Source organism: Microtus pennsylvanicus, chromosome X, assembly GCF_037038515.1.
Source record: "Microtus pennsylvanicus isolate mMicPen1 chromosome X, mMicPen1.hap1, whole genome shotgun sequence".
NCBI lineage: Eukaryota > Metazoa > Chordata > Mammalia > Rodentia > Cricetidae > Microtus > Microtus pennsylvanicus.
Window position 1 is genome coordinate 26,998,887 of NC_134601.1, and position 65,183 is coordinate 27,064,069.

The 65,183-nt window shown below is 44.1% G+C and overlaps 1 protein-coding gene and 1 pseudogene across 1 annotated transcript; both read right to left on the reverse strand.

Annotated features, from left to right (window-relative positions):
* Positions 1–3,690: 3,690 nt before the first annotated feature.
* Positions 3,691–16,213, reverse strand: Taf7l (TATA-box binding protein associated factor 7 like). The gene is made up of 12 exons (XM_075958234.1): positions 16,151–16,213; positions 15,305–15,383; positions 14,538–14,671; positions 13,470–13,599; positions 13,201–13,256; positions 10,278–10,319; positions 9,458–9,530; positions 8,738–8,839; positions 8,067–8,321; positions 7,764–7,876; positions 6,472–6,531; positions 3,691–3,735 (listed from the first exon to the last, which is right to left on the reverse strand). Exons 1-12 carry the CDS (start codon positions 16,211–16,213, stop codon positions 3,691–3,693), a joined length of 1,152 nt encoding a protein of 383 aa, XP_075814349.1.
* Positions 16,214–36,919: 20,706 nt separating this feature from the next.
* Positions 36,920–42,056, reverse strand: LOC142840282 (osteoclast-stimulating factor 1 pseudogene; annotated as a pseudogene).
* Positions 42,057–65,183: the final 23,127 nt, after the last annotated feature.

Sequence of the window (65,183 nt, forward strand, 5' to 3'; positions counted from 1 at the left end):
ACTTCATGTGTTCTGGAAAAGTCACATGTCTGGGTCCATGGCCCTGCTGTGGCCAGGCTCTGAGCTGAGGTCCATGGCTCCTGTTGCCACTGAGGACTATTCAGAGGACTGCGGTCTGGACAGATACCTGGAACTATGTTGGTTTTAGAGGGTCAGGCTGCCACCACTGGACCATATACAAACTGGGTGGCCCCTGCCACCACCTGGGGTCATGGTGCTCTGGTCCTGAATTGTGGCTGTGGGCCATGTCTGGGACCACGGCCCTACCTCAACCAGGGTCTGTGTCAATGTCCATGGCTCCTTTTACCACTAAAGGCTGAGCATATGCCCAGGATCTGGTCTGCCACCTAGGGATGTGCTGACGCTTGGGGGCATGGTGCCACTGGGGCCATGATAATCTGGGTAATCTGGCAATGCCAACGAGGGCCACAATGACATGCATGCCCAAGCTGTTGCCAAAGACCATGTCTGGGCCCATGGTCCTACTGCAGCCTGAGTCTGTGCTGATGTCCATGGTCCAAGTTGCCACCGAAGGCCAAACTGATGCCCAGGATCTGGGCCTCCACTTCTTGGTGCCTGAGAGCCATACTGCTGCCAAGCCAGAGTGACATGCACTGCCACCCAGGGCCGGTGTATTGTACAGGCATGAGCTATAGCCAGGGCCATGTCTGGGTCCATGACCCTGCCACAGACTGGGTCCGTGCTAATGCCCGAGGCTCCTCTTGCAATCGCAGGCAGTGTGATGCGCAGGATCTGGGACCATGTGGGGATTCGAGGACCAGAAGGCTGTTGGGTCCACGCTAATCTAAGTGACCTGCCTGCCACTGGGGCCATGGTGACATCTGGGCCTGGGCTGCTGCCAAGGACCATGTCTAGGTCCATAGTCCAGTCACAGCTAGGGTCTATATTGATGTCCATGGCCTATAGTGCCAATTAGGGCCACAAAGACATCAGTGGCCTGGGCTGCCACCTAGGGCCAGGTTAGTGTCTGAGGACTGAACCTCTGCCAGGGCCATGCAAATCTGAGTAGCCTGTATTGCCACCAGGGGTCACAGTGTCATCCAGGCCTGGACTGCTGCAAGGGGCCATGTCTGGGTCTGTGGACCCACCACAATAGTTGTCTGTGTTGATGTCCTAGCTTCTGTTACCACTGAAAGCAGTAAGGATGGGGCTGCACAGAGTTGGCTCCGCCCCTCACTGACTGCAGCACTATGGAGAACTGGCCCTACCCCTCACCAATTGCAGCACTTGGGAGAGTAGGCCCTGCACCCCCACAGGGCAGCACAGTGTAACAGTCCCTGCTGACATAGGTGCAGATTAGCTGGCCAAAAAGACGCGAGAGTGGGAGAACTAGCCCTATGGTCTATCACGTGGTGGCATGGGCAAATGAAAGATAGCCCCTTGCCACCTACTGCAGGTGGGAAAAGCTTGTCCTGGGTTTACGAGAGTGGGAGAACTTATCCTGCCTCTCACCAGCTACAGCACCCAAGAGAGTGGGCCCTGCACTTAGCCCAGGCAGCATAATAGAGCTGACCCTATTGATGGGGGTGCAGGTAATCTGACGCCTCAAACTCGCATGGGAGATCTGGCCCCACCCTTCATCTGGTGGATTGGGAAAAGAAGAGATGACCTCTCTCCCACCATCCCTTGCTGCCTGTGCCTGGTGATAGAGCTGGCCCTGAGGTCATGAGAGTGACAGAACTGCCCCCCACTGGCAGCAGCACTCAGTAGAATGGACCCTGCACCTTGCATGTGCAGCACAACAGAGCTGACCCTGTTAGGGGGGCGGGGGACTGGTCCCGGGGTCATGAGAGCAGGATTGACCCTGCCCCCTTTCTGCCATGTGGTGACAAAGGTAAAAAAAAAGCCCTCCCTCCCTTCACCCCTTGCCACCTGTGGCAGGTGAGAGAGCTGGCCCCAAAGCCACCAGAGTGGGAGAGCTGGTCCTGCCCTGCACGGGCTGCAGCACGAGAAAGAGGGCACAGCACCTCACCTGGGAAACACACTAGAGCTGACCCTGTTGATGAGCAGGTAAGTAGGGCCTGTGGGTGTGAGAGCAGGAGAGCAACTCCCTCCCTCAAATGCCATGGGGTGGAAAAGGTAAGGGAAATGTGCCTTCCTCCTCCCTGCTCACTGCCACGTGACAGATAGGAAAGCTGGTTTCGGGAACATGAGAATGAAAACAGAGGAGCTGGTCCTGCCACTCACCAAGTGCAGCAATCTTTAGAGTAGGCCCTACACTTCACCTGGGTAAGAGTAGAGCTGGCCCTGGTGGTGTGGGTGAGCTGGACCTGAGGGTGTGAGTGCAGAAACACCCTTCTGTTTGCTACATTGGGTGAGCTAGCCAGGACGGTGCTGAAGAGCTCACCTGGGTAGTGATGATGAGGGAGAGTTCGCAGGCTGATCAACCCAGCTACCACCCAGGCCCAGAACCAGGGCTATGAAGTAGCCCACCCCAGCATCCACTTCATCTGTGATCTGCTGGAGCTTGTGAAGGGGACAGACCTCAGATCCAAAGCTACAGGACCTCCACGACACAGCACAACAACAGGATATCCAAGAGGAGCCCCAGTGAGAGCACATTATCTGTGGTGTAGCAGAGACCAGAGGCCTCGAACCAGCCCCATGACTCACTGCAATGAACACCTGCAAGTAAAGGTGTATGGATTAAAGGGTATGTGATTCAGAGGGCCACACGACAGCTTCCATGAGTTTTAATTTGTTTTTTGTTTTGTTTTTACTTTTAAATTTTGTTTTTGGGGGTGGAAGAGGGGATGGGGAAATGAGTGGGATCACATGCATGATGCAAAATCCACAAAGTATCAATATCAATAAAATGTTTTTGTTTTTTTTTAAAAAAAAATTCTAGGGTTATTAAGGAAGTCTTCATGGGCATTACAGGAATTTAGCTTTTGCTAATCTTTTCTTATGGGAGTTACAATAGAAAGACTTAGGATAAGGGGGTCATCTTTTCTGTAATTCTTCTCTTAGCTAAAGAATAACATCAGCTCCAGTCTTCAATATCTAATCAGAGAGCAAAGGTAAGTAGAAATAAATCATCGGTGAGCAGGAAAGTAGCCTTTAACCCAAAAAAGGAAGGGCATTAACCTAGTATTTATTACTGAAAGGTAGGCATTTAGACAATTGTGACAGGATCCAGTCATTGATAGAAATTAGGGATGTTTTTACTTTTGTTTTTGTTTTGCTTTTTGAGACAGGGTCTTGTATATATCCCAGGCTGACCTTCAACTGTGACCCTTCTGCTTCTGCCCTTTGAATGCTAGGATTACAATCTGACAAGTTTATTATTTTCTATATTGTAGGAAATACTTAAAACGGGGTTTGAAAAGCTAACTTCTTTAAAACAGTTGTACATCCTCCCATCTTCCTTTGACAAGCATGGCCGAATGATCTAATGGTACCATACAACAAAAGACAAAGTTGCAACTCATACATATTTAATCTTAAATTGATAAAGAAAAACAAAGCCCATGTTGAGTTGGGTCTCTAAGCCTATTATGCATTTTATACTGTGCCCTTCTATATGGCTATGATCTTTATTTTTTACTATAACTAAAAATATTCAAATAAGCAAATATAGTTGGTCAATATAAAGCAACTAGTGTAGTGGTTCCACCCGGTCTTCATCTGGAAAGTGAATCCACTTTATATGCTAGGCTGAGGGTTTCTTTACTCCTTTAGGTAACATTTCAGTTGTTCCTGTAGGTGATAAATCTGTAAGGAGACAGAGGCAGAAAAGCATCATAAAAGCTATTTGTAATTTTTTTCTGGTATTCCAAACTTTATTTTTAAAAAACATCCTTTATTACAATTTCAAAAGTGTAACAAAGATCCTTTTTCACTATATCAAAGAATTGATAAATATGTACAACTGGACAAACCCATTTTAAGAATATTCAAAAGGTAAAATAGGGGTAGTGAGCAGGACCCTTACCATAAAAGCCTCAAGCTACAGTCATCCTCATAATATAAACTTTAAAGTTGCTACCTGCAATACTCTATAGTAGCTTCATGAGATTAACTTATTGCATGTTTTTCTCCATTCTTTCCCCCATTGTAAACTGTTCTGTGGCTTGGAATAAACAATCACTCAAGTTAGAAACTGAGAAGCTTCTGTAAAGCAAAGAAAATGGTCAACAAGACAAAACATCAGCCAACAGAATGGAAAAAGATCCTCACCAACCCCACATCGGACAGAAGGCTGATCTCCAAAGTGTACAAAGAACTCGAGAAATTGGTCATCAAAACAATAAATAATCCAATAAAAATGGAGTACAGATCTAAACAGAGAACTCTCAACAGAGGAATCTAAAATGGCTGAAAAGACACTTGAGGAAATGCTCAACATCCTTAGTCATCAGAGAAATGCAAAAATCAAAACAACTCTGAAATTCCATCTTACACCTGTAAGAATGGCCAAGATCAAAAACATTGATGACAGCTTATGCTGGAGAGGGAACACTCTTCCATTGCTTGTCAGAGTGCCAACTAGTACAGTCCCTTTGGATGTGTCAGTGTGGCGATTTCTCAGAAAATTAGGAAACAACATTCCTCAAGACCCAGCAATACCACTTTGGGGTATATATCCAAAGGATTCTCAACTGTACCGCAAGGTCATGTGTGTAAGTATGTAGCAACATTATTTTTCATAGCCAGAACCTGTAAACAACCTAAATGCTCCTTGACCAATAAAGAAGATGTGGTACATTTATACAATGAAGTACTACACAGCAGAAAGAAAAATGACATCTTGAAATTTGCAGGCAAATGGATGGATTGAGAAAACATCATATTGAGTGAGGTAACCCAGACTCAGAAAGACAATTATATGTACTCACTCATAAGTGGCTTTTAGACATAAAGCAAAGAAAACCAACCTACAAATCACAACCCCAGAGAACCTAGACAACAATGAGGACTCTAGGAGAGATATACATGGTTCTAAACTACACAGGAAGTAGAAAAAGACAAGATCTGAGTAAACTGGGAGCATGGGATCATGGGAGAGGGTAGAAGGGGAGGGGAGAGGAAGGGAGAGGAATGGAGAAAATATATAGCTCAAGAAAAAGAATTAAAAAATAAAAAAGAAACCTGAAATATCACTTGTAGTACTTTCTTTTCCTTCGTCACCCTTTAACTGACCTAAGTCCTATCAATCCTTTAAGATATATCATCTCATATGTAAATGGTCACAGAAATGTTATTTTTAATACTCAAAGAGCTGAAAAATGTCTATCAGAATAAGAATAGTTAAGTAAAATGTGATTTATAAGTTATTTTGAGTCAACTTTTAGGTCTGCTGTAGCTAGGGCCTTGCTTATAATGAGATATTTCATTAAAAATGTCTGGGCCTGGGCTGGAGAGATGGCTCAGTGGTTAAGAGCACGGGCTGCTCTTCCAGAGGTCCTGAGTTCGATTTCCAGCAACCACATGGTGGCTGACAACCATCTGTAATGAGATTTGGCATCCTCCTCTGCCATGTGGGCATACATGGAGGCAAAATGTTGTATACGTAATAAATAATTTTTTTTTAAATCTTAAAAGAAATGTCTGGGCCTTAGGCTAGCTAGACCACTCAGAATTTAAAAGTGGTTGCTGCAAAAGCCTGAAAATTTGATCCTAGGGCCCAATTGAAAAATGAATTTGATTCTAGGACTCATACGATGCAGAGAGCCCATTCACACCAATTGTCCTCTGATCTCCAAATACATGCCCCTATGTATATGTGTATGTGCACATACACAAACATATACAACAAAAATTTTAAATGAAAGTTTAAACTAGGTCTGATTCTCCTCCTTCATACTCAAGCAAGGAATTCCTTAAACCCAACTTAAAACTAAAACCTATCTTTCCTATCCTAGTCTACTGTCAAATGATTTAACTTTTGCTTTATTTTCAGACTTTACATTAAACAACTGTCTTCATGGCTTAAAACACCTGCAGATAGTCAAAGTAGTCAAGTTCTCTCCCTACCCTAAGTGACACCTTGAATATGCTCTACTACTGGTTTGTTTGATTTACTCTTCCTGTCTAGGCACAAATATAATTTCCTCAGGGAGGTTTGCTATGTTCTTGTAATTTAATCCAGGATTCTCCTTATTCTAAGGAGAATACTGACTTTTTTCCTGCATAGTGCTTCTTTGGGATTTGTACTTTAATGTTTATATGATAATTTGTTTACCATCAATCTCCCTTGGCAGACCATTAGATCTATGAGGACAACTATTTTATCTGTCTTATCCAACACTCTTTATCCAGTGCTTTTCACTCCAGAGGTATTCAATAACTGTTGAATGAACAGACTTTCAAAAAGTTCTTGATGCATCCTGCTATTGTCACACAGAATATATGTTTATCACTATTCTTGTAAGACAAACAGCTCGAAAATAGATTAGAAGTGGTTGAGTTCTTCATAGCAAATTATTTATTTAAAAATGTACTTCTTACCTCTTCACACTTTTGTTTTTCTAATATGTTAAGCTGCCCCAAAGCATACTGGAAATGCCTCTGAAAAAAATAAATTGTATCAGTGATGAAAGATGTATCTTAAAGGAAGAGAGAACCACAGAACCCATTTTGTCATATATTTGGTAAGAAATCTGTCAATTATAGGAAAACAATTTTTAGAAAAACTGTAGCACAAAACTACTGCCTAACCATCCAATCTTATTTTATGTACTCTCTACAGCATTTTTCTTGTCCTAAAATAAATGGGTGAAATATCTACATAATATATTTTTCCTAGTGTTGTATTAATCCTCCATTTCCCCTCAAGAACAGAACATTACTACTCCTAACACTGCATACAATACCACACATATGTAAATTGCACATATATCACAATAGTATCAGATATCGGAATCTTTCAAGATGTATCTATACTACTATCTTTGGCTATTCTAAAAGACTACAGCCAAAGTGGATATAGCTCTATACCAAGCTGCTTCCCTTTGACAATTATTGCTCCACAAAAAAAAAAAGAAAGAAAGGGAAAAAATCTAGCAAAGGATTCTCTTAGTGCTGTAGAATCACCTTACTACCAAGATGGGAGCAAATGTGATATAATAATGTATTTTCCTTTCACTGAAACCCTGAAAATGTATATAAAAATATAAAAATTCGCCCATGTTTCAGCATACGTGATAAGACTTTTAAATTAATTTGGTTCTTTTTTACTGAAACAAATATATATTGGTATAAACAGGTTTATTCTATGTATTGCCAATTACTATGGTTCCTCTTGGAGCTTTAATTCTCTTTATTTTCTTTTTTGATACAAGGTCTTACTGTGTAACCCTGGCTAATCTGGAGCCTGTTATATACACCAGGTTGTTCTCAAATTCACAGAGACCTCTGCCTCCTCAGTACTGGGGATAAAAGGCATGTGCCAAAATACCCAACTGATTTTAATTTGTTATATAGTGAGAATGGTGAAAGGATCTATGTTTCAGGGACCTGAGGAGTAAATGAAATGATAAAACATAACTCTTTTATTGTGTCATTGGTATAGTAAATGCTTAATATTGGTCATTATCTCAGGTCACCTGGTCCCGTTCCCTATAAAAATGCTTAGATTAAAAAAGTATTAAAATATAATAAAATATGGATATTTTAGTAGAAATTTCTAAAAAGTTACTTAGCTTTATGAGTCAACTACATAATGATGGTGTGAGTGGAAACACAGAGATGGAATTTTGAAAGTAAGATATCAGGGCATCTAACAGTCAAGAAGAACTTACCTTAAGGGTCAAGTTTTCCACATTCCTAAGGAGATCTTTCTGTCGTTGTGCTTTTTTATAAATCTTTTGGAGCTTCATTTCTTTGACATGAATCAGTTTCTGAATTCCTGTGACTGAAGGAGGTAGAAAAAGGATTTTTGTATTAAGTCTAGCTTTAAATAATGGACCAAGTCACAAATCAAATAAAACTCCAAGGACTAAAAACTTCTGAAAACTAAGCATTGCATATAATGCTTGTTCAGAGTTATCCTTTTATACGGCCACCCTCCATACCCAATTCCTTTGTCTTTTCTTCTGACTTACTTATTGAACTGTAATCTTTGTTGGTTTCACAGAAGCTAGGATGAATAAATTGGATTTGCAGCTCCCTTTCTAAATTCTCTTCAAGATTGTCTATCTCCTTTTCTTCTTCTTCTTCTTCATCATCTTCATCATCGTCATCATCGTCATCCTGATCCCCATCCTTTTGATTGTCAACATCCTCCTCTTCAATTTTAGCACCCATATCATTACTGTTACTGCCAGAATCGCCAAACATCTCTCGAAGCATTGCAGTTTCTATTGATTTTAAGCAAGGGAAAAATTAAACAATCTGAACCTTTGGAAATGACCATAACCCCAAATAGCAATACATGCCTTACCATGAAGTTCACTGGAGAACCAGTGAATTGTATAAATTATTTTCCTATGGGGAGATTATTCCCTTTGTAAAATAATGACAAGGAATATGAAACACTAACATTCATCCATGTATTCAATTACCAAGATATCTAGAGAATTTAAGGGTCCATAGGAAGTTGAATACAAGGGCATATAGGAGATTAGAATTCCAGTTCTAAAACCCTAAGAGCATAGGAGGACCAATGAGGAAAAAGGACAAAGGCATCCTTTTTTTCTTTGATTGGTCTGTGAGTCTGTCACACAGTTAACACTTGCCCTTATCTGAAACTCTTCCTCTATTTTCAATGAAGTACCTGATGAGCTACGACCACGCATTCGTGCGGTTCTTGAAGTGCCTGAGATGCACCCTTGACTTTCTATTTCCTTGGTTTCATCATCAGCAATGACTTCCCAGCCTGAAAATACAATAGTCAAGGAAAAACCAGAAGAGAGAGCACACAGTTGAAATGAAAGTGGCTCTTTAACTAAAAGTGCTACTAATATTTAATTTAGGTCAAATTTAGATCATTGTACCTGCATTCCTAGTATGGAAACTGCCTTATAGTAAATTACACAAACATAAATACCCTTCTATTGTCTGTCTGTATTTACCATTTCTAGATAGAAAATAACATTTCAAAAATCTTAAATTGCCGGGTGGTGGTGACGCATGCCTTTAATCCCAGCACTCAGGAGGCAGAGGCAGGCAGATCTTTGTAAATTTAAGGCCAGCGTGGTCTACAAGAGCTAGTTCCAGGACAGGCTCCAAAGCTATGGAGAAACCCTGTCTCGAAAAAAACAACAAGCAAAAAATGTCTTAAGTTATACACATCAAAACTGGCACTCGAACACTAGAAGCGAGGGAGGATTAAACATGCTGCTTAGTAATGTGGGACTTGCCTGGCATAACAAGGTTCTGAATTTGATACCAATATCTCAAAGAAAAGCAAAACTCCCAACTAGAGGTGAGATTTGTCATAACATGCACATGAGATGAAACAGACTATAAGGAAAATATTTAATATAAAGGATACGGACACTGACGGCTTCAGCATCTGAGCACAGCAGTCTCTTCACTTCTTTATCCACATTTGGAGATTCAGTGTCCTGAAGCAATGTATGGAAGGAAATACCAGTAATATCATTTAGCATCCAGTTTTATGTAAATACCTTTCCCTATATATTAATGAACTAAAATGATTGGGCCTTGTTTGATGCTCATCCAACAAAACTTCTACTTTAATAGTGCTATATATGAAGGAACCTATCTAAAATCTACAAATTTGTAGAGCAAGTTCATTTTCCAAAATTAAATCACTTGAAATGCTTACTCTTACCTGTCTATAACTCTATGAACAAGAGTTTCAACATTTATGTTTCATTATTTGTCTTAACTCATTAGCAAAGAACAATAATTCCATGTTAGTTACTTACAAATAATTTGCTTTAAAATCCAAATTTCCCCACTGCATTTTTCCACCTTATTACAATGTTCCTGTAAAAATTAGATCCTATCTGCATGTTCTCATTTGAATAGTTTTAAAAAATTACTCCACAACAATTAATTCCTCATGACACAAGAATAGACCAAGGCCTTTGATGAGAAATCCTATTAGTTCAAGCAAATGTTGGTAAGTTGAACTCTTAACTCCAAGGGATGGATTTTGAAATGAAAATAAGGAGGGGAAAGCAGTTTGTAATGCATGGAAACACTAACATAAAAGTTGCTATTGGACATTAAATAATTAGTTCCCAGTGAATAAAATCCAGTGTACGTATGTATGTATATGTGTGTATATCTGTTTATATGAAGCATATGAAAATAAACAATGAAGATTATGACCACTTCTGTACCTTACGCAAGCCAACTTCATCCGTTTGTTTGACATCAGGAAGCTATGAAGTAAAGCACAACAAAGAACAACGTTATATTTTGATTTCTCTACTTAAGTCCAGTTTAAAGAGATCTACAACTATATTTACCTACTTTTATATTTAGCAGACAATAAATTTCATTGGCTGGCATGTTACTAAGACACATTAACACATAAATTAGAAAAGTTAAGTCTACAACTTTAGTGCAGTTTTTTTTTCAAAATTCTGACAAGGTTTTCTGTATACATATCCAAGCTCATTCTAAAATTCATATGGAAAGATAACTATTCTAAAAATTTTAAAACAATATTGATGAAGCAAAATGAAGTGGTAGCAATCAATCTTTAGATTTCAAGACTTACCACATTACAGTATCTGTAGAGGGACTGGAACAAAAAAAAAAGAACCCACAAATAGTACCATACAAATATTCCCAAGGAAGAGGTGGAGGAGAGGGAGAGCATAGAAGAAGAATGGGAATCTTGAATTAAAACTCATACTTTAACAAAACTGAAATATGGATCACAGGCATAAATATAAAATCTTCAGTATCTAGGCTAAGCAAAGACACCTTATATTTAACAACAAAAAAATCAAAATCTTTAAAACAAAAATATCAATAAATTAAACTTCATCAAAACTAAAAATCTTGCTTTCTATAAGTTCTTGTGAACTAAAAACTCAAGCTATCAAACATGAGAAGGTATTAATAAACGATGCATACATGATGAAAGACTAGTATACAGACTAGAAAAAGAATTCTTTGAACTTAATAATAAAGTCATTTTAGAAAATGGTCAGGGAGCTGGAGAGATGGCTCAGAGGTTAAGAGCACTGACTGTTCTTCCAGATGTTCTTCCAGAGGTTCTGAGTTCAATTCCCAGCAACCACGTGGTGGCTCACAACCATCTGTAATAAGATCTAGTGCTCCTCTCTGGCCTGCAGGAACACACGCAAACAGAATGCTGTATACATTACATAGTTAATAAATCCTTTAAAGGGAGGGAGGGAGGGAGGGAGGGAGGGAGGGAGGGAGGGAGGGAGGGAAAGGAAGGGAGGCAGGCAGGGAGGGAGGGAGGGAGGGAGGGAGGGAGGGAGGGAGGGAGGAAGGAAACTGTCAAAAGAAGCTCAGTGTCGTAGTGCATTTTTGTAATCCCAGAATTTAGACAATGAGGCAGGAGCACTGCTGCAAATTCAAGCCCATTATCTACCCAAAAGATACAAATTAACACCACATTAAAATCACTACACACTTATAAGAATGGCTATAATAAAAGAAAATAATGACAAGACCTAATGCCAATGAGGAGGTGAAGAATTTGTATTTCATATACTATCAGTGTTAATATAAAATAATACTTCCTCTAAAAAAGTATGGCAGTGTCTTATAAAAACTTAAAAAAAATGTTTGTGGTTAGTGAAGTGGCTGAGCATTAATATGCTTGCTATCAATCTTGATGACCTGAATTTGATACCTAGAATTGATTCTCAAGTTTTCCTGTGAGCTCCATTTGTTGCACATATGTATGCACACACACACTAAATGAATGTAAATAAAATTTAAAAGCTAATGCTTGGCAAGAGACATGTCTCAGTTGGTAAAGACCTCCTTTATGTGAGCTAAGTTCTGGGATTAATCCTTAGCAACATATAAAACAAGGTATGGTAATACGTGTCTGTAATCCCAGCACTTGAGATGCTGGTGGTGGCAGGATGATCAAAAATCATAGGTGACCATACAGCAAGTTCAATGCAAGCCTGGACTATATCAAACAGACCCTGAGATTCAAAATATTTTTATAAATCTGCCACTTGGGGCGCTATAGAGATGAACCAGTGGTTAAGGGAACCTGTTGCTCTTATAAAGTACTTGGGGGTTTCAATTCCCAGCAACCACTTATGGTTAACCACAACCATCCTTAACCCAAGTTCCAGACTTTCCAACAGGCACTCATGCGGTACACTCACGTGCATGCAGGCAAAACAGTCATAGACATTAAGTAAAATGAATAAAAATCTTTTAAAATATGCCACTATCATATGGTTCAGAATTATTCCTGAGCATTTATCCTGGGGAAATTAGGATTTAAGTTCACACAAAGAAACCTACTCACAATCTTACTTATAATTGTCAAAAAGTAGAAACAATACAGTTATGTTTTAATGGGTAAACAGTTGAACACATTGGTATATTCACACCAGAAATGCAATTCAGCAATATGTCATTCTTAGATTATATACTGTATGTTCAATGTATAGAAGATGATAAACATTTAAAAAAACCACAGAGATAAAAAAGATTTCAAATTGCTAGGCACTAAAGACCAGTAATGTAAGGCAGGAAGAAAGTATAAATCTTTCTTTTTTAGAATAAGAAAATCTCACTGTGTATTCCTAGCTAGCCTGATACTGGCAATGTCATCCAAGATTTGGACAACAGGAGGCAATCCTCTTGCTGCAGCTTCCCAAATGCTGAGATCACAGGTAACCAACATGCCTCACTTTAAATCTACAGCATCTGAAAACTAAAAGCATGAGGTGCAATGTCCAGTTCATGATTCTTCTGAATCCCTAACAATGAGACTATAACCTAAAGAAGTGGTTCTATTTTTAGTCACTGCTGTAGCCCCAACTGCTAGCTCATAATGCTGTGGATTGTGCCTATTTTAATTTTTTTACATTTTGAGTCAAGGTCCATAGCCAGGGATTGTCTTAAACTCACGATCCTTCTGCATTAGCCTCCAAGTGCTGAGATTACAGGTAGGTACCAACACATCTGGTAGGCACTGCTTATTGAACATATAAATTAATCAGCGAATTCCCAACTGACTTTCTACCTTTCTTTCTCCCTCATAGTCCTCTCCTCAGTCATCCAGCAAAACACAAATGGCATGAGACTCACCTTTTTTCTTGTTCTCCGGAACCTTTTCTTTCTGACGTTCTTAAGTGGTGGAGTAACTAAAACAAAAACATAATGAAATATGCCATGTGACTTATGACTGTACTTTATCTACATGAATTTGATGAAGAAATATGTCATGCTCATAGCATGATTTCTTTCTTCAAAAATAAGAAGTTAATGAACCAGGTAAGAGGTCCCTGATTCATAGAGATTTGCAATTCAAAAGATAAATGTAGTCAGCCATAATGAGCAAGAGATTGGTGACTTACTGCCATGCTTCCAGTTATATCTTTTTCTATCTGTCTTCCCTCCACTCCTTCCAGTTACAGTAGTGTGAGCAGAGGTAACTGGTTCTTCTGGGGGAGAGGGAGGCTCACCATGAGCACTGCATACAAGCATCTATATTTAGCAAAGACAAAGAAGTTTACTATTGTCCCAAATACTAAACAGTAATAAATTATAAACATACCACCAGAAATGAGGAGCACAGATGATTCTTGGCATTTCCCAAAACCAAGTACTATGTAATATAAATTCAGATTCTTTTATATATCCCTTTCCCATCCTCTCTTCCTTTTTCTCTTTCTCTCCCTCTTCTCTCTCCCTGCATCATGATATATAGATTTGACTTTTACCTAGCATATACCACTGCAGAAGCAATATCATGAAACGCATACATTTTAGCATTTTCATCTAGAGAGAAAATGAGAAAGCACCAGTAGAGATGATAAGTAACTTTTTTCAGAGTTAACACACTCTCTAGCAGAAAAAGACCTAGTCATTTATATTTTAAAATAAGCGAAAGTCACTATAAGTGGCAAACAGCAGAAGTCTGTAAAAGTAAAGAAATAAAAAGTTAAGAATACAAAACCAGGGCATGACTTTATGTTCCTGTGCAATTGATCTGATAATTATAAACAGTAAATAGTCATTTACCAAGTGGAACTGAATACCGGCAGAAAGACTAAAGATTCCACAAAGGGTACGAGAATCAGAAGATGAAGAAAATCAAACCAGTGGTGGTGATATAGCTCAATGGTAGGTAGAGCACTTGCCTGGCATGCATGAGGACTTGGATCTGGTCCTCAGCACTAATAAACTAAACAAGATTTTGTGGATCTGGGGAATCACTCAGTTGGGTAGAGTGCTTTTCTAAAATGCTCAGAGTCCTAGGTTTGGTCCTCAGTACAACTTAAGAGTGTGGAAAGGAATGCCTGTTAAGCCCAACACTTGGTAGTTGAAGACAGAAGGATTTGAAGTTTAAAGTCATCCTCAGCTACATACTAAGTTTGAGGTTATCCTGGTATATATGAGACCATGTCTCAAAAAATTCATACCTGAGAAATATCTGCTGTTTTATAAAATGTTTTTCTATCAACAGTTTTCAGGCTTCCGATAACACAAGGCAAATTAACCAGCTTAGCAGGCAGTGAGACATCTTCTACCTGAACAACTGCATGATGTCCATCAGCTAAAGGAAAGTAGAGAAAATTAATATTGACATTCAAATGCTCTGTTCAGTCTCCAAGAAACCGAATAAGGAAGATTTATGCAGGACAGAAAAGTTTGACAAAATTTAATTGCCGGGCGGTGGTGGCGCACGCCTTTAATCCCAGCACTTGGGAGGCAGAGGCAGGTGGATCTCTGTGAGTTCGAGACCAGCCTGGTCTACAAGAGCTACTTCCAGGACAGGCTCCAAAACCACAGAGAAACCCTGTCTCGAAAAACCAAAAAAAAAATTAACTATTTTTTGAAAGACTAGAAATCAATATCCAGAAAAAGAAGAAAGTATCTACAGCTTGTTTTTACACACTGTATGTTACTAGTTCAAAAATATCTAAGTTTCTTTCTAATGGTAGCAAAGATGAGTAAGACAGCAACTGCTTCCTTGTTATCTCCAACAGCAAATTTCATTCATTTAAACACATTCCTTAAAAAAAAGCATTTGATTGTAACATTGTGTATGTATGTTTTCTAAAGGTTAGAACCATAACATACTCTATTTTTTCACACCTTTAATGCCTAGTATAGTGCCTTTCACATAACAATCTGTAGCAAATTATTGTTTTGTTTAATATATTGTGAATTGATATTAACTACTTACGGGCAAAGCCAATTTTTAGTTTATCCTTCATGCCAGGACCTCGAGAATGTATAATCTTTCTGACAGCATAAGCCTGTTCCTAAAAAGGAGATAAATTAAAAATCAGAAAGATTGTCTAATAGTCTTCCTTAAACAAAACCTTACATTTTCCAAATGTTAACTATGCTATCTACCATGAAAGCCCATGCATTGTATAAATCAAATTAAATGAACTCAACTCAAATTTCATCACTATCTTTTAGAAACTACACTTTGTGCCTTCTCCCAGTTTTTCAGTTTTACTTCTTACTGCTTATCCTTCCATTGTAGTTGCTAAGGAAAGGTATTAGCTATAGTTTACTAGATATGTTGATTAACTATAATGATAATAACTTTCTGACCATCTCTATCATAGCCTCCAAAATGAAATAATACTCAAACATGGTTTTCAATGGGGAGAGTCAAGCTTAAAGTTTAAATGAGTTTGACAACTCTGCTTGGTGATGAATTTGCAGATGACAATGGTAGTCTCTCCAACCAACTCTTCTGAGATGACAGAAAGAATTTTACAAGTCTTACCTTGGCTGTCCACAAAATTGGCTGTAAATGTTTGTGCTAAATGACCGGATGATTCATAATTGTCATTGTCATAGTTGTTTTGACAGAGAATTAACCCATGATTGATGGTATATACAGGAAGAAAGAAATATTGTGAGAAGAATATGAACTACAATAGGACTGCTAATAGAACATGACTTCTGGGAAGCAAATGTTCTGAGTTTTTATAGCCTGAAATGCTAGTGTTACCTAAGCAGAACTACACTTTTGCAATGAAGACATTTATTCTGAGATATAAATGTTACTTACCTGAGGCAGACGCAATATAAACTGTTCCTCAGTATCTTGGGATTCTTCATGCTTTAAAGTCATGGCTTTGAGTTCATAAAAAAAAAAACCAAGTCATTACAAACTCTTGCTCACTCTGCTGACCATCTCTGATTATATTATTTCATATAAGATCTTACCCATAATTCTCATGGGAAAGAAGTTTAGAAATACTTTATTTGACATCTTGATTTCTAAAAGTCATCATTTCCAAAGTCAATTCAAATTACACAATGTAACTTGATGAATTAATTAAGCTATTGTGAAACATGATTTAATATTTTTGGAAAAATTCTTGTACTGTCAAATTAAAAGAGTAAACTTCAGCTAAATGGCCTCTATACAGCTGAATGCAAGCCAAAGAATGAAATAAAAAAAAAAGAATGAAATCAATCCAGAACTTATCTGCACATACTAATTTGAAGTGAACAAATACTTAATTTTCAATATTTAATTCACCCAAATAAACGAATAGTTGTAATTAGGAAGTCTATGGAATAACAAGAAACTTGTTATGGCTCAATTGCAATGGCTGAGCACTTCCTTTGCAAGAATGTGTCCCATGCTTATATATCTAGACCATGTACACTAGCTTCATGGAATAGATAAATTCTTTAAAAGGGTGATATGAATAGGACACAAAATATGATTTTATTTATTAATTGTTATGACTAATTGTCATGTATTCTGTCGCTCAGACTTACTAAATTAGGTGCTTTAGATATGTCCTTTCATTTAATCCTTAAAGTCACCAGATTTCTATAAGAATATTTAAAATAATCTTAAGATAGATTTGTCTCAATACCTCATGCATGTTTAGTATGCACTCAGCACAAGAGGAATATTTTCTTTTAAGAATACATCTTATGTAAAATGAATAGTCTAATCCAAATTAGAGGGATTTCAGACCAATCATGTGTACCTTATACAGTAAGTTAGGGTAAAAGCTCTAGTTGATGCACATCCCTAAATACTCTGTAAATCATCATCTGGGACCTGAGTTTTAAATCCAAATCTTTCTTAAAAGCATCCATTCTTTTAACACATAGGAACATGGGACTCTTTTAAGGTGGAACCAAAGCACTTAGTATAATACTGGGAAAGGGAGGGTTAAATGGGGTGGGGTGGGGAAAGAGGGCAAGGCAGGAGGAATATGGAGGATAACTAACACTAAAGATATTTTGGAAAAGACATATGAAAACCTACTACTGCAGAAGCTTCCTAAATTATATAGGTAACATAAATAAAAAGAGTTTAACAGAAGATACCCTATAGTAGGAGACAATACCTCGAGTTGAAATCACATGCTTACAAATAAAAACCTCAGTACCAGAAATTGGTTACCTCTTTTTGGTTTGCTGACAAATGGGGGTCCCATAGACCCCCAAACATCAAAGGGTACTGCAAAATGCCCTTGGTTACCCCCCCAAGAATTTGGTGGTAAGACCCTTTTGCTGAATACACTATGTATTTGATCATAAAAACGGAGAAGGTTCAGATTATCTAGAACCTTCAACCCACTGGCTAGCTTTCATAGTGCTTCAAGGTGCCATGCCACACTACCAAAACAGAAAAATAATGTCATCCAGCTATGAATCCTGCAAGCTACAATGAGAATTGTTCTGGCAACATAAGCCCACTTGTACAATGGGCATAGCCCACCGATCTCTGACTTAATTTAAGGATTGCTCTATGAAATAAGAACCCATAATTGGCACTGTTTATGAGGCAAAGAACCTTTGATTAGACAGACCACAGACCCTCCATCCAGACCAAATCCCAGCATGGAGTTGGGGGAGGTGGGCACAAAGTCCCACCCCTAGCTGAGAAGCTTTGGCATTCTGTGGTTGTTGGGAGAAGGAGAGTCAGTTTTCTTTAATGCTGTGACAATTGGTGCGTTGAACACATCTCGGGGAAGACCCTGCTCCCAAGAGTAGCTAGGCAATACAAATCAGACTCCAGCGATTTTTTTTTAAGAAAAAAATAAGTTTACAAAATTAGGTCTGTAGGGAGGTAAGAAAGGATCTAAGAAGAGTTGGAGGAGGTGTAAGAATATGATCAAAATACATGTATGGAATTATCAAAATATCAGTAAAAATATTTTTAAAATTAATTATTTAGTGTAATTTTGGAAATTATATTAGTTGTATAATAATAATTACTGATTTCCATAGTGACTGTACTAGTTTATATCCCAATAGAATGAATAAAAAGGTTTCTCTGCAACATTTATTTTCTTGATGGCAGTCATTCTGACTTGAGGTGAGATAAAATCTCAAAGCAGTCTTAATTTGTGTTTTCCTGAGGGCTAAGGGTGTTGAACAAATTTTCAAGTATTAAAATTTTTTATTAAAATTCCATTATGTATATGTTTTGTTTATAAATACATATACATGTGTACAAATAATGAAAAATAAGCATAAGAGTGCATGTGATCATAACCATATACATATACAAACATGTCAATGAAAACCCTTTGCAGAATTAGTACACACTTATGCACAATTTTAAAGTAAAAAGTCTGTGAAATAATCTTGGGGCTGGGCATACCACGAGAGAAGATAGAAAACATTGAAGGCTGGGAATACAGTCACAGAGTTTAAGGAAAATATTGCTAAGCAAAATTTTATCAGATCAGTAAATATCTTTTAAACTTCTCAACAGAACTAAGATTAGGTTATTTCGCTCATTTTAATGCCTTTTTGGTAAATTCTCTTTTATAGAATGAAAACTTTAGGAACTCAAACTATTTCAAAGCATTCCCTTGCTAATAGCCCCAGTAAAAAAAGGTCTGACGGGAAGGAAGGTGAAACACCTAGTTGAAAAGAATATTAGTAAGGTGAGCATCCAAACTGCCTAGGCTCCCCCAAAGCCAGTACGTGCAGTAGGATCAAAAACCCACTGCGATTGTTCTTGAGTTCTCAGTATTCCTCGTTGTCTGCTATGTTCAGCTAGTCCGGATTTATCCCATGCTTTTTCAGTGGGCGGTCCTTGGGCTTCCCACAGGTCAGGGAACCCTGATTGCTCTTCGAGCAGATGAGGGAGGGGGACTTGATCGGGGGAGGGGGAGGGAAATGGGAGGCGGTGGCGGGGAGGAGGCAGAAATCCTTAATAAATAAATAAATTTTAAAAAAAATTAAAAAAAGAAATGAATATTAGTAAAAACTTAAAGAAGTGAATCTGCTTTTTCCCCAAAATAGTCATTTTTCTTAGTTTGTTTTTTTAAATTCCATAAGGCACTCTTGGCTGCCTACTGAAATGAGCAGGTCAGTGTCCACCCATGCACGTCTGGCTTAGCTCCCTCTGGCAGGAGCTTTGGAAGCAAGCAGCCACCAGCGCCAGCATGAAGGCAAGCACAGCAGGCAGCCCAGGTCGGCGGGACTGTACAAGTCCAGCTGCCTGTGGGGACAGAAACTGCCCCGTGGTCTTTTCTTGGGACCCAAAATAAGACTTCTGCTGCGGACGTTCCTGCTCATTCGTGCTCAAAGAGCCCCTGCACAGCCACCTAAGCCTTCACACCTCACTGCCGGCCTGGCTGAGGAGCAACACCGTGGCGACAGCTTCCCACCTTCCCGGAGCTCGCGATCCTGCGGCGCAGCACTGGCCGGGTCCCTAGCAAGCGCGCCGCCCTGCTGCCTGGGATCCACAGCCGGCAGAGCTTCCGGTGAAGCCGAGGTGTGTGCCCCGCCAGGTCCCCGGCTGCCAGCTAAAGCAGAGGCCCGGCCCCGCCACGCCCGCGGAGGGCTCCAGCCTCGAAGCCAGAGGCCGTGCGCGTGCTGCTTTGCTGCAGCCTCCTAGACAAAGCGCTAGCGGAACCCGCCAGGGCTCTTGGGGCCCCAGCACTCACACCAGCAGGGGCAAAGTGAGGCCGCCTGCCTCCGGTGCTGGCATGCCAGCACTCACACAGACGGGGGTGACACAGTGCTTAGTCCCGTGTCTGAGCCCCTGTCACTAGGCCAGCTCCCCCGGGAGGGCATGAATCCATCACCGCGGAGGCCCCAAGCTAATGGCCAGCCCTGCCCGGGCCTCAGAGCGGCCTGCCATGACTTTCCGTCCCAGGGTCTGGGCAGCAGCGTCCTCCTTCCCCTCCACTGTCACTGCTCAGGGAGCGGGCAACCTTTCGGGGTTCACCAGCTCCTCCGTTTGTAGGGGGGCAAACACGCCACCCTTTCTAGGTCCCAAACTGACTGGCCAGGTCTGGGCGCTGCTGCAAGCGGTCGCCATGACATTCGGTCTCGGCCTTCAAGGGGTCCCAGCTGCCTCCCGAACATTCTCCCGACAGGTGTCGCCCTTGTCAAGACCTTTGAAGGCGCGCGAGTCCCCATTTTGCCGAGTGACAAATGTGCCACCCACGTAGCCCCTGGGGAAAGCCGCCCCCTCGGGCCCCACACTAACTGGCGGGCCATGGGCCACGCCGCCAAGACTTGGTTACGGTAGCAAGGCTGCCGCTCTGTCCCTGAGCCTCGCGAGTCCCGGCCTGGGCGACAGAGACGCCCCCCGCCGAGGCCCCACACTGCCACTGGCGCTGCCTGCGGTCCCCGCAACCCCCTCCCCACATGCGCGCGCCCCCCAAATGTCCCGCCCTGTCTGCTGTGGCCTGCACCTGCCGCCACACCTAGGGAGCCCTTTCTGGCCTTGAGAGGCCCTGCCTGGGCAGCGACAGAGTCGCCCCCCTGGCGAGGCCCCACGCTACCACCAGAGGTAAGGCTAGCAGTCCCACAGGGCCCCAAACCATCCGGCTGTGGCCGGGCTCTCCTCAGAGCCCCACGGCCATTTCTTTCTGTCACTGAGGCTGAGGCCGGGCCGACAGGTGTCACACCTCCGGGGACCTTGCAAGGTCCCAAGTCCTGTCCCCACCCCCACCCCCTTTCTGAAAAACTAAGTTCCAAAACCACTCACCTCGCAGGGACTTTAAGACATGGCTGCTGCTGGGAAGCCCGCTGCTGCGGTTTCCCTGGGGCCTGGGCCGGTAGCTGCCCGGCACCTCTGGGCCGCGAACTTCAGGGCCGCGAACTTCAGGGCCGCGAACTCCACGGCCGCGAACTCCGGGACCCCTAGCCTCAGGGCTGCGAACTCCGGGACCCCTAGCCTCAGGGCCTCGAACTCCAGGACCTCTAGTTTCAGGGCCGCGAACTCCAGAACCCCTAGCCTCAGGGCCGCGAACTCCAGAACCCCTAGCCTCAGGGCCGCGAACTCCAGAACCCCTAGCCTCAGGGCCGCGAACTCCAGAACCCCTAGCCTCAGGGCCGCGAACTCCAGAACCCCTAGCCTCAGGGCCGCGAACTCCAGAACCCCTAGCCTCAGGGCCGCGAACTCCAGAATCCCTAGCCTCAGGGCCGCGAACTCCAGAATCCCTAGCCTCAGGGCCGCGAACTCCAGAACCCCTAGCCTCAGGGCCGCGAACTCCAGAACCCCTAGCCTCAGGGCCGCGAACTCCAGGACCTCTAGTCTCAGGGCCACGAGCCCCGGGACCCAGAGCCTCAGGGCCGCGAACCCTGGAACCCCGAGCCACAGGGCCGCCAACCTCAGGACCATGAGCCCCGAGACCCCAAGCCTCGGGGCTGTGAACCATGGGACCAGGAGCCTCAGGGCTGCAAATCTCAGGGCTGTGAACCACTAGACCCGGAGCCTCAGGGCCGCGAATCTCGGGGCTATGAATCACTAGACCTGGAGCCTCAGGGCTGCGATTCTTGGGGCTGCAAACCACGGGACCCGGAGCCTCAGGGCCGTGAATTTCCGGGCCACAAACCTCGGGGCTGTGAACCCCGGCACCCGGAGCCTCAGGGCCGCAAATTTCAGGGCTGCGGACAACGGGACCCAGAGCCTCAGGGCCGCGAATTTCTGGGCCGCTAACCTCAGGGCTGCAAATCTTTGGGCTGTGAACTTCGGGGCCCTGAACCATCTGGCCATGAACCCTGGGGCCGCCAACTTCGGGGCCTTGAACCCTGGAACCGCGAGCCCTGGAGCCGCGAGGCCCGGAGCCGCTAGACCCAGAGCTGCCACGAGAGTCGGAGCCACGGCGAGGCCCGGAGCCTCGAGACCCGGAGCCGCGAGCCCTGGAGCCTCCCCGAGCCCTGGAGCCTCCCCGAGCCCTGGAGCCTCCCCGAGCCCTGGAGCCTCCCCGAGACACGGAGCCTCCCCGAGACACGGAGCCTCCCCGAGCCCTGGAGCCTCCCCGAGCCCTGGAGCCTCCCCGAGCCCTGGAGCCTCCCCGAGACCTGGAGCCTCCCCGAGCCCTGGAGCCTCCCCGAGACACGGAGCCTCCCCGAGACCTGGAGCCTCCCCGAGCCCTGGAGCCTCCCCGAGACACGGAGCCTCCCCGAGCCCTGGAGCCTCCCCGAGACACGGAGCCTCCCCGAGACACGGAGCCTCCCCGAGCCCTGGAGCCTCCCCGAGACACGGAGCCTCCCCGAGACCTGGAGCCTCCCCGAGACACGGAGCCTCCCCGAGACCTGGAGCCTCCCCGAGACACGGAGCCTCCCCGAGACACGGAGCCTCCCCGAGACCTGTAACCTCCCCGAGACACGGAGCCTCCCCGAGACACGGAGCCTCCCCGAGACCTGGAGCCACGAGCTCTGGAGCCTCCCCAAGACACGGAGCCCCTAGGCACGGAGTCTCCCCGAGACCCGGAGCCCCGAGACCCGGAGTCGCGAGACCCGGAGCCCCGAGACACAGAGCCCTGAGACCCGGAGCTGCGAGCCCTGGAGCCCCGAGATATAGAGCCGCGAGACAAGGAGCCGCGAGCCCTGGAGCCCCGAGACCCAGAGCCGCGAGCCCTGGAGCCCCGAGACCCGGAGCCGCGAGCCCTGGAGCCTCCCCGAGACCCAGAGCCGCGAGCCCTGGAGCCCCGAGACACGGAGCCTCGAGACCCGGAGCCCTGAGACACGGAGCCCTGAGACCCGGAGCCCTGAGACCCGGAGCCCTGAGACCCGGAGCCGCGAACCCTAGAGGCTCCCCGAGACCCGAAGCCCTGAGACCCGGAGCCCTGAGACCCGGAGCCACCACGAGCCCTAGAGCCTCCCCGAGACACGGAGCCCCGAGACCCGGAGCCGCGAGCCCTGGAGCCACCCCGAGCCCTGGAGCCCCGAGACCCGGAGCCGCGAGCCCTAGAGCCTCCCCAAGACCGGGAGCCCCGAGACCCGGAGCCCTGAGACCCGGAGCCGCGAGACACGGAGCCCTGAGACACAGAGCCCTGAGACCCGGAGCCACGAACCCTGGAGCCACCACGAGCCCTAGAGCCTTCCCGAGACCCGGAGCCCTGAGACCCGGAGCCGCGAGACACGGAGCCCTGAGACACAGAGCCCTGAGACCCGGAGCCACGAGCCCTGGAGCCACCACGAGCCCTAGAGCCTCCCTGAGACACGGAGCCCCGAGACCCAGAGCCACGAGCCCTGGAGCCCCGAGACCCAGAGCCGCGAGCCCTGGAGCCACCCCGAGCCCTGGAGCCCCGAGACCCGGAGCCGCGAGCCCTAGAGCCTCCCCAAGACAGGGAGCCCCGAGACCCGGAGCCCTGAGACCCGGAGCCCTGAGACCCGGAGCCCTGAGACCCGGAGCCCTGAGACCCTGAGCCACGAACCCTAGAGCCTCCCTGAGACACGGAGCCCCGAGACCCGGAGCCGCGAGCCCTGGAGCCACCACGAGCCCTGGAGCCCCGAGACCCAGAGCCGCGAGCCCTGGAGCCACCACGAGCCCTGGAGCCCCGAGACCCGGAGCCTCCCCAAGACACGGAGCCCCGAGACCCGGAGCCCTGAGACACGGAGCCCTGAGACCCGGAGCCTTGAGACCCGGAGCCCTGAGACCCGGAGCCCTGAGACCCGGAGCCCTGAGACCCTGAGCCACGAGCCCTAGAGCCTCCCTGAGACACGGAGCCCCGAGACCCGGAGCCGCGAGCCCTGGAGCCTCCCCGAGAGACGGAGCCCCGAGACCCAGAGCCGTGAGCCCTGGAGCCCCGAGACCCGGAGCCGCGAGCCCTGGAGCCACCACGAGCCCTGGAGCCCCGAGACCCGGAGCCGCGAGCCCTAGAGCCTCCCCAAGACACGGAGCCCCGAGACCCGGAGCCCTGAGATCCGGAGCTGCGAGACCCGGAGCCCTGAGACCCGGAGCCCTGAGACCCGGAGCCCCGAGACCCGGAGCCACGAGCCCTGAAGCCTTCCTGAGACCCAGAGCCCTGAGACCCAGAGCCCTGAGACCCGGAGCCATGAGCCCTGGAGCCACCACGAGCCCTGGAGCCCCCACGAGCCCTGGAGCCCCCACGAGCCCTGGAGCCACCACGAGCCCTGGAGCCACCACGAGCCCTGGAGCCCCGAGACCCGGAGCCGCGAGCCCTGGAGCCTCCCCGAGAGACGGAGCCCCGAGACCCGGAGCCGCGAGCCCTGGAGCCACCACGAGCCCTGGAGCCCCGAGACCCGGAGCCGCGAGCCCTAGAGCCTCCCCAAGACCCAGAGTCCCGAGACCCGGAGCCCTGAGACCCGGAGCCCCGAGACCCGGGGCTGTGAGCCCTAGAACCTTTCTGAGACCCGGAGCCCTGAGACCCGGAGCCCCTAGACCCAGAGCCCTGAGACCCGGAGCCCCTAGACCCAGAGCCCTGAGACCCGGAGCCCCTAGACCCGGAGCCCTGAGACCCGGAGCCCCTAGACCCAGAGCCCTGAGACCCGGAGCCCCTAGACCCAGAGCCCTGAGACCCGGAGCCCCTAGACCCAGAGCCCTGAGACCCGGAGCCCCTAGACCCAGAGCCCTGAGACCCGGAGCCGCAAGACACAGAGCCTCCCCGAGACCCGGAGCTGCGAGCCCTGGAGCCTCCCCGAGACACGGGGCCCCGAGACCCAGAGCCGCGAGCCCTGGAGCCCTGAGACAGGGAGCCACGAGCCCCGGAGCCACCACGAGACCTGGAGCCGCCACGAGACCTGGAGCCGCCACGAGACCTGGAGCCGCCACGAGACACGGAGCCGCCACGAGACACGGAGCCGCCGCCACGAGACACGGAGCCGCGAGCCCTGGAGCCGCCACGAGACCTGGAGCCGCCACGAGACCTGGAGCCACCACGAGACCCGGAGCCGCGAGCCCTGGAGCCGCGAGACCCGGAGCCACCACGAGACACGGAGCCGCGAGCCCTGGAGCCGCGAGCCCCTCTACTGTCAGAAGTGGCCTCAGCGCCTTCGGCACCCAGGCCCACGGCAGCCTGGGGCTCCCCGGAGCCCACATCTTCGGAACCAGCAGCTGGACGGGCTTTGGGAACATTGGGGGGCCCGGCCTCAGCGAGGGCCCCCTTGAAGCGTGCTCCCCTGGCGCGCTTCATGGCTCACACTGCCTGAGGGAGTCGACCGGCCAGGACTTAAAATGGCGTCGAGCTTTGTCACGTTTTGTGACACGTTTCAGAATGTTCATGAAATTATGCAAACGTACACGCCCCCTTAAAGAGACAGTGACCCTAAAAAGATGCTTTGCTGCCTATCAAAGATTTTTATAAACTCTCTACTGTTTAACACTAATCAAAGCTTAATTTTAAGGAGTGAGTGCTCTTCTGAAAGACTTGGACAAACATTTCTTCTAGATACATATTTTTAATGTTCAATAAAGCTACATTATTAGCACTTTAAACCTTCAAAAAGATGTTTTGGTGCATTTTGCTAGCCACCAGTGTGCTTTTATGATTGCTGCTAGAACACTCAAAACAAAATTTGCAACCTTCCTCCAAAATACTGAACCTGGGCCAGGAAAGATGGCTCATCAATTAAGAGCAGAGATTGCTCTAACAGAGGACCACACTTCAGCACCCACATCACATTGTGAGAAACCATCTGCAACTCCAGCTCCAACAGAGATTTGATGCCTATGGCCACCAGGATACCTGCGTTTATGTGCATACAGAAACTCAATAAGAAATATACAATTAAGGGGTTGGAGAGATGGCTCAGAGGTTAAGAGTACTTGCTGCTCTCCCAGAGGACCCATGTTCAATTCCCAGCATCCACATGATGGCTCACAACTTTCTGTCACTCCAGTCCCATGGGATCCAACACCCTCACACCAATGCACATAAAATAAAACTAAACAAATTATTTTAAAAAGAAATACACAATAAAAAATAATTAAAAATAAAGTACTGACCATTCTATTCACTTTCCTTATTTGCTATATTCATGTACAGTAAATAACACTGAAAACTACTCAAAACTTTTTTTAAAAAAGAAACAACTATAAATGTTAGATCAATAGTGTTCTAGCAAAAATGTCTGATGAACTATTCTTTTAATAGAAAAAGGAAACTGTAGTAAGTTTCCTAATGAATTTAATAGTCCTAAAAGCATTAAGTGAGAATTTATTTTAGTAGCATAGTAATCGTATATATTGTAATGGATTGCATTATAACATTTTAAACATAAATTTACATACATTGATTATTTTCACACCCTCTAGTATTCTTTCTTGTCAATCTTACCCTTCCTACTTTGCCCCTTTTACTTTTTTTCAAAACAGAATATAATTTTTATTAACTTTTTCTTTAAATAAATTTTAGGTTGGCATAATGGCATTTTCGTACGTGTGTGATATTATAATTGACTCATTTGCTCACTTCCCCCTGGCTTTCCTCATATCCTCTATGCACCCCACTAGTTCCCTTCTTTTGTAGATTTAATTATTTTATGTATATGATTATTTTGCTTGCATGTATGTACACCACATATGTGCCTGGTAATTTTTTAGATTTATTTATTTTATGTGTATGAGTATTTTGCTTGCATGTATGTACACTATGTGTGTGTCTGGCACACTCAGCAGATTCCCTGGAACTAAAGTTACAGACAGTTGTGAGTCACCACGTGTGTTTTGGAAACTGAATCCAGGCCCTCAGCAAATGTTCTTAACTGCTAAGCCATTTTCCCAGCCCTTTAGACACACTTAAATCTAGGTTCTGTACATAAGCATAAACACGTGGTGCTTGGTATTTGTCTGACTCTGGATGATTTCACTTTATGTAATGATCTCCAGTTGCATTCATTTTCCTGTAAATGTCATGATTTCATTTTGTTATCCCATGATCTCATTTTATTAAAAATATATTTCATTTTATAATGAGTAAATAAAATTCCATTATCTATATGTACCACATTTTATCCACTTGTCTATAGATAGACATCTAGGCTGATTCTTTTCAAGTATATATCCAAGAGGGGTATATTTGAATGATAAGATATTTCTATGTTTAGTGTTTTGAGAAAAGTCCTCACTGATTTCCATAGTGACTGTGTACTAGTTTTATATCCCACCAGAGTGAATAAGAAGGTTTCTCTGCAACATTTGTTTTCTTGATAGCAGTTAGAGAATTTGTGTTCTTGCTCCATCATGTGGGTTCTGGATCAAATTCAGGTCATTGGGTTTGCCAGCAAGCATTTATACCTGCTGAGACATCTTGCTAGCCCTATCTTAGATATTTTTAATAACTCCTTTTTTGCAGTACCAAAGAGTAAACCAGAACTTTGTACATGCCAGGCAAATGTCAAACACCGAGCCACTACCCTCGACCTTTCCCTTCCATGACCTTTTTTCCACGCTAAATTCTACATATGCTAATAAACCCTTAAACATGAGACACTCGCCTGTTAGGTTGAGTTACATCTTGCACATCATGGTGTCTCCAGCCCCATGCTTTTTTATATGAAAGAGGTAATTTTGTTCTTTTTGAGAAGGAACACAATTCCACATTGTGTTATACATTCTTTGTGCATTCATCTGTTTGGGGGCTGATTCTGCCACTTGGACTTTGGGAATAGCAGTAAACATGAACATATAGTGAAATCTAGATTAAAGTGACCTGAATTTTGATGGATCTACATACTTATTTCTATGGTGGCTGTACTAATTACTATTAATATAAATGTTCAGGTTCATTTTTCCCTACATCCTTTCCACCATTTGTTGGTTTTTGTTCCTTTAACTTTTGAGGCATGATCCCACTAACTATATAGCTCAAATGTACTTCAGACTTGTTATGAAGCCAAGGCTGGCTTTGAATTCAGTCCTTCTACCTCTGCTCAGCATAGCTGAGGGTTTTTTTTTCCAAGACAGGGTTTCTTTGTGTAACAGCCCTAGCTATCCTGGAACTTACTATGTATACATACCAGGCTGGCCTCAAACTCATAAAGATTCACCTACCTCTGTCTCCCAAGTGCTGGGATTAAAGGCATGCACAACCACCGCCTAGCTTGGAGCTGAGCCTTTATGTTGCACTTTCTTGTTATTGCAGTACAGGGGAAGTGAACTTAGGTCATCATACATGTAGCTGTTTGTCCAGTCCTCTTTTTACTTTCTACTTTGAAACATGGTCTTAGTAAGTTGCTAAGCCTGAACTGAGCTCACTCAGGAGTTCAGACAAGCTTTGAACTTGTAGTCTTACTATCTCAGCTTCCTGAGTAGGCCACTTTGTACTTTGTACTTTCTTTTGTTGACAGGCATTCTCACTAGGGTGAAATGGAATCCCAACGTAGTTTTGATTTGTATTGCCCTAGCAAGTAAAGATGGTGCACTCTTTTCGTGTATTGGCCATTTCTGTGTCTTTATTTTAAAAGTATTTGTTTAATTCATTTGCCGTTTATTGATTTGGTTTTATTGTTGTTGCCGTGTTTGTTTGACATATAATCTCCTGAGCTCCTTTATCTTCTGGATAATAGCTGACAAAACTTTCTTCCATTTTAAGGCTACCACCTCACTCTGCTAATTCATTTTGAGAAGGTTTTAAATTTTATGTTTGTCACTTGGCAACTCTTGACAGCATTTCCTGAGTTATTGAAGTCCTGTTCAGAAAACACTGCCTGTGTCTACATTGCAAAGTTCCTTCGTTTTCCTCTAGAAGTTTCTAACTTTCAGGATTTACATTAAAATATTTGATCAGGGGTATTGTAGTTGTTTGCTTTTGCTATTATTTTTATTTTTAATGTATATTATTTAAGCAATTCTTTGATAATTTATCACAATGTATTTTAAGGATTTAATTTTTTTACTGTTTTATCTGTTTAAGTGGTTTTTCTCCATGTATCCCATGTGTTTGTGTGTGCATGCATGCCTGGTGTCAGTAGAGGTCAGAAGAGGGTGTAGGATCCCCTCAAACTAGAGTTACAGATGATCGTGAGCCTCCATTTGGGTGCTGGGAATTGAACCCAGGTCCTCTATATGAGCAGTCAGTGCTCTTGACCATTGAGCCATTTCTCCAGCCCCAAGGCTGCCTCTTTTAATTTTGATTTGAGACTTAAGGCTTCTTACATTGATTTAATTAAGCAATTATGAACTAATCTCCCTTCATCTTAGTGACTTGTTGGTTTGCTATGTTACTAAGGCTTGATTCTTTCTACTTCTCATTTGTTTGCTCTTCTAGTAAGAGGTGTTCATTCTCCGGTGCTTGTGCATCAGTGTGCCCTTCTCAGTGTGGTGCTTCTTCAAGCTAGTCCCGTTGTGCTAGGTTAGCTAGTCGTGTGCGGCTTTACTTTGTGCTTATCATGGAAAGTCCTTATTTCTTCATCCATCTTAAAGGATCACATCTCTGGTTGTAGTAATGTTGACTGACATTTATTTTCTGTCAGAGGTTGAGATATATCACTCAATGATTTACTGGCTTCTGGCAGGAGCAGAAGGAGAGAGAGCACAAGCAAGGAACTCAGGACCGCAAGGGGTGCACCCACATACTGAGACAATGGGGATGTTCTATCGGGAACTCACCAAGGCCAGCTGGCCTGGGTCTGAAAAAGCCTGGGATAAAACCGGACTCTCTAAACAGAGGACAATGAGGACTACTGAGAACTCAAGAACAATGGCAGTGGGTTTTTGATCCTACTGCACGCACTGGCTTTGTGGGAGCCTAGGCAGTTTGGATGCTCAACTTACTAGACCTGGATGGAGGTGGGGGTTCCTTGGACTTCCCACAGGGCAGGGAACCCTGATTGCTCTTCGGGCTGAGGAGGGGGAGACTTAATTGGGGGAGGGGGAGGGAAATGGGAGGCGGTGGCGGGGAAGAGACAGAAATCATTAATAAATAAATAAATTAAAAAAAAAAAAACTTTTGCCCATGAAGTCCATTGTAGTTCCTTTGCAGGGAACTTGTCACTCTTCTCTTGTAGCATTCACTACCCTTTTTCATAGGATAGCTTAATATTTTCCACTATCACGTGATGCAGAAAGGTTCTCTTCTGGCCATGCCATTTGGGGTTCTAAAAGCCTACTATAGGGCTGGAGAGATGGCTCAGTGGTTAAGAGACTGCCTGTGCTTCCAGAGGTCCTGAGTTCAATTCCCAACAACCACATGGTGGCTCACAACCATCTGTAAAGAGATCTGGAGCCCTCTTCATATAGAGCACTATACAGATAATAAATCCTAAAAAAAAAAAAAGTTAAAAAAATAATAAAAGCCTAGTATACTTTCTTTCCTAGATTTGGGGAATTTTCTTCTTTAATTTATTGCATCAATTTTCTATGCCTTTAGTTTATACATGGGCACACTCTCGTACACCACAGATTCATATGCCTGATCTCTTGTATCCGTGAGATGTTGAATGGTGGGACAGTGAATTTTATCTTCTTTAGTTTGCTGCTTTTTCTATGGCATACTGCTAGGAATTGCAACATTTCCTCTGAATTGCATCATTTGCTCTGAAAGATGGGGAGGACCACGTATCTCTGTGGGAAAACAGGAGATAAAGCAAAGGTCACAAGTCTAGGTGAACAAAAGCTTAGAAGATTCTTGACTTGAAGGCTCCTATCAACAACAGAAAAACTGTAGACAGATACTGGGGATGGAGACTCTGAGAAGCCCAACTGCAGAAAGAAAAACAGAAAATTAGTGGTGTGGTGTGGTGTTGTTTGCAGGCTGTGAAGAGAGCTGGAGGTTTGCAGCTTTCCCCAAGAGGTTGCCCATGTCTGGGTGGGCTTTGCAGTGAGGCAGCTGCTCTTGAGTTATCCCTGCTTCTTAAGTGAGCCCTCACCCACACTCCTGTTAGAAACCCCACTTCAAAACCTTACTGGCTCACCAAACTGGACACTGGTATAATCATTATTTTTGTCTATAGTGGGGCTCCCTTTCTGGGCTGATTATGGGTGTGTGTATGTGTGTGTGTGTGTGTGTGTGTGTGTGTGTGTGTGTGTGTGTGTGTGGTGTGCATGTGCATATATGCTGTGTCTCCTCCAGAAAAGTTTGTCAGGCAATGCATGCTGCCATATTAATAAAATAATTCTCCAACTCTGTCTTCAGTCCCTGGTATTCTATTCTCCTGTCTGGTTTGGCTGATTGGTAGTGATTTCCATTAAGTTTCTTATTTGCTATATTAGGATTCCATTCTCATAGCTCCTGTTTTACCAGGGTCTTTCTCTTTACTGAATGTCTTGACCGACTTCTCGTCTCAGTCTTCACCTGATATCTTTACTGCATTCTCCTATTTATACGAATCCGGTTTGAAGCCGCTGATCATTTTTTTTTAAAAAAACATTTATTTAGGGGGCTGGAGAGATGGCTCAGAGGTTAAGAGCATTGCCTGCTCTTCCAAAGGTCCTGAGTTCAATTCCCAGCAACCACATGGTGGCTCACAACCATCTGTAATGGGGTCTGGTGCCCTCTTCTGGCCTGCAGGCATACACACAGACAGAATATTGTATACATAATAAATAAATATAAAAAACATTTATGTGTTTATTTATTTATTTATTTATTTTATGTGTAGAAGTTTTTTGCCTGGATATAGATAAATGCACCACACACATGCAGTGCCCATGGAGGCTAGAAGAAGGCATAAGATCCCCTGACACTGAACCTGAAGATGATTGAGACCTTCCATGTTGAGTGCTGGTAACCAAACCCTGGTCTTTAGTAAGAGTAGCAAGTACCTATGACCAGCCACTGAGCCAGGTCTCCAGCCCTACGTTTTTAAATCAGACTTTTCAGCACTTTGTCTGGGTTCCAACTATTTCACTGTCTTTAGTTTCATCTCTCAAAGAGTTAAGAAACCTGGATGAGTCATGGTTTGTGGCTCTTTCATAGTTCTTGGTGTTTTGTTGCAGTTTGCACGTCCGTAGGAATGAATAGTCCCTTGGTTTTATATGTGGATCTCCTTCGTGGTCAGCCTTCTTTTTAGTAGTCAATCCTCAATATTGTTTCAAGTATAAAACGGAACTTCTATAACATCACCACAACCACAAAAAGCACATATAGAAGCGCAATAAATATCTTTTAAGGGTAACTTCTGTTTCACTATTAGCCATTGAAAAGTAAGGAGCTGAAATTATGTAGAATAAACTGGAAAATTAAAATCAACAAAAGCAAAGTAAAAGAGTGAGCTGAAGGAAGGAAACGGAGAGAATACAGAAAGAGGAAGGCAAAGTTAAAGAAAAAGAAAAAATAAAAGGAAGAGAAAAAAGAAAGAGATTCCCAATTTTCTGAGAAACCGCCATATTAATTTGCAAAATGGCCATACACGTTTGCACCCCCACCAGTGTGACTCATCTGGATCTCCCTTCTCACTTTCTTTTGGCTAATCTCACTAAAAGTTTGCCAATCTCATTTATCTTTGCAAATAAACAATATGTGTTTCATTGATCTTTTTATTGATCTTTTAGTGTCTACTTCATTTATTTCTACTCAAGCTTATTATCTGTTTTTTTTATTGGCTTTGGGTTTGATTTGTTCCTCCTTCTCTAAGCCCATGAGATGCATCATTATGTTATTTGTATTTTAAATGTAGGTATTCTTTGTGCTAAACTTTTCGTTTACTACCACCTTTTCTGTGTCCTATAAGTTTGGGTATATTGTACCTCTGTTTTTTGAAATGACCCACCATTGACTTGTGTTAGTCAGTTTCCATGCATTTGTATAATTTCTACAAGATATTGTTTCACTTGTAATTTTTGTTTAATTTTGTTTTGTTCCTAAACATCTGTCCTATCATAGAAAAAGTGTCATGAGCTGATAGTGAGGCTTAATGAGGGAACAAGACCGAGAGCCACAAGGAGGTTGAAAGGCAAGGGGAGTTTGAAGTTTTATAGGTGATTTTAGTTGGGCACAAGGATGGAGGAGCTACGTTAAAGGAAAAAGGAATTGTTTTAGTCCAAAGGGACTGCTTAAGGCAAAGGTTTACAAGGGGAGGCTCTATCTGTGAGGATAGCAGGTGGTCACGCTGTTCTGCTGAGGCAAGGGCTCAACAGACTTTTAAGAAGCGCAGAATGTTCAGTTTTCATTTCCCCAAAGGACCATGTGTGTGGTCCATCTTGCTGTCTTAGGTGACTCTATCTTAGAACAGCTTAACACTGATGAAAAGGAAACACATTCTGAAGCTGTTGGATGGAATTTGCTGTAAATGTTAAGCCAATTAGCTCAAAAATGCAATTTAACTATGATGTTTTCTTTGTATGGTTTGTCTCTTTGGTGATTGTGGAGTACTGGAATCATCCACTGTTACTGCATTGAACCTCATCTCTCTCTCTTTAGTTCTAGTAATAACTGATTTATAAAATTGGCTATGCTTGTGTTCAATGTATAAAGATTGTAGTTATTGTGTATTTTTTAAAATGTTTATTTTGTGTGACTGGGTGGCGGTGGCACACACCTTTAATCCCAGCACTCGGGAGGCAGAGGCAGGAGGATCTCTGTGAGTTCGAGGCCAGCCTGGTCTACAAGAGCTAGTTCCAGGACAGGATCCAAAGCTACAGAGAAACCCTGTCTCCAAAAGCCAAAAAAAAGCATCTATGCTGCAATGAAGAGTGATACATTGTGGTGCACTTCTAGGATTGAATGACGTTGTCAATATGGTGCTACAAGAAATGACAGAGTTTGAAATCACACTGGAAGGGAGGACTACTCTATTAGATCAGATTTTACTAAATGTCAGTAATGCAAGCAATGCTGGCTTCTGCAGGAGAAGGGCATGGAGTATGAATGGATTTCCTTGACTTGTGCTGGATTCTGACTTTGAAAAAGCCTTTAGTGTTTAGATACTATAAAGCTAAATTTCTGTTAAAGGAAAACACTTTGAAGATACACACTGATTTTTCTAAGCAAATCATAGTGATTTTGGAAAAATAATAGTTTTTTGAAGATTAAAAATTTTAAATGTTTTTGTTTTAAAAAATGTGAAGTGAAGGTGGATGGTGGTAGCACATGCCTTGTATCCCAGCCCTTGAGAGGCAGAAGCAGGTGGATCTCTGTGAGTTCAAGGCTAGCCTGGTCTACAGAATGAGTTCCAGGACAGCAGGGCTACACTGAGAAACCTTATCTTGAAAAACAGAGAGAGAGAGAAAGAGAGAGAGAGAGAGAGAGAGAGAGAGAGAGAGAATTGTAAGATGTCCCATAGTTCATCATTATTACATATAATTAACATATGCTAATAAAAAACCTTTGGAAAAAAGAATTTAGGGCATCACTGAGCAAAACAAAGAAACAAAGAAAGAAAGCATAATTTCTTTCTGTTTCATTTTGATATCTGCTCTGGAATTGTAGCTGAGTTCCTCATAGTTGACGCTGCCTGTGGAAGGATCCATGACTCAGGGGTGTTGTCTTCCTATTCTTTAAGTTGAAGTAGTGTTTGAACAGGAATGGATAGAGGCTGGAGTTTGCTATGATTACTCTCACCTGGACTAGTTAGTAGTGTACCTCATTAGCCGAGAGCCTAGCCAGTGCACAGAGGGCCTGAGGCTTGTGGCACCTCAGAAAAGATTTAAATATAACAACATCTTCAGTAATCAGGAGAATGACAGAAAAGGATTAAAAAATAAAATACACAAAAGAAAAAACCATAGAGAAATAATATTTTTAAAAGGAAAAACGATTTTCCCCAGCCGAGGTGACTAGAAAAGCAAAAGAAGCGGATGATCATGGTGTATGCTGAGCACTGCTTCACTGTGCGGCTTCTTAGGGTTTGCCATGGAGATTCATATTCTTTCTGTTTCAGAACTTGCCAAGTATCCAGCATAAAGGAGGATGGCGAAAGTTAGCTAAGCTTCGTTTCAGCTGGGTTGCACCAGGCCGAGATTCTCTCGGGAGGTTATTAGGCTGTGCAAACCAAGGACAGCACAAAGCAGAGTTGCAGACCCCCAGATACTCTTGCGGTTTTCGTGGGGCATGGAACTGTGGCGTTCTGTGTTGGGAGTGGGGCCTTTTGAATCTTAGGATCCGCCACTCTCGATCCTGGTTTTCCTGCACATGGTACACCCTAGAAACCTTTAGTTACGTCCCTAGACCCAGAGGGCAGGCTCCCTGACTGACTGACTCTACCGCCCTCTGCATCACAGCTCGCATTGCCTACAGCACAGAATTCTCAGCCAGTTCGTGCTAGCGACATTCCCAGAGCCAAGCGCGTGTCAGGGCAGTCTACCAACTGCTGATGCCGGACTGCAGTGTTCTGGAGATGGGAATATGAGAAGGTTTCCACCTTCGGTGCAGTACAAATAATCGTACCATTCCTGAGATGGTTCCTAGCATCGGTTCCCCTAAATTTCTCTGGGAAATGTACCATACTCCTTTTCTAAAGATCAGGAGCAGTGTGACGCCAAGTCGCTTAGCTCTTTAAGAAGCATGACTACGCGATACCAGCTACTGCACTAGCGGGGCGGCTGAGAGAGACCTGTTCTCTTAGCGTTTTACTTCTGCCAATTGGAGTAGATTTCCCCTTCTTAACCAGGGTGCCCCAAGACAAGGCCTGGGGCACTCTCTTTCTCTTGCTGTGTTGTGTCCCGGAACTTAGGATTTCACTAGGTCTCCTTGTCTCTGTTGCTGAATTCAGTCCTCCACACGCAGCCGTTCCACTGGTTCAATTTTGTGGAAGAGGAGGAGTGTCGGCATCCAGGCATCTGTGTTGGCCTGTCCTTGAGGTCCGGACAGGACATGGCCTCAGCTGCAGCCACCTTCTGGGCACCTTCACTACATTTTCTTTTAAAAGGAATGATGCTTTCTAATTCATTCTCCTGCCTCGAGATTGCGCGTGTTGGCATCAGCTTTGAACCTTGGCCCAGAACATTCCCAGCGCATCTGTGTTGACCTCAGCTTAGCCTCACATTAGGTACACAGGCCACAGGCCATCTTAATCTTGTGGTCAACCTGGAGCGTTTTCCCTTGCTGGTCACTGACAGGCTGGTCTCTGAAACCCAGTCTCCGTGGGGTGGCTTCGGCTCCCACTGTGGACTTGTGACGAAGACAAGCTGTTTGAGGAAATGGAAAATGAGGGAAGCTTCCACGCCCCCAGTTTCTGGTTCTTTCTACGGCAACAAATTACAATCATAGTGGCTTTGTGTGGTTTTACTACCTGACAGTTGTTGGCCATGACTTGTGCTAGTCATTCTGGGTTAGGTCAGGGTATCACCAAGAATAAGCTCCTTTGGGGGTGCTCTGGTGTAAGTGTTGCGCTTACATGTAAAACCATTTTTAGTACAAACAATTTTGTGAACTAAAAACCACTTGGAGGTATTTGAACACTTAGAAGAATGAAGGAAGGAAGGAGGGAGGGAGGGAGGGAGGGAGGGAGGAAGGAAGGAAGGAAGGAAGGAAGGAAGGAAGGAAGGAAGGAAGGAAAATGCACCCCAGAGTTGCTTGCAGGCAGATTTTATGGAGGCATTTTTTTCAGTTGAGGTTGCCTGTGTCCCTTGGCTTGTGACCTTTTCCTTCCCAAGTGGCTGTTGTCTTTCAAGTGTCTTCCACACCAACTCCTCTGCTGCCTTTTTCCATTTAAGGAATTTTCTGAAGACAGAGCCTGCTGAGGTAATCCAGGATCCATCTGTTCAGTAACCTTAGTTCTCCTGTACACAGGGTATCCTCGGGGGCAGGATGGTCTGTTTGCCACCACCTGTACGGTACGCAGAGCCGAGTGCAAACCCTCCTTTAGGGGACAGCTGTCCCTTAGACAGGTTAGTCAGGTTGTGGAAATCTGGTCTCAGGGCAGGGCCTCCCTGGCTCCAGGGGAGACAGTGCAGAAGTCAGTTCAAAAACAGTGGTAGGAACCAGGAGACTTGAGGGACTGTTGGGGGGAGATTAAAGACAAGGACCTTGCTATAGAGTACCACCAAGTGGTGAAAAATGCCTAAGAGAGAAACAGCCAAGGCCAAGGAATGTGTTAGGCCACTGGCCACCTATGCCTTGTCTTCGGTGCCTTGGAGACAGACTGTGGTTTTGTTGTTGTTTTTGAGACAGGGTTTCACTGTGTAGCCCTGGCTGTCCTGAGACCCACTCTATTGACCCAGCTGGCCTCGAATTTACAGAGATCCTCCTGCCTCTGCTTCCCGAGTGCTGGGGTTAAAGTTATGCACCACAACCACCTGGGCGACAGACTGTGTTTTACATGAGGATGTCATGTAGAAGGTTGCAGAGTTCTGGGTCAGGTGCAAGTCATGGAAAAAAGGGAAGGGTGGGTGGACCCTCTACCTTTCGGACAGAACCTAGCTAACAGAAGTGTAGTGCACTTTTTTTTTTTTTGGTTTTTCGAGACAGGGTTTCTCTGTAGCTTTGGTGCCTGTCCCGGAACTAGCTCTTGTAGACCAGGCTGGCCTCGAACTCACAGAGATCCGCCTGCCTCTGCCTCCCGAGTGCTGGGATTAAAGGCGTGCGCCACCACCGCCCGGCTCTGTAGTGCACTTTTTGATTAATGATTGATGCGCGTGAGTCCAGATCACTGCGGGCCATGCCATTCCTTTGGCTGGAGGTTCTGGATGGTATATGAAAGTAGGCCAAGAAAAGCAAAAGGAACAAGCCAATAAACAGCACTCCTCCATGTCCTCGACATCAGTTCCTACCTTGAGTTCCTGCCCCCACCTCTCTGGATGATGGGCTACAGGCTGCAAGATGAAATAAACCTTTCCTACCCAGGCTGATTTTGGTCATGGTGTTTTAGCACATGAACAGAAACCCTTACCGAGACAGCCATCTTTCTCCATGAGAAAAGCTTTTTAGATTCATGCAGTTGCCCAATAGCCCATGTGTCTAGAGGCCATTTATGGGACAGCAGAGCAATAGACCATTCCATTACACAGAAAATTCTGTTGGGCATTGCTGTTCTTTTTTTTTTAATTTATTTATTTATTAAGGATTTCTGCCTCCTCCCCGCAACCGCCTCCCATTTCCCTCCCCCGATCAAGTCACCCTCCCTCATCTGCTCGAAGAGCAATCAGGGTTCCCTGACCTGTGGGAAGCCCAAGGACCGCCCACCTCTATCCAGGTCTCCTAAGGTGAGCATCCAAACTGCCTAGGCTCCCCCAAAGCCAGTACGTGCAGTAGGATCAAAAACCCACTGCGATTGTTCTTGAGTTCTCAGTATTCCTCATTGTCCTCTATGTTCAGCTAGTCCGGGCATTGCTGTTCTTAAGTCAGCAGATAATAGCGTCTGTATAAAGAATGGTAAATGAGATTTAATGATCTATTTTATTTCTTTCAGATTCACTTTTATTTTCTTTTTCCTCCTCACACACAGAACTTCTCCACACACATTTCCTGAAGCTATAAAGTTATCTGCTGCTGGCAAGGAACTATTTTATCTCTAAAACTTTGCTGGTGCCGGACGGTGGTGGTGTAGGCTTTTAACTCCAGAACTCGGGAAGCAGAGATATGTTGATCTCTGTGAGTTTAAAGTCAACCTAGTCTACAAAGGGAGTTCCAGCACAGCCAAGACTACACAGAGAAACCCTGTCTTGGGAAAAAAAAAACTTTGTTGCTATCAAAATATGACAGTTACTAGTGTTAAATGCATGAAATATTTACACATACAACACATTAATCTTTAGATGTTTGGCAATTAAACTGCATAAGAAGACAATACACATGCACTTACGTAGTGATGAGGGAGCGGGCCTGCTTTTTGTCCCACTCGGCTCCCGCAAGGCTAGCTTTACATCCGAAATAACAACACAAACACAAAACAGAAGACCCACCTACATCACACTTACATGAACACACACATGTGCACATGCGCATGTTTGAAATTGGGAGCTCACTGGTCCCTATCTGGCTGTGCACTATTTCAAAGGGCAGCAGAGGCAGCAGGGAATTGCTTTAGAGGACACTGAATCTCATGCTCCAGAAGCACATTGTAGTATTCACTCTACCTCTCCCAGGGGGGCCTCAGAACCCTAGAATGACAGGTCCTAAAATGGAGACAGGCAGCACCACATTTTTGTGCTGCCCTTCGCCTAAGCAGGCACTGTGACTCTGAACACAACTCACCCTCACAATTTGTCATGTTTGCCCTTGGTTCTTAGCTGGTGAGCTCCATCAATTTTGCATGCAACTAACTGTTACTTTTTTCTTGGTAACTTTAGACCTGGAAGGTAACTAAGGGATGTCATTACTTCACCTCTACTGTGCATCTTTTTTTTAAAAGATTTATTTATTTATTATGTATACAGTGTTCTGCCTGTGTATATACCTGCAGGCCAGAAGAGGGAACCAGACCTCATTACAGATGGCTGTGAGCCACCATGTGGTTGCTGGGAATTGAACTCAGGACCTTTGGAAGAGCAGGCAGTGCTCTTCACCACTGAGCCATCTCTCCAGCCCCCTACTGTTTATCTTATCTGTGCTGTGGGTCTCTTTTTTTTGTTTTGTTTTGATTTTGATTTTTTGACACAAGGTTTCTCTGTGTCATCTTGGCTGTCCTGGAACTCACTCTGTAGATCAGGCTGGCCTCGAACTCATAGAAATCTACCTGCCTCTGCCTCCTGAGTACTGGGATTAAAGGTTGCGCCACCCCTGCCTAGCACTTTTAAGATTTTTTGGGTTCTCCTTGTGGTTTTAATGTGATTATCTGTTGGTTTTCACAAGATTGTCCTCTGGAGACCTCCAAACAGTATCCTGCACACCACCACATTCTTGAAAAGAAACAGGAAGTTGACATGCTGGACCCTTCTTCATAAAAAGTGCTTCTTCAGGGCAGGCTGTGAGATGCTTCTGTTCTTCTAAAGGATGTGGCTTTAGGAACTCCTGAGTGGTTTCAAAGAAGTCTGCAGGCATAAGTGCTGCAGAAACCCTATGTGTCTGTTCTGAGCTGGGCAGCGAATTTAGATAAATCCTAAGTCTTGAACTAGGACTCTGTTCTTAATATTTCAGAACTTTTTCATTCAGAGTCTGTAGCATGGGGCCCACATTGAGAATGAGAGGAGAGCAGCTGGGAGCCTATTTTTACAACCTCTGTATAAGAGGAAGATGAGACCCTCCTCTTGGCTGTGTGTCTCTGGAGCTCTCTGCTGTTCGGGCTGTTGGTGAAGAGCTACACGCAGTCAGGTTCGACTGACAGGGCTTCTCAATCTTCACCATAGCGGGCATGTGGATGGCAAGGTAAGAGAAGGCCATGGGGCTGGGGCTGGGGGTATCGAGGAGCTGACTGTGCAGCCGAGCCGAGGACCACAAGGACGGGGACACAGCCTCATTAGAAGGCAGGTTCAGGCAACTGTGCTTGCCTGAACTGGGCAGTCTCCAGGGCAACACAGGAGCCACTGACCCCTTCCAGCTGGATGCTGCGGGAAGCCTATTTTTCTTTAAATCTCTCTTTAAATGTCCATTTTCAGTATCGTTTTGTTTTCACTTTGTCAGAATAGCTGACAACTTTCCATTGAGAATTTTGATCTATCATTATACTAAGCATTTCCCCTTGAAAAACCCACCCAAAATGCCACAATCCTTGAGTTAAAGAACTCTCTTAGACATACCGATATTTTTAAAAGAAAGAAAAGTATTTACATTGCTTTAGCTTGACAAATAGAAATAATCTTTTTGCTGTTGTTCTACACTGGTGAACATAAAAGTGCCAGGCCACTTATTGGCAAGCCATGGGTGAGCATTGCTCATGGACAGGCAGACTTGCCACAGATCACGGTGCAGGAGTGCCATGTTCAAACAAACTTTAGGAAGAAGTTATCAAGGCTCTTCTAGTAACACAACCAAGGTTTGGGAATGACAAAAGGGAAAGAAGTTTAGTGATCAAAGCAGCTCCAGAAGGGATCAATCTGAGCCCTCATCACAGCTCTTCACAGTTGATGGCTTCAGGTGGTGGGGAGTGGCACAACCAGACATGATGACAACAATGATGACGTCACTTGGTTTTCTTTAAGAAAGTGTGTGATCATGCTCCAATAAGTATATAGGCAATACAAAGTAGACTTGATGGAATTGGTTGGAGGGGGTCCGGGGGTGAGGTGGGGGCACAAGGGTGGGAAGGTTAACCTGGGAGAATGTGAAGCAAGTAGATTGTGTGAAATTCCCAAATAACTAATAAAAATATTGTGTTGCTGTGGCAGGGGAGGGGAGATAACACTTGCTTACTGTTCAAACCCCATCTGTTCCCTGATTCTTTGAGTGATTCACAGGCGACATTGGAGGCCATGTCAGAGGCCAGCTCTTATCAATGTTTCTTAAGTCTGTCCTCAAACCTTTTGCCAGTAGCAAGTGGACAATGTCTGCAGAACCCTTCCAGGCAGCCACGTGCAGAACTGGATCTCCCGGCTTGTTTGCTTTGCCAGTTCCTCCCCAAATCTGGCTGAGTTAACAGCACCTCTGCTATACCTCTGTGGCCCCCATAACAGGGCCAGTACAGGGCTGGGTTTCCGGTGGCTTTGTCCAAGCCCTCCATACCCACATGATTGCCCAGAGTACTCTCACAAGCAGCTCAAATTACCTCTTTTTGCAGCTTCATGCTATGGACTGTCAATGAATCCGTCCTGCTGAGCCGCATAGTTGCTCAGGGTCAGGCCTGCCTTGCCTTTGCAGGTCCCTTTCCAGCATCTGGTGTCATTAATGTCTGTGATGTAGATAATATCTCCTTCCCTAGATAGTAACTCCTTTCTCAAAGTAAAATTCATCTGGAGTTCTGGGTTCAGAAATATACAGAACTCTGAAGACTTTAACTTGCCCTAGTTTGACCAGTGTAGGGGGTGGCGTGAACATGGCACAGTGCGGAGTGGCAAGCCTCAGCTGCCCCACACGCTCTGGAAAACTGGGCAGCAAGCCTGCAGCTGGCTGCAGCGGCTCTTGACCTTTGCTCAGCCCATGCAGGACACTAGAACCATCCAAGCTCAGCCTATTTCTTTTGAAAACATGAATTCTGTACGGGTTGATCACTTTCTGTGTTATTTGAGATTTAATTGTGATTTTATGTGCAGGAGTGTTTTTCCTGCACATATGTAAGTCCACTGTATGCACTCTTGGTGCCCATGGAGGTCAAATGAGGATGCCAGATTCTCTGGAATTGGAAATCGTAAGCCACCTTGTAGGTATTGGGTGCCAGTCCTCTACCAAAACAAATATTCTTAACTACTAAGCCATCTCAATCCCCCTGTTTCATTTTTGATGGTGTATGTGTGTATACATAGAAAGTCCAGGACACTTTAATAACAAAAGTATGTACTTAATAAAAATAACTTGGATTCAAGACAGACAACAACAGTCTTCTGTATAAGAACTATTCACACTTGCAAACCCAAAACTACTAATACTAACAGAAATAGCAAAAGAGAAAATGCTTTGTAGGGGGACTGGAAAGATAAACCAGAGATTAAAAGCAAGTGTTACAAGATCCGAAAAAAATTGGGAGCATGGGAGGAGGGGGAGAAGGAAATGCTGAAGGGGAGGAGGAGGGGAAAGTGGGGGGAAGGAGAACTTGAGGGAACGGGGTAGTTGAAATGGAGGAAGGACAGAGACACAGAGCAAGGAAAGGGATATCTTGATTGAGAGAGTCATTATGGGATTAGCAAGAAACCTAGCACTAGAGAAATTCCCAGGGATCCACAAGGATGACCCCAGAGCTAAGACCCTAAACAATAGAGGAGAGAGTGCCTGAACTGGCCTTGCCCTGTAGTCAGATTGATGACAGTCTTAAATGTAACCACAGAACCTTCATCCAGCAACTGATGGAAGCAGAGGCAGAGATTCACAGCAGAACACTGGGCTGAGCTCTCAAAGTCCAGTTGAAGAGTGGGAAGACTGAGAATAGGAACAAAGAGGTCAAGACCATGATGGGGACACCCACTGAAATAGTTTACCTGAGCTAATGGGAGCTCACCAACTCCAGACAGACAGGGAAGGAATAAGCATAGGACCAAGCTGGACCCTCTGAATGTGGTTGACAGTTGTATGGCTGGAGCAGACTGCAGGGTCACTGGCAGTGAGACCAGGATTTATTCCTACTGCTTATACTGACATTTTAAAACTCGTTCTCTTTGATGGATATCTTGCTCAGCCTAGATGTAGTAGGGAGGGCCTTGGACCTTCCTCAAAGCAAGGTGCCTTACCCTCTCTAAGAAGTGGATGGAGGGTAAAGTGAGGGGAAGGTGGAGAGAACAGGACGGGGGGAGGGAGTGGAAACTGGAATTGGGATGTAAAATGAAAAAGATAGTTTTTAAAAATCAAATAAGAATAGGAATATTAATTTAAAATCAATCAAACAAACAAAAAAGCACATGCTATGCTTCTAGAGGGCCCAAATTCAGTTCCTAGCAGCTACCACCAGGTGGCTCACAACCACTTGTCTCCAGCTCCAGGAGGCCCAATTCCTCTAGGTTCTGCACATACCTGCACTCTTGTACATATATGCCACACACATGCCCCACCATACACACATAGTATATATATATATATATATATATATATATATATATATATATATATATATATATAATTTAAAATAAAATAAATATTTAAAAATAAAAACTAGAATACTTTGTAACCTGATATGGTGACAATGCTTGTAATCCCAGCACTCAAAAGATGGAGGAGGCACATTAAAAACTCAAGGACATCCTTGGTAATAATACAGAGAATTCAAGGCAATCCTGTGCTATATGAAAGCCTATCTCAAACACAACAATAAAAACACTTTAGAATGAATTGAGCCATAAAGGGCAGGGCTTTTATACAGAAAACTAGAAAATCTCATTGCCAATGTTTTGTAAAATTAAAATCCTTGGTTTTAAAATTATACATTTTTTATCCAACTCTTTTTCTGTTCTTGGATTAGACCTGTCCAACTTATTTAATATTATATATGTATTTCTTCTTTTATGCAGAAAAATATTTATTTATTTATTTATTTTGGTTTTGCAAGACAGAGCTTCCCAGTGGCAATGGAGTCAGTTCTGGAACTTGCTCTGTAGTCCAGGCTGGCCTCGAACTCACAGAGATCTGCCTGCCTCTGCCTCCCAAGTGCTGGGTTTAAAGGCGTGTGCCACCACTCCCCAGCAAAAATCTTTTTTATTTTAAGCATAATGTTTATTGATTCTTTGGGAACTTCACAACATGTACCCAATCTCACTCATTTCCCAGTCCCTCTGTATCCACCCTTTCTCTCCAAAGGAAAAACTTTAAAAAAATACAAATACAAATACAAACAAGAATATTAATTAAAACATACAAACAAGAAAACCAAAATGACAAAACAACCAAACAAAAAGCAAACAAAGAAAGAAAAACTACTTTCCTTCTCCATCTTTCCTGCCTCTCCATCGCCTCTTGATTTGTCTTAATGGAGTTAGACGCTATTGTGTATCATATACACCCTTCCGTCCAAACAGTGTTACTTACAAATGTTCATTGCAGTGAGTCACTGGTCAGTTTCAAGGCCTCTGTCTCTGATACACCATCATCACTGGGCCCTCACCTAATCTCCTCCTCCTGGATATCCTTCTGCTGCCCCAAATCATGGAGATCCTGCGGTTCTGATTCCACAGGACCAGTCTTTTCACGTGCTCCAGCAAGTCATAGATGGGGTAGATGCTGGGAAGTGCTAAGTCCTGCATGTGTGCCTGGGTGGTAGCTGAGTTGGTCTGGGCTGCTGGGACCAACACCCTCAGTTGAAATGTGGAGTCAGCTCTCTCGAGCCCTTGGTGAGGGATGGGGTAGCTTTCTCAAGTGGGGAGGCAGCTATCTATGAGGGGTGGGAACAGTGGATGGGTCAGTTCTCCAGTTGGGGAGGCAACTCTTGCTGTGCCAGGGAGGTACAGTACCAACTCAGTACAGCCTTGTGCTTCAACAAGTGGTTCACATGGGCCTCTGTGGTAACACGGACAACAGACATCAGCACAGAACCTAGATGCACCAGAATCATGAACCCAGTCAGCAGCAGCAACTTGAGTCCAGCTGTGTCCAGTTGTCACCATGGCCCCCAGTGGCAGTGCAAAGTCTCTCAGATCAGAGTGGGCCCATAAGTAGTGTGGTCTCTGGACTCCAACATGGTCCAGATGGCAGCCCAGACCCCAGGCAGTCACATGCCCTTCAAAGGTAGCAGGAGCCACAGACATCAACACTCACCCTGGCTGCAGTAGGGCCACAGACCCAGACATACAGACCCAGACATCCCCTCCTCCCCCCATGGCTATCTAGGCCCTGATGTCAGTATGGTCCCGGATGGCACTGCAGGCCACCCAGATGTGTATGGTCTTAGCAGCACCATGGTCCTCAGACATCAAAATGGCCTCAGGGGTCAGCCCAAAACCTGAGGCATCCTTGTGGATTTTGGCAACAACTGGGTCATGGGAATCAATACAGATCTTAGCTACAGTAGGGCCACAGACTCAGACATGGCCCATGGTCCCGAATGGCAGTGCAGGCCACTCAGTGGACATCAGCCCAGCTTCAGGGTGACCCTTGGACACCAACATACCCCAGGAGGTAGCCCATACCCCAGGCATCTGCATGGCCCTCTAGGCAACAGGTGACATCAACACAGGCTCTGGCTGCAGTAAGACCACAGACCCAGACATGGCCTTCAGCTGCAGCTCCGGTGGCAAGCAGGCCTCTGACATCAGGCCGTTCCTCATCACCTTTGCCTCTTCAGATCTGCCCCTCTCTCCAGAGGACATGAGACATTCTGCCTCTCTCTTTCTCCCCCATGCCCTGATGTGGGATTCTTTATGTATTCTGTGACTACCATTGGTTACTAAAGAATCTGTTTTGGGTCTCTTGCAGTGCAGAATAAGGCAAGGTGGGAATTCCAAGCAGATAGAGGAGGAGAAAGTAGACAGAGTAGAAGAGAAACCACGTAGCCGCTGAAGGAGACAGACACCCCGGGAACTTTACCAGTAAACCACGAACTTCGTGGTAAAATATAAAATAATAGAAATGGGTTCATTTAAGATATAAGAGCTAGCTAGCAATACACTTAAGTGATTGGCCACGCAGTGTTTTAGTTAATACAGTCTCGGTGTGGTTATTTCAGGTATGGGCAGTTGGGAAATAAACAAGCAGCATCTGCCTACAAAGCCCCACCATATGTTTGTTCACCATAATGGTGCCTGACTGTCCTGTTCTCCAATGTTGCCCAGCTGGCCCTTGGGTTCTCTTCCCTGTCCAGGGCAAGCAATCCTGGGCAGACATGTAAGTGTCCTTCATCCTTCAGGCCCTAATGGCATCGGGCAGGCCCATGATTTCTCTTCCTATGCAGAAAAATCTTAGTTGCTAACTATATGAACCTATTTATTTCAGCCTAAGCACATATTTGATAGTTTTCAAATGTCAATTTTAGTATTATTACTAAGAATTATCATTAAATGCAATTTGAGATTTACAATTCTCTTTGTCTTTGAAGATGTATCTCACCAGGTTAGTCAAACTCCTGGGGTTTAAAATAACATGGAAAATTGATTGTATTAGTCTCCCAACAACTGCTAGCACATTCATCTTGCTTTAAATAGTTGTGGATAATTTGGGCTTGATTTTTGTTATAATTATGCAAAACATTTATCATCTGAACTATAGAAAGTACACTTAGAGAAGTCTGACTTTCATTTTTGATCTCTAATAGCCTGTGTGGTGGTTTGAACAAGAATGGCCCCCACAGGCTCTTATATTTGAATACTCAGTCCCAAGTTGATGGACTGTTTGAGAAGGACTAGGTGTAGCTTTGTTGGGGGAGGTGTGTTACTGCAGTTAAGCTTTGAGGTTTCAAACAGCCCATGACATTCCCAGTTAGCACTCTCTGCCTAGTGATTGTGAGCTCTCAGCTGCTGCTCCAGTACCCGCCTACCTGCCTGCTGTCATGATCCCTGCCATGATGGTCCTGGACTCTAACCTCTGAAACTATGAACCCCAAATAAACTTTGTACTGTGTAAATTACGATGGTCTTCTCATCATGTCCTATTACAGCAATAGGAAAGTAACTATGGCAATGTGTTAGCACCTTGTTCTTAGAGGTACACATTTTTATCAGCCTTTAGAGTATATGATACTGCCTAGTTTTGAAAACTTAACTATATGTTCCTGTATTCCCTCCTTATTTAATAGAAGTTAATGTACACAAAGAACTAAAGGCAACTGAGGGCATCTGAAAGTGGGAGAAGTGGCCTTCCCCAGGGAAGAGCACACCAATAGGTTGCCCAATGCCAAATGGTCAGTCATCTCTGAAAATGCACATACAAATAACATTATGTGGACTGAACATGTTATATTTGGTAATAAATATTTATATACATATATGCATACAAGAATAATTAGTGAAAAAGAGGCCACGAATTTGAAGGAGAGTGGGAAGAGGTATATGGGAGAGTTTGGAGGGAGGAAAGGGAATGGAGAAAGTTTGTCACAATCTGAAAGAAATTGAAAAATAAGTAAAAAATAAAGTAAATACAATCAATGCTATGGTTTGGCTGTGATTTCATCTCCTGAAGTTGTGTGTATAGGACAGTTGGTCACTAGTATCGTGCTCTGAGAAGCAGTGGGACTTTTAAGAGTCTAGTGGGAAGACCTTAGGACTCTGGCGAGGTGCAATGCATTGTATAAGCTGTTCCCCAACTGTGTCAGTTCTCACGAGAAGGTGCTGTTCTCAAAGCCTGAATCTGACAACTGAATTACTTTTTGGTTTCTTGTCTGGTGATGCCGTTTTTCCAAACTTCATGTACTCCAATCATCATGTGATCTGGCCCTTACCAGAGGCCAAAGGAGCCATCCAATCTTGGATTTTCAGCTTTCCCCAAACTGAAATAAATACAGCACATTTTCGGGAAATATACAGACTCCAGTCATTTAATATACTGATAAAAGCAGAATAACTTGATGGAAATCTAGAAGGCCTAACAACGGTTATCTGAATGTTAGAGAGAACCAGAGAACCCAATGGGTGTTCATGCTAAGAAACTGAAAGCCTCAGAACAAAGGGATCAATTTCACAGTCGCAATCTGAAGTTAAAGACCTGAAAACTCCCCCAAAATGGTAACAGGCCCCCAGACCTTAGTACAACTGAGTCCATGATGGAATTATCATTCAGGCCATAAAATTCAACATGTAGCCAGTACCAGCTGCCAAAACTACAAATAAGACCTAATCAATCAAATATCATAGTTCTGGGGAAGTCTCTAAGTGTACTAATCTTGTTTTTTGGCTTCTGTGATTCCACCTCTTGCTAACTGTTCCTGTTAACTAAAGTATTCCAAATTTAAAAAAGCTTGCCCTGAGAAAGGTCTGGGACTACACTGGCATCCAGAACACTGGGAACCTGGCCGCTAATAATTAGACTTCCTATTATCTTAAAACCATGTCCAAGTACTCTTTTCCTGTGAACACCCCACAGAAATTTTTGGAGGTTCCACTGAAATCTCCAGAGACTAGACCTCAAGACACCACGGGTCTCAGAACCCCTTGGAGCTGGTGAGAATGCAGTGGTCAGTAGAAACTGTTAGGAGGTGTGCAATCTGAGTTCTAGGTCCCCACGACTCCTTTTGATCAGCTGCTACCTAATGCTTCTGAAGAGTTGGACATCTCCACCCCAAAGGAAACAAATTAGCAAATCACATGGTACTGCCACTTGTCACTTCCAGAGGTAAGTCTGGTTAAGGTGCCTGCTGTTTAAATACATAAAGGAGGTCAGTGTGGCTGCTGATCCAGTGTCCAGATCTGTGAATCTGTGTAAGGCCTCACTGGATTCCCTGTCTGTTTAGTTGTATTAGTTGTATGAATGTGTGGTTGTCCTGATTGTCTTCTCTCTGTCTCTGTCTGTCTCTCTCTCTCTCTGTCTCTCTCTCTCTGTCTCTCTCTGTCTCTGTCTCTCTCTCTGTCTCTCTGTCTCTCTGTCTCTCTCTCTCTCTCTCTCTCTTTGTGAGTGTGTGTCTGTGTGTGTTTATATGTCTTTCGATCAGTTTTGTTTCCCTGTATTGACCAGTGCCTTTCTCTGGTATGAAACTCCCAGCCCCACCCCCATGGGCTTAAGATCTGCCTCCTCTTGTTGAGGACCCAGAGAATCCAAAAAACTTGCACCTGGCCCACCTATGGAGTGATGCTTGTTCTGCTGATGGACTCCCAGTCGTAGTGCTGGGTTGTCCTGTGTGGAGTTGGTCCTTGTGTGGAGTAGGGGATTGACTGAGCCTATCATTCAGGGCCCCCTGGCATCTAAACAGAAGGAACACAGGGAGTGCGCAATAGTTCCATGTGATACACATTCCCTCTACTCCCTGTCTGCTCTAAACAATCCCAAAGAAACCAAAAAGAGCAAGTTCCACACTTCCGTTCTGTCCAAAAAGACTTTAAAGAATTTTTACCAGGTCCTTTTTAGAATGATTAAAAACAGCTACTAAAAAGATTTCCTCTGTCACCCAGATGTCCCCAGATATTAAGAAAAAAGTTATAAAAGGAATAATAAAATAAATTAAAGGTATAAGTATGTCCCACTTACTGGGGGTAGCTTAAAAGATATTTAACAACCAAAAACTGATTGAGAGACAAAAACTTTCACATAAACTGAAAACCATTGCCACCTTCTCTGATGACAGGTACCCAACAACTTGTGGTGTCTTGGCCTCTGTCAAAAGAATATCTCCTAACTGAAAGTCCTGCCCCTAATCAAAAGATACAGTTGGGCTATACAACAGATTCCCAGGGGAATGGGCAGAAAACAGCCCCCAAGGACTGACCCAACACCAAGTTCAGTTTAACTAACCAGTTCAGTTATCGCAGTCCAGCTTAAGCAATACCCCATGATCCTGGAAGCAGGAAGGGAAATTACAGTTCATATTGCCCGGCTTAGAGAGACAGGCATCCTGGAGCCCTGCCAGCCGTTCTGTGTCTTAGTTAGGGTCCATTGCTGCTGTGAAGAGACACTATGACCACAGCAACTCTTATAAAGGAAAACATTTAATTGGTGTTTGTTTACAGTTCAGAGGTTTAGTCTGTTATTATCATGGCAGGAAGCAAGGTGGCATGCAGGCAGGCACGGTGCTGGAGAGGTAGCTAAGAATTCCACATCTGGATCTGCAGGCAGCAGGAAGTGACAGTGACACACTGGCCAGGCTTGAGCTTCTGAGGCCTCAAAGCCTGCCCCATAGTAACAGATTTCCTCCAACAAAGTCACACCTACTCCAACAAGGCCACACCTCCTAATGGGCCTGTGGGGGTTGTTTTCATTCTAACCACCCCACCCTGAAGTAAACCTCTCCTGCCTGCAAAGAAACTGGGACCTCTGATTCTCATGGGTCTGATTCTTCCAAAGAAACAGGAGTACTGAACCTGAAAGATACATTTTTTCAGTCTTCCATTGGCAGAGGTGAGTCAACCCATCTTTTCTTTTAAATGGACAGACCCAAAGGGAGGCTACCATGGGCAACTTACTTGGGCCAGGTTGCCCCAAGGATTTAAAAATTCTCCAACCCTGTTTAACGAGACACTAAATGCTGTTCTCCTGCCCTTAAATTTACATTATGTAAATGACCTTCTCCTAGCCTTTGAAACTAAAATAAATTGCTATGAAAGGGCCACCGAGGGTCTGCTGCAAGAGTTACAGACCTTGGGCTGCAGAATGTCAGCTGCGAAAGGCCAGCTGTGTCCTTCAGAGGCTGCCTATCTTGGTCTCAGAGTAGGATTACTGCCATCCCTCAGATTCCAACTCCAAAGACTAAGACACAGGTTCAAGGGTTCCTAGGTGCAGCTAGGTATTGCTGCCTCTGGATACCAGAGTTTCAGAAATAGTGAGGCCTCTCTATACGCCGGCACAAAGTGGGGTACTGAGCCCCTAATCTGGACGGAGGCTAAACAAAAGGCATTTGCGGTTTTAAAAGCAGCTCTGACTTAGACGACAGCCCTAGCACTTCCAGATGCCTCAAAACCTTTTCGTCTGCTTGTCCACACACACACACAAAAAGACATTACAAAAGGGGGTTTTCACTCAAACTTTAGGGCCACGGAAATACCATATGACATACTGTTGTAACAACAGGACCCTGCAGCCACAGGATGGCCCTACCTAAGAGCTCCGGGGGTTCCTGCTAGTTTAATGGAAAAAGAAAACAAGTTTCTCTGTATCAGGATCTTCCACTCTTAGTACCCCAGTATGTAGTTGAGATCCTTCTCCGAGGAACACCAGAATTCTGGATGGCTAACGTCTACATCACCCAGTACTAGGCCCTGCAATCCAGCCTGAGAAACCCACTGCTTTCAATCCTGCTACCCTCTTGCCTGGTGATGACCTGCAGGTGCTCATCCATGATTCATAAGATGAAAGATGAAATCAGGTATCTGGGAGCTGCAGTAGTTACTTTAACGGAAACAATCAGGTTCCTCAGCTCAGAGAGCAGAACTGATTGATCTGACCCAGGCTCTTAGATGGGGAAAAGGAAAGTTCACCAACATATAAATGGAGAGTCGCCATGCTTCTACTACTGAGCATGTCCACGGTGTGACTGACAGAGAAAGAGGGCTTCTCATTACCGAGAGAAGGGACATAAAAAACAGAACAAAAATGGCCCTTCTAAAGTCTAGTTGGATTCCCCTAAAATTGCTACCCTCCCCTGTCCACTCTGAAGACGTAAAAAAATGACTACCTTGAGGCAAGAGGTAACTGGACCACTGGCCTGGCTTCCTCACAAATGGCCCTAAGACCAGCGGGGCTTATTGACCTTGTATTGCTGGGGATTCCATGGTATAACCAAGAGGAAATAGAGGATGCAAAAAGAAAAAAAAAACCACACAGCTTGAATCCATAGGTGGGTGGAGGACACCAGAAGGAAAGATCATTCTCCCAGAAACAGCTGGCAGGACTCTGGGAACTGAACTTCACCAGGATGCTCATCTGGGGTCCACAGAACTTTCTGCGTTGCTCAGACCAGGTATGTTATACCTAGACTGCACAGCCTGGTTCAAGATGCCAGAACTTGCTCAAGTAAATCCATACAGAGAGCCCTTACCCACGTGTGGTGGTTTGAAAGAAAATGGCCCCCAAATGGAGTGGCACTATTAGGAGGTGTGGCCTTGGAGGGCTAGGTGTAGTCTTGTTGGAGGAAATGCGTCACTGTGAGGGTGAGATTTGAGGTCTCTTTTCTCAAACTTCATTCAGTGTGAAAGTCAGTTGACTTCTTGTTGCCTCTAGGTCAAGGTGCAGCACTCTCAGCCCCAGCACCATGCCACCATGCTCCCCGCCATGATTATAATGGGCTGAACCCCTGAAATTGCAAGCAAGCCACCCCAATTAAATGTTTTCTTTATAAAAGTTCCTGTGTTCACGGTGTCTCTTCACGGCGATAAAAACCCTAACTAAGGCACCAGGAATCTGGCACTGGCCTCTGTGGGTACGTTACACACAAACACATGCGTGCAGGCACATGCTCACCCCCTCCAGGAACATAATAGACACAAAGAAAGATCTTGCTGTTTCAAAGATATGGCAGTTAGTTCTATGAAATCCTCCTGAACTGCCAGCAAGAGGACACTACTTTGTCCATCACAAATGTCATCAGGATATTTTGCACCAAGATCTAGCTTATCAGGGAGGACATAAGTATGTGCTAGTTTTTAAAGATAACCATTTCTGGGTGGTTAGAAGTGTTCCCCACTCAGACTGAAACTGCTCAAACAGTAGCTTAAAAGCTCCTCCAGGAACTGGTCCATTGGTTTAGCCTCCCCCTAGCAATGGGGTCCAAAAATGGCCTGGCTTTCATAGCCAAAATCTATCAATTGACAGCTTTTTCAAAAATATTTAAGGGCGCGGTTGGGGGAGGTGGTGCACACCTTTAATCCCAGCATTCGGGAGGCAGAGACAGGTGGAGTTCTGTGAGTTTGAGGCCAGCCTGGTCTACAGAGTGAGTTCCAAGATAGCCAGGACTGTTTTACAGAGAAACCTTATCTCGACAAAAACGTAATAATAATAATAAAATTTTAAAAATATTTAGCAAAGCTCTCATTAGAGTCCAGCAAAAGATGAATAGGCCTCCTTCCTTTGCTTTGATTTGAGCCACTGCAGCCCATATAGGAGAGATTTGCCCCCATAAGAAAATGTTAGGAAGACCTCCCCCACTGCTTCCCAGGCTCAGAGAGCAGCAGTTGGTAGAACTCTCTAACCACTCTTTCCTCAAGTCATTACAGGCCCCCCAGTCCTCCATAAAGGCTATTCACTGGACTACCTGAGAGAAGGGAGAAAAAGAAGCATAGGGGCAGAAGGGCAAAGCCTCAGACATAAGGGCAAGGCATCCGGCACGAGGGTGAGAAAGGAGGTAAAAATGAAGGGGTAATCTCACAAAGCTTTCAGTTTATATTGGCATACAGAGAAGTTAATAATCTCATAGGTGGTTACAATAGCATCAAGCATGCATTTTCACAGAGTCACAAAAAACTAGTGAATCCAGCAAGGAGATGCTTTACATCTCAGAGGGGGCATGGTTGTGAATTTCCCTACAGCTGGGGGCTGGGAACACAGCCTTGGTAGCTGTACTAACCTGCTGGCTTGAGATTTTCATTGGCATCTAACTGGCTGAGTTAAAAGGTCCTCTTCTGGGGATCTTGCTTTTGACTCTAGTAGGGTGCCAGAATGAGAATTTTTCTCTCTGAAGCCAGTTTTAGCGACTCAGGCCCTTTTCCTGTATAAACATCTAATTTCCTGGGCTATGATTCTGTTAGTTGAAACCAAGGTAAAGGGTAATAAAGAAAATTAGTAGCCTGTTAAGTCAGAGCAGAATACCAGTAAATTACACCTTCCCTAGTCTACTGTTAGAGCAGACATATTACCTCCTATATGAGGCTCCTTTCTTATCAGTCTGTCAATACAGAAAGTTTGTGGGGGGCTATTGTTATATAGATTTGGCTGTGAGAACAAAGGATTGATTGAATCCTTTTCCCACCATAGATTCATGGTGTGGGGGTAGGTATGTGGTTACCCCACAGGAAAAGTCAGGTTTATACACTGCTGGGAGACTATAAAAGGGAGAAAAGCCATGATTTCAGATTTCTACAGAATTGACAGTGACTTATCCACAGGACAAGTATGCCCGTAGCTCTGCAAAAATGGGTTAGTCCAGGTGGAGTGTACATATATGATGTAGGAGTCCCCTCTGTGTGCTGTGATTACCATTAATGAATAAAGAAACTTCTTTGGACCTATAACAAGGCAGAACTTAGGTAGGCAGGGAAAGCTAGGCTGAATGCTGGGAGAAGGAAGGGTGGAGTCAGAAAGAAGCCATGGAGCTGCAGCCGGAGACAGATGTGCTAAAACTTTGCTGGTAGGCCTCAGCCTCATGGTGATGCACAGATTAATGGAGATGGGTTAAATTAAGATTAAGAGTTAGCCAATAAAAAGCTAGAGTTGATGGGCCAAGCAATGATTTAAATAATACAGTTTCTGTGTGATTATTTTGGGGCTAAGCTAGCCAGGCAGCTGAGAACAAGCGGCTCTCTCCTTCCAACACATATACATTACCCGTGGATAGTTCAATAGATCTGTCAGCTGGAAATTCACTGTGTAATACTTGTCTCTTTACCTTTCCTTCAATTTTTTTTATTTCCCTGTCTATCCTGCATTCTGTGTCTGATTAGTTAGTTGTGCTTGTTATGTGGTATACAATATCCACTGAGTTTGTAATCCATTTGCTATGTGGTTTACTATATCCACTGAGTTTGTAATATAATTGTTATGTAGTTTACTATATCCATTGAGTTTGTAATGTAATTGTTATGTGATTTACTATATCCATTGAGTTTTTGTTTGTTGTTATTTTTCTTGTTTTTTTTTTTAAGTTCTCACAATGTAACCCCAGTTAGTCTATGACTTGTTATATACAACTCAGGGTGGCTCTGGATTTACAATCCTCCTGCCTCAGCCTACAATTTAGTAGGGTTAAAGCATTGGTGCCAAAGAACTAGCTTCAGCAGGTAAAAGACTGGAGAGGAAATATGAAGTTAGTAAATATTAAACACACAGAGAGAAGTCTTATCTGAGGGGGCAAAGCTTAATTCTTTATTTTATTTTTCTCCTCCTCCTTCTTATTCTTTTTATTTATTTATTTATTATGTATACAATATTCTGTCTGTGCATATGCCTGCAGGCCAGAAGAGGGCACCAGACCCCATTACAGATGGTTGTGAGCCACCATGTGGTTGCCGGAAATTGAACTCAGGACCTTTGGAAGAGCAGGCAATGCTCTTAACCTCTGAGCCATCTCTCCAGCCCCGTCCTTCTTATTCTTATTCTTATTTTTCTCTTATCCCTTTTATACCACCCAAGATAAAATTCTCTATGTAAGAAGGAAATCACTGCATAACCCCAAATTACATATTTTCTGAGAATGAATTAGAATCTTTACACAGGAAGAAATCACATTATGATCACAAGTCACATGCTTTTCTTAGATGCCCACAAGTAGTTCAAAAATTTCCTTTGTATTAATTTTCCCACCATAACGTCTTTACCCCAAAGCAAAGATTCTTTTATCATTGATCAACAAAGTTTTAAGCAGGCCAAGTATATTTGAGCCAGTTCCTTTGTACTGGCAGGCAGCTGTTTGTGGCTTCAGTGCAGCAGATTCCTAGCCTAATTCTATTCACAAAACCTTAAACAAGTGGTCTAGATGACCATCTACGTTTCTTTTCTCTGTACATGCAATAGGGTCATTTAATTTTCTTCTACAGCTTTGTTTTATTTTCAAGGTGCCTACAGAAACCTGTGATTAATTCTATAAGTTATATGACCAAGGAATTCTGCCCTAACCTTGGGTGTAGGGACATGGTTGCTTTCTTTGATTATCAGCCTGTTTATCCACAGATAGAATTCATGGGTTTATAATGTATAAAACTTCCTTGTTCTTATTTTCCATCCTTGGCAAACCTCATATATAGCAAAAAGAAGGCGACGCCAATCTTATTTCTATCTTTTGCATTTCTCATTGGAGCAATTGGCAGAGCAGTCTAAACCATTTCCCTAATCATCTTTACTAATGGTACCAAATACCTGTATCTTTAAATCATTGACCCAACAAAGTATCATTGCTGTAAATGGAGACAGCTCTTTCGTTTCCCTACCGCTCAGACCCGAATAATCACACAGAAACTATATTAATTACCATACTGTTTGGCCAATAGATTAGGCATATTTCTAGCTAGCTCTTACATCTTTAATTAACCTATAAATATTGTCTTAAAAACTGCTTTAATGGCCTGGCATGCTGTCTCTCACCTTTAAGCACTCAGGAGGTAGAGACAGATGGTTCCCTTATCTTCTTTTTGTTTCTTTTTCTTTTTTTTTTTTTTGAGACAGGTTTCTCTGTAGCTTTGGAGTCTGTCCTGGAACTAGCTCTTGTAGACCAGGCTGGCTTCGAAACCACAGAGATCCGCCTGCCTCTGCCTCCTGAGTGCCGGGATTAAAGGCATGTACCACCACTGCCTGGCGAATCCCTTATCTTCTGAGATGAGAGTCTCTCACTGAATCTAGTGCTTACCTGTTGACTAATAATCTCCAGCGAGTCAGCTGCCTCCCAGCTCTCAGCCTTGCTAAGGTTGCAGATGTGTGCATGACTACACCTTGATTTTTTTTTTTTTTGGTTTTTCGAGACAGGGTTTCTCTGTGGCTTTGGCTTTGGAGCCTGTCCTGGAACTAGCTCTGTAGACCAGGCTGGTCTCGAACTCACAGAGATCCGCCTGCTTCTGCCTCCCGAGTGCTGGGATTAAAGGCGTGCGCCACCATCGCCCGGCTTTACACCTTGATTTTTATGGGATGCCAGTAATTGCAACTCATGTCTCCTTGCTGGCACAACAGGTACTTTACTGAGTCATCACCCCAGCCCAAAATTATACATTTTTAAGGATTATATATACATTTTAAAACAATTATATACATATATAATCCTTAAAAATGCATAACTTTGTATGATATATATGCTTGTGCACCAGAAGAGGGCACCAGGTCTCAGTACAGATGGTTGTGAGCCACCATGTGGTTGCTGAGAATTGAACTCAGGACCTCTGGAAGAGCAGTCAGCACTCTTTATTTATTTATTTTTGTGCCACAATAATCATTTTTATTGAGAAATAAAATCATATGATATGAAATTAGGATCATCAAGGAAAATTGGGGCCATAAGGTCACCAAGGTCAAACAGCTGCAAAACGTCTGGAATGAAAACACTGTGAGGGCCCAGGGAGAAATTGTTTTATTAGCGTTGAATAATGCCTGATGTTTCGAGTTAGAATTTTCTCCGTTTCAAGTCAACTATAATCACCTCTGAGGGCTAGATTAATTGGTAAAGGACAAAATTAGCAGAGCAATGGTCATCTTGAAAAAATCCTTGTGTAATTGAGAAGTTAGTCTTGCTTTCATATTACTCAACACACTTCTTTCTGGGTGGAGATGGGAAGCAAAGTGTCTTGCTGGCCTACTAACAGAATGTTTAAGCTATTCTGCACACCAGGAATATGGGGATTTGGGCATTTCCTCAAGGTAGTGTGATATGAAGGGTTCAGATGGCTGTACCTCCCAACTGGAGGGGAGAAGGGGAGTTATTCTGAAAGGGTCGTGGGGCACAAAGGACAAGAATTTGGCAGGGAAGCTACTTCGTTTATAGTTGAGCTAAAGAGCTAAGAGCTTAATTTGGGTAAAGCCATAGTTTCAGTTTCTTCAGCCTAGACAGAAAGTATAAGGCATTTTACGAGAGGCAGAGACAAGTAAGGCAACAGATAATATATCAACGATGAAAGGAACAAGGACAGAGATCTGCGCGTGTCTGGCTCTCAGCTTTTGTCCTTGGCTATAGCCAGTTTTTTGCTCCTCTGGATAGTCAGCATGACAATGTCAGAAACTAGGAGAGAGGATTTCCAAAAGGGCTTCTGCGGGCATCTGTATTTAGTGGGAAAGTCTGATTGAAACCCACTCAAGGAAATAGACCGAGAAGGACTTGGGTTCCTGTTTTTTTTTAAAGATTTATTTATTATACAGTGTTCTGGCATGGAGACACCAGACCTCAGTACAGATGGTTGTGAGCCATCATGTGGTTGCTGGGAATTGAACTCAGGACCTCTGGAAGACCAGCCTGTGCTCTTAACCTCTGAGCCATCTCTCCAGCCCGGTTCCTGTTGTTTTGCTTTGATTTTAAAAGCAGTATTATTACTTATAAGAGGCATCATGCCATAATGTGAACTTGGTGGTCAGAGGACAAATTTGTGATATCGGTTCTCTCTTGTCACCCAGAAGTAGGATCCAGGGATTGAACTCCGGTTGTTCTGAATAGCATGGCAAATGCCTTTGTCCACTAAACCATCTAGCTATCTCTGCTTTTCTTTTAGAAATGGTACCTCGCTCTATAGCCCAGGTTGACATCAAAGCTAGACTAGCCTTTGCTGCGCCAGGGGTGACGGGATTGAGACACGGGGGCTTCTTTTCAGGTGGAAGAACAGCAAGCTTTATTTTGCCCCAGCAACCTTTTATATCTCTACTGCTTCTGTGGAGACCCACCGGCCAGAATGAACACAAACATCCTTGTCAATTACAGACCACAAGGAAGTTCCGCTGTCAGACAGGGGGAGTGAGGGCAGCTATATCCCAACAAGCCTTGAATTCAAGAGCTTCTTGCCTCAGCCTCCTGGGTGCCTAGATTTCAGGGATATACCACCAAGCTTGGTTCCTGGGAGGGATCCATATCAGTAAGAAATTGAATGTGAATCAGAGTTGTCTATTAGAAATGTGTGTACACCCTTGGAGATATCCCTTATAAAGTGAAATAGATGGCTGGGCAGTGGTGGCGCACACCTTTAATCCCAGCACTTGGAAGGTAGAGGCAGGCAGACTTCTGTGAGTTCAAGGCCAGCCTGGCCTACAAGAGCTAATTCCAGGACAGGCTCCAAAGCTACAGAGAAACCCTGTCTCAAAAAAACAAAAACAAAACAAAACAAAATAAAAATGGGAAATGGATGGGACTAAAATACTAAGAACCACCGACTGGTGATCATAATCAATGGGAAGAAGAGCCCCAGTGTTAGCAGCTTTGAAGAGGAGCAAATGTCCATAAGACCTGCCTGAGGGAAGGAAAAATCAGAAAGTACATGGAAATAGAAATTAGCCTGGAAAGATACGGTGTGTCCTTGTACACAAGGATGGCAAAGAATCGCTGTTCAGAGGATAATTAGGCAGTGTTGATAATCTTTGCTTTGTAGCAACCAACTATGTCTAGCAATGCTAGGTCATGTTAGATTAAATTGGAATGATACTGCATTACTAAATCAGGCCAGTCACATTATGTAGCAAGTAGCCTAAAGCTTGAAAAACCATAACCACAGGGCTAAATCACAGCCTAACAAATAACTGCTGAGTCCCTGAGGCAAGATGCGTTGGATACAACCTTGTAAAGACAGCATGATACAGGTTGAACATACCTAATGCAAAATTAGAGGATCTGAAACACTCTAAAACTTTCTGTGCATTGCAGAGACCCAAACCCAGGGTCCCATGCATGGTAACAACAGTTTCTTTACTTTTTTTATTATTTTTTCTTCCTTTCTTTACCAAAATAAGATGCGAAAAGTCAAATAATCTGGGTGTAGTAGTGTTGGCCTGTAACCTGAACACTTCAGCAGACTGGGCAGGTGAATTAGGAATTCAAGATTTACCTTGGCCAGCTTGGGTCATATGAGATCTTGTCTCAAAACAAAACAACAAATGATCGATAGTTCACCTGTTTTTTGTTGTTCTTGGCTTGTTTATTCATTTTTTCTGTTAATATTTTATAGACTATTGTGAGTTACCCTTTAATTATTTCTGAACTTGTAGGAGGCACTAAATAACTTCAGGGGGTTACTCAGTCTGGGAAGTGAGGATCTCTGAATGTCAAACTCCATGAGGCCCATTCAACTTGATAAGTAACACTGTCTCCTTTCTGGCCATGTTGTTTCCACCCCCACTGGCACATTATTCCCCAATTTAGCTCTTCCTCCACTGCTTTTTTTTTTTACAGCAGTAGGCATTGAACCCAGGGCTGTGTTCATGCAAGGCGAGTGTTTTATCACTGAGTTACATCCACCACCCCTTTTAAATTTTTTTATTTTGAAACAGGGTCTTGGTACATTGCTCAGGCTGACCTTGAACATGCAACCTTCCTGCTTCAGCTTCAGGAGTGGCTGGAATTACTTTCCAGATCCTACTCCTTTCCTATACTACCCACCATTCTACCTCACTCCAAATTTCTCTCCCAAAGCTTCTTTCTGTTTCTAGTACTGCCCCTCTTCTTCATCTGCACTTCTACCTTAAGTCTTCCCTGTTGTCTCTTCTCCCAACTAGTGAAATATCCTTACTACTATTTTCTTTTTCTCCAACGGACTGTATGCACTGCTGTTAAAGTGATCTTTCTAATCTGTCAACGTAATCCACCATATAAACAAACTGAAAAATAAAAACCACATGATCATCTCATTAGATGCTGAGAAAGCTTTAGACAAAATACAACATTCCTTCATGATAAAGGTCTTGGAGAGAGCAGGAATACAAGGAACATACCTAAAGATAGTAAAGGCAATATACAGCAAGCCAACAGCCAACATCAAACTAAATGGAGAGAAACTCCCAGCGATCCCACTGAAATCAGGAACAAGACAAGGTTATCCACTCTCTCCATATCTATTCAATATAGTTCTTGAGGTCCTAGCTAGAGCAGTAAGACACCAAAAGGAGATCAAGGGGATACAAACCAGAAAAGAAGTCAAACTCTCATTATTTGCTGATGATATGATAGTCTACATAAGCAACCCCAAAAATTCTGCCAAGGAACTTCTACAACTCATAAATACTTTCAGTAATGTAGCAAGATACAAGATTAACTCAAAAAAAATCAGTAGCCTTCCTCTACACAGATGATAAAAGGGCTGGGAAAGAAATCACAGAAACCTCACCCTTCACAATAGCCACGAATAGCATAAAATATCTTGAAGTAACTCTAACCAAAGTGGAAGACTTGTATGACAAAAACTATAAATCTTTGAAGAAAGAAATTGAAGAGACACCAAAAAAATGGAAAGATCTCCCATGCTCTTGGGTAGGTAGAATTAACATAGTAAAAATGGCAATCTTACCAAAAGCAATCTACAGATTCAATGCAATGCCCATCAAAATTCCAGCAAAATTTTTTAAAGACCTCGAAAGAACAGTACTCAACTTCATATGGAAAAGCAAAAAACCCAGGATAGCCAAAAACAATCCTGTACAATAAAGGAACTCCTGGAGGCATCACAATCCCTGACTTCAAACTCTACTACAGCTACAATACTGAAAACAGCTTGGTATTGGCATAAAAACAGACAGGAGGACCAATGGAATCGAATGGAAGACGCAGATATCAATCCACACATCTTCAAACACCTGATTTTTGACAAAGAAGCAAAAAATATCAAATGGGAAAAAGAAAGCATATTAACAAATGGTGCTGGCATAATTGGATATCAACATGTAGAAGAATGAAAATAGACCCATATCTATTACCATGCACAAAACTCAAGTCCAAATGGATCAAAGACCTCAACGTAAAGCCAGCCACGCCGAACCTTATAGAAGAGGAAATGGAAAATACACTTGAACACATTGGCACAGGAGATCACTTCATAAATATAATCCCAGTAGTACAGACACTGAGAGAAACAATTAATAAATGGGTCCTCCTGAAACTGAAAAGCTTCTGTAAGGCAAAGGACACAGTCAACAAGACAAAACGACAGCCTACAGAATGGGAAAAGATCTTCACTAACCCCACATCAGACAGAGGTCTGATCTCCAAAATATACAAAGAACTCAAGAAATTGGTCATCAAAAGAATAAATAATCCAATAAAAAATGGAGTACAAACCAAATATGAGTGAGTTCATCCCATGTTCCTCTTTTTGGGTCTGGCTTACCTCACTCAGGATAGTGTTTTGGAAGGAGGTGGGAGGTCCTTGGACTTCTCACAAGGCAGGGAACCCGGACTGCTCTTCGGGCTGATGAGGGAGGGGGACTTGATTGGGGGAGGGGGAGGGATATGGGAGACGGTGGAGGAGAGGAGGCAGAAATCTTAAATAAATAAATAAAAATAAATAAATAATCCAATAAAAATGGAGTACAGACTTAAACAGAGAACTCTCAACAGAGTAATCTAAAATGACTGAAAGACACTTAAGGAAATGTTCGACATCCTTAGTCATCAGAGAAATGCAAATCAAAACAACTCTGAGATTCCATCTTACACCTGTAAGAATGGCCAAGATCAAAAACACTGATGACAACTTATGCTGGAGAGGTTGTGGGGAAAAGGGAACACTTCTGCATTGCTGGTGGAAATGCAAGCTGGTGCAACCCCTTTGCATGTCAGTGTGGCAATTTCTCAGAAAATTGGGAAACGAGACCCAGTAATACCACTTTTGGGTATATATGCTAAATCGTGCTACAAGGACATGTGTTCAACTATGTTCCCTTTTCTCTTACAGATTTCTCTCAGATAAAAAAAAAGCAGCTAGATTCCTTTTCTACTAATCCTTTTGCTTACCCATTTTATCTCTTAATCAATACCAGATACTAGGAAAGAGTTAAGAAAGGTTGAGGAGGGTCCCCAAACCCCTATACAGGAATTGGTGAAAATGGCCTTTAAAGTTTTTAATGCTCATGAAACTGAGTCTTCCTGACAGACAAAGCTACAACAATCTACAGGCCCAGGCCTTAGCAGCTGCCCTATGGTCACAGGACAGGGACAAGGGAAGGCAACCACAAGGCTCTACCCTGATAGAGCCCAGCCAAAGTCAACCTCACAGACAAAATGTTTCAAGTGTGGCCTAAGTGGTCACATGGCATGATATTGCACTATGCGTCCTCCGAGGTTATGCCCTCTCTGCCAGCAACCTGGACACTGGAAACCACAATGCCCCCGTGTGGGCTTGTCCTCTGTGCCACACCACAGAGGTCCAGCATCACCATCAGCAAGTGAAACTGTGCCAGCCAGCCTTCGAGCTTCTCAGCCTTGGTTGGTTTATCCCGTAACTCTATCCAAGCCTAAGGTAAAGCTGCAGGTAGTGGGTAAATCCATTACTTTTATTCTCACTTGGGGCTTATGTTCCCCTCACCAATTTCAGTTATGGGGATAGATGGTACCTGTTACTCCCCCACTTAAAACTTTGCCAGTGCCCTGCATTCCTGCAGGACAATTTTTCTCTCATTCTTTCTTAGTGATACCTGTTTGCCCAGCACCTTTACTGGGTGGAGATATCCTTAGTCGCTTCCCCAAAGCTTTGTTCTGCTTCTTGGAGCCCCTTTTTGACCCCACCCATCTCTGAGATCATATTTTACAGGTTCAGTTCTGCCAGATGTGTGCCTGGGCCAACCCACAAGGGGCTCTCCACATACAACAGCTTCGCAGACACCAACCAGGCGAAGATTGGAAGGTTAATTTCACTTATATGCTTACTCATAAAAAACTTTGTTATCTCTTAACACTTGTGGACACTTTTACAGGATGGATATAAGCATTTCCGGTCTCCAGGGAAACAGCAGATGTAGTGGCTCAGGTACTCCTGGACCACATCATTTCTTGGTTTGGTGTCCTATGAACCATCCAGACGGACAAGGATGGACTAACTAACTAAACAACAACTTGATGGAGGAAGGTCATTGGTTAATTAATAAAGAAACTGCTTGGCCTGATAGGTTAGAACATAGGTGGGTGGAGTAAACAGAACAGAATGCTGGGAGGAAGAGGAAGTGAGCTCAGACGCTATGCGTCTCCTCTCTAGGGCAGACGTGATGAAGCAAGCTGCCAGGTCAGACATGCTGAATCTTTCCCGGTAAGACTGGTGCTACACAGATTACTAAATATGGGTTAGGCAAGATTGTGAGAATTAGCCATTAAGAGGCTAGAACTAATGGGCCAAGCAGTGTTTATATGAATACAGTTTGTGTGTTGTTATTTCGGGGCATAAGCTAGCCAGGTGGCCAGTAGCTGGGCGGCAGGAATGCAGCCCGCAGCTCCATCAACAACAACTAACCAAACTCTCTATTGAACTCAGGTCTCTCGAACCTCAATGGACAGGACCTCACACAGTAATTCTCACCACCCCCTCAGCTGCCAAGCTCTTGGGACACCCATGCTGGTACCAACTCTCCAGGCTCAAGCGGGTGCCTACTCAGGACACTTGGTCTGTCCAGCAGACAGGACCTTCCACCCTCCGGTTTTCCAGAATGCCACAATGAAGGGCCTACCTGCTCCTCATTCTGGCACACTCATCTTTGGTGATAACAGTTTTTTTTCCCTAGACACCTGCCTTCTCACCTCCCCCAAGGAACAGATGCCTGCCTTCTCTGGGATGACAGTTCATGGGATGCCTCTCCAGCCACACCTCTCGCTGAAAATGGACACCTGGCTCTCACCTTCCCCACATTGCCCCATGCCTGCAGGAAGTAGCCAGATTTGAGTCTATCTCCTTTTTTCCCAAAAAGAGCCTAAATGTTTGTCATAATTATCACTTCAATGTTCTGTCATCCCTATATCTAAAGAGTCTGGAATGCTAAGTTGGGAGCATAGGCCCAGGCCCCTCGCATCTATCCCAGCCCCCAAGCCTGAGAGTTATATTGGTCTGGGCTCCAAATCCCAGCAGACCAGGTCCTGATCCTGAGAGTGATATTGGTCTGGACTCCAAATCCCAGCAGGCCAGGTCCTAACCCCTCCCTGGTGGGGGGGAGGGTCAGGACCACTCCCACAGTATTTAAATGAACTCCCAAAAGAGGGACGCTTGGTCTATTTTTCTTCCTCCTGGTGGTTGTGTTCATGGCCCCTTGGTTCCCCCTTGGGGCCATCTGAGAGTGCAGAACTCCCATTAAACCTGGATATTTCTTTTTTAA

Excerpts from the sequence above, each read along its gene's own strand:
- Taf7l (XM_075958234.1), bottom strand. The coding sequence starts at position 16,213 with ATGACTTTAAAGCATGAAGAATCCCAAGATACTGAGGAACAGTTTATA. Across the intron at positions 8,840-9,457 it reads TGCTGAAGCCGTCAGTGTCC|GCTGGGAAGTCATTGCTGAT; the intron begins GTATCCTTTATA and ends TTGTATTTTCAG. Across the intron at positions 3,736-6,471 it reads AAAAACAAAAGTGTGAAGAG|ATTTATCACCTACAGGAACA; the intron begins GTAAGAAGTACA and ends GTCTCCTTACAG.